Genomic DNA, 72,089 nt, shown 5'->3' with positions numbered 1-72,089 from the left:
TTAAAATTGTTATGTGCTTGAAGATTGGAGCTCGAAGAACCTAACATTTGTGTCAGCACAAGTTAAGTTAAAGAACTGAAGATTAGTTAGAAGCTGATACTTGAAAAGTTAAGTTGTTTATTGTTGAGCTAAATATAACTTTTTAATTTTCTTATTTTGTTAACTATTTCAATTTCTATTTCTATGATTAATACCTCTACCTCATCTCTGAATAATTCTGTGATAGGGTTAGTAGCTAATCTTTAATTTGATTAAGTTGCGTGGTGGAGTTACTTCAAAAGTCATGTTAGGTTATTTTAATTTTTTTTGTTTGAATGACTTTTTTTATTTTAGGTTTGAATTGAATTTGTTTGTGGTATAGTCTGATGATTGTTAATTAGAAATAGAAAATTTATAAACTCTAATTTGTTAAAAATGTTATGTACTTGAACATTGGAGCTCGAATAACATAATGTTTGCGTCGGCACAAGTTAAGTTGAAGAACTGAAGATTAGTTAGAAGCTGACACTTGAAAAGTTAAGTTGTTTATTCTTTAGCCAAATCTTACTTTTTAATTTTTTTATTTTGTTAACTATCTCAATTTCTATTTCTAAGATTAGTACCTCTAACTCATTTCTAAATAATTCCATGATATGTTAGTAGCTAATCTCTAATTTTATTAAGTTGCATGGTGGAGTTACTTCAAAAGTCATGATGGATTATTTTAATGTTTTTTGTTTGAATAACTTTTTTTGTTTGATATTTGAATTGAATTTTTTGTAATATAGTCTAATAATTGTTAATTAGAAATAGAAAATTTATAAATTCTAATTTGTTAAAATTGTTATGAGCTTGAAGATTGGAGCTCGAAGAACATAACGTTTGCATCGGCACAAGTTAAGTTGAAGTACTGAAGATTAGTTAGAAGCTGATATTTCAAAAGTTAAGTTGTTTTTTGTTGAGCTAAATATAACTTTTTAATTTTTTTATTTTGTTAACTATCTCAATTTCTATTTTTAAAGTTAGCACCTATACCTCATCTCTAAATAATTGCATGATAGGGTTAGTACTAATCTTTAATTTTATTAAGTTGCATGGTGGAGTTACTTCAAAAGTCATGATGGATTATTTTAATATGTTTTGTTTGAATAACTTTTTTTGTTTGATATTTGAATTGAATTTTTTGTAATATAGTCTAATAATTGTTAATTAGAAATAGAAAATTTATAAATTCTAATTTGTTAAAATTGTTATGTGCTTGAAGATTGAAGCTCAAAGAACATAACGTTTGCATCGGCACAAGTTAAGTTGAAGAACTAAAGATTAGTCAGAAGCTGATACTTGAAAAGTTAAGTTGTTTTTTGTTGAGTTAAATATAACTTTTTAATTTTCTTATTTTGTTAACTATCTCAATTTCTATTTCTAAGATTAGTACCTCTACCTCATCTCTAAATAATTCCATAATAGGGTTTGTAGCTAATCATTAAATTCATTAAGTTGTATGGTGGAGTTACTTCAAAAGTCATGTTGGGTTATTTTAATTTTTTTTGTTTGAATAACTTTTTTTGTTTGATGTTTGAATTGAATTGTTTGTAATATAATCTCATAATTGTAAATTAGAAATAGAAAATTTATAAATTCTAATTAGTTGAAATTGTTATGTGCTTGAAGATTGGAGCTCGAAGAACATAACGTTTGCATCGGCACAAGTTAAGTTGAAGAACTAAAAATTAGTCAGAAGCTGATACTTGAAAAGTTAAGTTATTTTTTGTTGAGCTAAATATAATTTTTTGATTTTCTTATTTTGTTAACTATCTCAATTTCTATTTCTAAAGTTAGTACCTATACCTCATCTCTAAATAATTCTATGATAAGGTTAGTAGCTAATCTTTAATTTTATTAAGTTATATGGTGGAGTTACTTCAAAAGTCATGTTGGGTTATTTTAATTTTTTTTGTTTGAATAACTTTTTTTGTTTGATGTTTGAATTGAATTGTTTGTAATATCGTTTAATAATTGTTAATTAGAATTAAAAAATTTATAAATTCTAATTTGTTAAAATTGTTATGTGCTTGAAGATTGGAGCTTGAAGAACATAACGTTTGCATCGGCACAAGTTAAGTTGAAGAACTGAAGATTAGTCAGAAGTGGATACTTGAAAAGTTAAGTTGGTTTTTCTTGAGCTAAATATAACTTTTTAATTTTTTAATTTTGTTAACTATCTAAATTCTTATTTCTAAAGTTAGTACCTATTCCTCATCTCTAATTAATTCCATGGTAGGGTTAGTAGCTAGTTTTTAATTTTATTAAGTTACATGGTGGAGTTACTTCAGAAGTCATGTTGGGTTATTTTAATTTCTTTTGTTTGAATAACTTTTTTTGTTTGATGTTTGAATTGAATTGCTTATAATATAGTCTGATAATTGTTAATTAGAAATAGAAAATTTATAAACTCTAATTTGTTAAGATTGTTATGTGCTTGAAGATTGGAGCTCGAAGAACCTAACATTTGTGTGAGCACAAGTTAAGTTGAAGAACTGAAGATTAGGTAGAAACTGATACTTGAAAAGTTAAGTTGTTTATTGTTGAGCTAAATATAACTTTTTAATTTTCGTATTTTGTTAATTATTTCAATTTCTATTTCTAAGATTAATACCTCTACCTCATTTCTAAATAATTCTATGATAAGGTTAGTAGCTAATCTTTAATTTTATTAAGTTGCGTGGTGGAGTTACTTCAAAAGTCATGTTTGGTTATTTTAATTTTTTTTGTTTGAATGACTTTTTTGTTTTAGGTTTGAATTGAATTTGTTTGTGGTATAGTCTGATAATTGTTAAATAGAAATAGAAAATTTATAAACTCTAATTTGTTAAAAATGTTATGTGCTTGAAGATTGGAGCTCGAATAACATAACATTTGCGTCGGCACAAGTTAAGTTGAAGAACTGAAGATTAGTTAAAAGCTGACACTTGAAAAGTTAAGTTGTTTATTCTTGAGCTAAATCTAACTTTTTAATTTTTTTTATTTTGTTAACTATCTCAATTTCTATTTGTAAGATTAGTACCTCTACCTTATCTCTAAATAATTCCATGATATGTTAGTAGCTAATCTCTAATTTTATTAAGTTGCATGGTGGAGTTACTTCAAAAGTCATGATGGATTATTTTAATATTTTTTGTTTGAATAACTTTTTTTGTTTGATGTTTGAATTGAATTGTTTGTAATATAGTATAATAATTGTTAATTAGAAATAGAAAATTTATAAATTCTAATTTGTTAAAATTATTATGTGCTTGAAGATTGGAGCTCGAAGAACATAACGTTTGCATCGGCACAAGTTAAGTTGAAGAACTGAAGATTAGTTAGAAGCTAATACTTGAAAAGTTTAGTTGTTTATTGTTGAGCTAAATATAACTTTTTAATTTTCTTATTTTGTTAACTATCTCAATTTCTATTTCTAAAGTTAACACCTATACCTCATCTCTAAATAATTCCATGATAGGGTTAGTAGCTAATCTTTAATTTTATTAAGTTGTATGGTGGAGTTACTTCAAAAGTCATGTTGGGTTATTTTAATTTTTTTTATTTGAATAACTTTTTTGTTTGATGTTTGAATTGAATTGTTTGTAATATAGTCTAATAATTATTAATTAGAAATAGAAAATTTATAAATTCTAATTTGTTAAAATTATTATGTGCTTGAAGATTGGAGCTCGAAGAATAGAACGTTTGCATCGGCACAAGTTAAGTTAAAGAACTAAAGATTAGTCAGAAGCTGATACTTGAAAAGTTAAGTTGTGTTTTGTTGAGCTAAATATAATTTTTTACTTTTCTTATTTTGTTAACTATCTCAATTTCTATTTCTAAAGTTAGTACCTATACCTCATCTCTAAATAATTCTATGATAAGGTTAGTAGCTAATCTTTAATTTTATTAAGTTGTATGGTAGAGTTACTTCAAAAGTCATGTTGGGTTATTTTAATTTTTTTAGTTTGAATAACTTTTTTTGTTTGATGTTTGAATTGAATTGTTTGTAATATAGTTTAATAATTGTTAATTAGAATTAGAAAATTTATAAATTCTAATTTGTTAAAATTGTTATGTGCTTGAAGATTGGAGCTCGAAGAACATAACGTTTGCATCAGTACAAGTTAAGTTGAAGAACTGAAGATTAGTCAGAAGTTGATACTTGAAAAGTTAAGTTGTTTTTTCTTGAGCTAAATATAACTTTTTAATTTTTTTATTTTGTTAACTATTTAAATTTTTATTTCTAAAGTTAGTACCTATACCTCATCTCTAATTAATTCCATGATAGGGTTAGTAGCTAATTTTTAATTTTATTAAGTTGCATGGTGGAGTTACTTCAAAAGTCATGTTGGGTTATTTTAATTTTTTTTGTTTGAATAACTTTTTTTGTTTGATTTTTGAATTGAATTGTTTCTAATATAGTCTAATAATTGTTAATTAGAAATAGAAAATTTATAGACTCTAATTTGTTAAAATTGTTATGTGTTGAAGATTGGAGCTCGAAGAACATAACGTTTGTGTCAGCACAAGTTAAGTTGAAGAACTGAAGATTAGTTAGAAGCTGATACTTGAAAAGTTAAGTTGTTTATTGTTGAGCTAAATATAACTTTTTAATTTTCTTATTTTGTTAACTATCTCAATTTCTATTTCTAAGATTAATACATCTACCTCGTCTCTAAATAATTCCGTGATAGGGTTAGTAGCTAATTTTAATTTTATTAAGTTGCGTGGTGGAGTTACTTCAAAAGTCATGTTGGGTTATTTTAGTTTTTTTCGTTTGAATGCCTTTTTTTGTTTTATGTTTGAATTGAATTTGTTTGTAGGATAGTCTGATGATTGTTAATTAGAAATAGAAAATTTATAAACTCTAATTTGTTAAATTTGTTATGTGCTTGAAGATTAGAGCTCGAAGAAAATAACGTTTGCGTCGACACAAGTTAAGTTGAAGAACTGAAGATTAGTTAAAAGCTGACACTTGAAAAGTTAAGTTGTTTATTCTTGAGCTAAATATAACTTTTTAATTTTCTTATTTAGTTAACTATCTCAATTTATTTCTAAAGTTAGTACCTCTACCTCATCTCTAAATAATTCCATAATAGGGTTAGTAGCTAATCTTTTATTTTATTAAGTTGCATGGTGTAGTTACTTCAAAAGTAATGATGGATTATTTTAATATTTTTTGTTTGAATAACTTTTTTTGTTTGTTGTTTGAATTGAATTGTCTGTAATATAGTCTAATAATTGTTAATTAGAAATAGAAAATTTATAAATTCTAATTTGTTAAAATTATTATGTGCTTGAAGATTGGAGCTCCAAAAACATAAGCTTTACGTCGGCACAAGTTAAGTTGAAGAACTGATGATTAGTTAGAAGCTGATACTTGAAAAGTTAAGTTATTTATTCTTAAGCTAAATATAATTTTTGAAGTTTTTTTTTTTCTTCACTATCTCAATTTCTATTTCTAAGGTTAGTATCTTTATCTCGTCTCTAAATAAATCCATGATAGGGTTAGTAGCTAATCTTTAATTTTATTAAGTTGAATGGTGGAGTTTCTTTAAAAGTCATGTTTTGTTATTTTAATTTTTTTGTTTGATGGTCGAATTGAATTTTTTGTAATATGGTCTGATGATTGTTAATTAGAAATAGGAAATTTATAAACTCTAATTTGTTAAAAATGGTATGTGCTTGCTTTTCATTTGTTAAACTCTTTCTTTTATGTTTTTTTTTTTGACTCTACCTCCTCTATTCTTCACTCCAATTTTACCTTTATTTTTTTTAAACCCAAATAGTTCCTCCTTCTTTCCTTGCTTTTCATATGTTAAACTCTTTCACTGGCTCAATCCATAAAACGATGTTTCTTGACCTTTTGATTTTGTCTCTGCTGTTCCTCAGGTCTCTGTCCTTTGGCTTCACAACCTCTTTTTTTTCTTTCCTCTTCTCTCTACTTTTTTAGAAACCTCACATCCTACATTTACAACTAGCAAAATAACTTTTCTCTTTCATGTTGATTTTTAGTTATGCCGTTTTAAATTATTGATGCTACCATTATCTTTGTGCCAAGTTCAATTGTTAATTATGCAATATGTCTAGCATTAAGTTTTTACTTACTCGATTTTTGTCAAACGTTTGTTATGAATAAGAGATTGTTGATTGTATCATTATGTACATGTGTGTGTAAGTTTTAATTTCTTTTAGAAGTTTAATTCTTTATTTTCTTCGTTGTTGCACTTCACGTCTCTCAGGCACACCCCTGAGCCCCCGCCTTTAATAACTATGGTTGATCTTGTATCACTTTTCCTTGTCTTCCAGACATATCGCTATTTGAACTACTGAACAATAAATTGAGGACTATAATCGATTACATAAAGGCTCCATTCCTTGCTGCTTTAACACAAGATGTACATGTCCTTCCCAACTTCCATGAAAACAGGTGTAAGATTAGTGATGAAAGGCCTTTTCAGGTTATAGTGCCTAAGTTTTGTTATAGATTTTTGAGCTGTTAACTTCTTCATGCTATAGGTCTCCGGCTGCAGATCCAAAAACAAAGGGAATTATTTGTGGCATGACCCTTGACACAAGTGATAGATAATTGGTTGTTTTATACCTTGCTACCTGCAGGGTATTGCATATGGTACACGCCATATTGTGGAGCATTGCAATGCTCATGGTCACACAGTAAGAATGCATCCCTTTCAATCTTCATGCACTATTTTTTCTTCTATAGGTAAATGTTTTATATTATGTATAAACATATAACTGGACCTCATATTTTTAGTTGACTCTTATATTTTTAGTTGACTAGTGTTATTAGGAGATTTGTTTTATACCGCATTTTCCTTAGGAAGGAATAGAAAATAGAACAAACCATGGCGACAAGTGAAGTGATGTTTTTAACACATAACTAAAATCACAGTGTTAGGTGGGTGGTGAGGGTTCCTTTAAATGAATTAATAGCCTGCCTCTCTCTGCCTGTACTAATTTAATTAAATATAATATCCTAATTTGCTTTTGTTTTGGCATGGAACAATAACGTATATGGAGATGGTGAAATGAGAATTCAGAAGTCATGATGTGGGTAACAACTCAATAGTTGGTGAAGACAGTTGACTACCATATATCCCTAAAATAGAACAAACCATGATGACAAGTGAAGTGATGTTCTTAATACGTAGCTAAAATCACTTAGTGTTAGGTGGGTGGTGAGGGTTCCTTCAAGTGAATTAATAGCCTGCCTCTAATTTGTTAAAAATGGTATGTGCTTGAAGATTGGAGCTCGAAGAACATAAGGTTTGCATCGGCACAAGTTAAGTTGAAGAACTGATGATTAGTTAGAAGCTGATACTTGAAAACTTAAGTTTATTCTTGAGCTAAATATAACTTTTTTAATTTTCTTATTTTGTTCACTATCTCAATTTCTAATTCTAAGGTTAGTACTTCTACCTCATCTTTACCAGACATTACTTTTGAAGTAACTCCACCATGCAACTTAATAAAATTAAAGATTAGCTACTAACCCTATAATGGAATTATTCAGAGATGGGGTAGAGGTACAAATCTTAGAAATAGAAATTGAGACAGTGATCAAAATATAGTATAATAATTGTTAATTAGAAATTGAAATTTTATAAACTCTAATTTGTATATTTGTGACTAGATAACCCGGAGTCATTAAGTGCGATGGATGGAGGTTAGTTTTGGAGCGCCTTACTGTAAGTAGTATATTATACATGTATGTATGTATATGCTTTTTCTCCTCTCCCCTTTGCAATAAGCATACATTTAAATGCGAATGAGAATGACCAGGCTTGGTGATTAAGATGAGATTCGCGCATGTATTATGTGAAAAAGTAGATTTTAACTGCATAACTAGATTGAGTTAGAACCTCCTAGACGATGGGGTAATCATCGGACATAGGCGCATGCTTGACAAGTAATATTAGGCTACAAGTGCTTTGTTATTGTTATTTTAATTAGTGTTGCTTGGTGTTTATTGATGTTGATATGATTGTCTGTGTTTGCATCTTTATTATAATTTTAATCAGTCATTAGAAAGAAATGCCGCCACTATCCAATAGACTGATTGGACAGCGAAAGTGGGGACCCTCTCAGTTTACTGGAGGATCATATTCTCAGTGGATCTAGAGGGCTCAAAAGTCAGATGTTCAGAGAATTATGATCCATGAGACTTGGAAATGAACCTATCAATTTTCAAAAGTATTATAAGCATTTTAAAGGAAATTGAAACTTTTTTCGAAATAGTTTTATCATTTTTGCAAAGCTTTAAACTTGAGCGTTGTGTCCGATGGTCTTTCAGTACACTTCACATGCATCGATTCGCACGTGTTCACTCATGCATCATATAAGTTTCATGTCAAATATGTCGAGTAGCACGTCGGTCGGTCGATCTAGGACATAATGCTGCAAGTTTTAAACAAAGCGAAAATGAAAAGTATACTGAAATATATTTTATTGAGAATTATTAAAGTATATTGAACGGTTCGAATAAGACTCGATGGATCAAAATTCTTTGTATGGATGACGTTTGGCACTCGAGACGTCATAGTAAACTGTAATGGGATTGCGAATGCATAATAATATGATTGCTTATCGGTGAATCGTATGTGATTGGTCAGAAAGGCCTTAAATAATAATTATTGTGTGTGGATGCTCAAAGAGGTTTTAAATAACGTGGTGTTAGGGATATTGATGGGTCTAGGGTATATTTATAGGAGAAATTTATAATAACTTAAATTTTATCATTTAACAATTTCGTGGTGTTTTGATTGTTTTGTTGATAGTTATTTTAAATGATTGTTTTACGAGAAAATTATTAAATAACTCGAGTTTAATTGCAGTAAGGTATACTTTAATATTTTAGAATTTTATATAAGTTAAGTTTTTAAATTTAATTTTTTTTGTATTTAAAAATTAGATTAGTATTCTTTATAATAATAAAATTTGAAAGAGGAAGATATTATATGAATTAAATTCTTTTTTAATAATAAATGGTTGTTAGTGGATTTATGTTTTCCAATTAGGATGGATGGACTAAGTAAACAGTAATGGATTGACATTAGGATGTTACTTGAGGTGGCAACATATGTAGAGGACACACTTCCTTTTAATATACCAAAAATATATTTTATTATACAATTATTAGGATAATAGTTTTTATTTAATAGAATGATAAAAGCAAAATATGGCATAGATATCCATGTACTCTTGCGTGAGTAAGTTAGAATATAACAATTTAGTTTTACCTTTTCTTTGTAAATTTAATATCTCAAATAATTGTTTATATCCTAATTTTTCTCTCTCTACATATTTCTTACAATTTTTGCTAACCATCATTATCTTCCTCTAATTATTAACTCTTTGCATGTTTATAGGAAAGACTTTTTTGTTCAAGTCCAACTCATTTGGTCTCCTAGCCACTTTTTAAACTAGCTTAAAGCACTAATTTTTTTTAATTGGCTATTATGACTGGATTGCAAGTTAAAGCTTGTTAAATATGGTCTGTCCTTGAAGATTGGAGCTCGAAGCATATAAGGTTTGCGTCGGCACAAGTGATGAGGCTCTTTCTTTAGAGTTTTAGTTAAAAAACTGATCATGAGTTGGAAGCTGTAAACTTGAAGAGTTAATTTGTTGTCCTAGCTACTGTTTAAACTAGTTTAAGATACTAACTTTTTGTTCATTGGTTATTATGACTGGAATGGATGTTGAAGCTTGTTAAAAATTGTATGTGCTTGAAGATTGGAGTTCGAAGAACATAAGGTTTATGTCGGCACAAGTTAAATTGAAGAACTGATGATTAGTTAGAAACTGATACTTGAAAATTTAAGTTGTTTATTCTTGAGTTACATATAATTTTTTAATTTTCTTATTTTGTGCACTATCTCAATTTCTATTTTTAAAGTTAGTACCTCTACCTCATCTCTACCCAACATGACTTTTGAAGTAACTCCACCATGCAACTTAATAAAATTAAAGATTAGCTACTAATCCTATCATGGAATTATTTAGAGATGAGGTAGAGGTAATAACTTAAAAATAGAAATTTTGATAATTAACAAAATAAGAAAATTAAGAAGTTATATTTAGCTTAAGAATAAACAACTTAACTTTTCAAGTATCAGCATCTAATTAATCATCAGTTCTTCAACTTAATTTGTGCCGACGCAAACCTCATGTTCTTTAACATCTAGTCTTCAAGCACATACCATTTTTAACAAGCTTCAACTTCCAATCCAGTCATAATAGTCAATGAACAGAAAGTTAGTATCTTAAGCTAGTTTAAAAAGTGGCTAGGAAAGCAACTTAACTCTTCAAGTTGACAGCTTCCAACTCATGATCAGTTCTTCAACTAAAACTCTAAACAAAGACCCTCATTACTTGTGCTGAGGCAAACCTTATGTGCTTCGAGCTCCAATCTTCAAGCAGAGACCATGTTTAACAAGCTTCACCTTACAATCCAGTCATAATAGCCAATCAACAAAAAGTTAGTTCTTTAAGCAAGTTTAAAAAGTGGCTAGGAGACCAAGTGAGTTGGACTTGAACAAAAAAATATTTCCTATAAACATGCAAAGAGATAATAATTAGAAGAAGATAATGGTGATTAGTAAAAATTGTAAAAAAATATGTAGAGAGAAAGAAAAATTATGATATAAATGATTACTTAAGATATTAAATTTACAAACAAAAGGTAAAACTAAATTGTTATATTCTAACTTACTCACGCAAGAGTGCATGCGTATCCATCCCATATTTCTCTTTTATCCTCCTATTAAATGAAAATCATTATCTTAATAATTGTATAATAAAATATATTTTCTATATAGTAAAAGGAAGTGTGTCCTCTACATATGTTGCCACCTCAAGTAACATCCTAATGTCAATCCATTGCTGTTTACTTAGTCCATCCATCCTAATTGAAAAATATAAATCCATTAACAACCATTTATTATTAAAAAAGAATTTAATTCATATATTATCTTCCTTTTTCAAATTTTATTATTATAAAAAAATACCAATCTAATTTTTAAATACAAAAGAAATTAAATTTAAAAACTTAACTTATCTAAAATTCTAAAATATTAAAGTATATCCTATTGCAATTAAACTCAAAGTTATTTAATAATTTTCTCGTAAAACAATTATTTAAAATAACTATCAACAAAATAATTAAAACATCATAAAATTATTAAATGATAAAATTTAAGTTATTATAAATTTCTCTTTTGAGTACACCCTAGACCCATCAATATCCCTAACACCATGTTATTTAAAACCTCTTTGAGCATCCACACACATTAATTATTATTTAAGGCCTCCCTGACCAATCACGTACGATTCACTGATAAGCAATCATATTATTATGCACTCGCAATCGCTATACAGTTTACTGTGACGTCTCGAGTGCCAAACGTCATCCACACAAAGAACTTTAATCCATCGAGTCTTATTCAAACCGTTCAATATACTTTAATAATTATCAGTAAAATATATTTCAGTATACTTTTCATTTTCACTTTGTTTAAAACTTGCAGCATTAAGTCTGAGACCGACCGATGTGCTACTCGACGTATTTGACATGAAGCTTATATGATGCATGAGTGAACACGTGCGACTCGTTGCATGTGATGTGTACTGAAAGACCATTGGACACAACGCTCAAGTTTACTGGAGGATCATATTTTTACTGGATCTAGAGGGCTCACAAGTCAGAAGTTCAAGGAATTATAATCCACGAGACTTGGAAATGAACCTATAAATTTTCAAAAGTATTATAAGCATTTTAAAAAAGATTGAGACTATTTTCGAAATGGTTTTATCATTTTCGTAAAGTTTTAAACTTGAGCATTGTGTCTGATGGTCTTTCAATACACTTCACATGCGTCGAGTAGCACGTGTTCATTCATACATCATATAAGTTTCATGTTAAATACGTCAAGTAGGATATCAATCGGTCGGTCTCGGACATAATGCTGCAAATTTTAAACAAAGCGAAAACAAAAAGTATACTGAAATATAGTTTATTGGAGGATCATATTCGTAATTTTTCTTTCTCTTTACATATTTCTTATAATTTTTACTAATCCCCATTATCTTCCTATAATTATTATCTCTTTGCATGTTTGTAGAAAAAACTTTTTTGTGCAAGTCCAACTCACTTGGTCTCCTAGCCACTTTTTAAATTAGCTTAAAGCACTAACTTTTTGTTCATTGCCTATTATGATTAGATTGTAAGTCGAAGCTTCTTAGACATGGTCTGTGCGTAAAAATGGAGCTCGAAACACATAAGGTTTGCGTCGGCACAAGTGATGAGGATCTTTGTTTAGAGTTTTAGTTGAAGAACTGATCATGAGTTGGAAGCTGTCAACTTGAAGAGTTAAGTTGCTCTACTAGCCACTTTTTAAACTAGCTTAAGATACTAACTTTTTGTTCATTGGCTATTATGACTGGATTTTAAGTTGAAGCTTGAATGACTTTTTTTGTTTGATATTTGAATTGAATTATTTGTAATATAGTCTGATGATTGTTAATTAGAAATAGAAAGTTTATAAACTCTAATTTGTTAAAAATGGTCTGTGCTTGAAGATTTGAGTTCCAAGAATATAAAGTTTGCGTAGGCACAAGTTAAGTTGAAGAACTGATAATTAGTTAGAAGCTGATATTTGAAAAGTTAAGCTATTTATTCCTGAGCTAAATATAACTTTTTAATTTTCTTATTTTATTCACTGTCTTAATTTCTATTTCTAAGGTTAATACCTCTACCTCATCTCTAAATAATTCCATGATAGGGTTAATAGCTAATCTTTAATTTTTTTAAGTTGCACGGTGGAGTTACTTCAAAAGTCATGTTGGGTTATTTTAATTGTTTTGTTTGAATGACTTTTTTTTTTGATGTTTGAATTGAATTGTTTGTAATATATTCTGATGATTGTTAAGTAGAAATAGAAAATTTATAAACTCTAATTTATTAAAAATGGTATGTGCTTGAAAACTGAAGCTCCAAAAATATAAGGTTTACGACGGCACAAGTTAAGTTGAGGAACTGATGATTAGTTAGAAGCTGATACTTGAAAAGTTAAGTTATTTATTCTTGAGCTAAATGTAATTTTTGAATTTTTTTTCTTTTGTTCACTATCTCAATTTCTATTTCTAAAGTTAGTATCTCTATCTCGTCTCTAAATAAATCCATGATAAGGTTAGCAGCTAATCTTTAATTTTATTAAGTTGCATGATGGAGTTACTTCAAAAGTCATGTTGGGTTATTTTAATTTTTTTGTTTGATGTTTGAATTGAATTGTTTGAAATATGGTATGATGATTGTTAATGATAAATAGAAAATTTATAAACTTTAATTTGTTAAAAATGATATTTGCTTGACGGTTGGAGCTCGAAGAATGTAAGATTTACATGGGAACAAGTTAAGTTGAAGAACTGATGATTAGTTAGAAGCTGATACTTGAAAAGTTAAGTTGTTTATTCTTGAGCTAAATATAACTTTTTAATTTTTTTTTATTTTGTTCAATATCTCAATTTCTATTTCTAAGGTTAGTACCTCTATCTCATCTGTAAATAATTCCATGATAGGGTTAATAGCTAATATTTAATTTTATTAAGTTGCATAGTGGAGTTACTTCAAATTCATGTTAGGTTATTTTAATTTTTTTTGTTTGATGTTTAAATTGAATTTGTAATATAGTATGATGATTGTTAATTACAAATAGAAAATTTATAAACTCTAATTTGTTAAAAATGGTATGTGCTTGAAGCTTGGAGCTCGAAGAACATAAGGTTTGCATCGGCACAAGTTAAGTTGAAAAACTGATGATTAGTTAGAAGGTGATACTTGAAAAGTTAAGTTGTTTATTCTTGAGATAAATATAACTTTTTAATTTTCTTATTTTGTTAAATGTCTCAATTTCTATTTCTAAGGTTAGTACCTTTACCTGATCTCTAAATAATTCCATGATAGAGTTAGTAGTTAATCTTTAATTTTATTAAGTTGCATGGTGGAGTTACTTCAAAACTCATGTTGGATTATTTAATTTTTTTGTTTGAATGACTATTTTTGTTTGATGTTTGAATTGCATTATTTTTAATATAGTCTAATGATTATTAATTAGAAATAGAAAATTTATAAACTCAAATTTGTATATTTATGATTAGATAATCCGGAGTCATTAAGTGCTACTGATGGAACTTAGTTTGGGAGCGTCATATATTGTGAGTAGTATATTATACATATATGTATGTATGTGTTTTCTCCTCTCTTTTGGAATAAGCATGCGGTTAAATGCGAATGAGATTGGTGAGACTTAGTGATTAAGATGACATGCGCGCATGCATTATGTGAAAAATTAGATTATAACTACATAACAGGATTGAGTTAGAACCTCTTAGACGATAGGATAATCATCGGACATAAGCGCATACTTGACAAGTAATATTAGTCTGCATGTGCTTTTTATTTTGATTAGTGTTGCTTGCTGTTTATTGATGTTGATGTGCTTTTTATTTTGATTAGTGTTGCTTGCTTGCTGTTTTTGATTCAATATGTTCCTGCCGTATTCATATATTCTGAGTTGCCTTTATTTGGATGTAGATACTAGGGTCTGGCATGTCAAACAAAATGTGGTATGCTCTTGTAGAGCATGCAAAGACTTGTGGCCTCAGTGGAAAGCTTTATGTTTATTATCCTGAAGATTCCAGGGACGTTGGTGTTGTTTTTAATAATATCTATGAACTAAATGGGCTTATCTCTGGGGAACAATATTATTCAGCTAGTTCTCTTTCTGATGATCAAAAGGTTGGTCTTGCATTCTTCTATATATGTATATTTTGAATAGTCTTTCATTATTTTATCCTTCTTATGGGTTTTAATGTCTCAGCACTCTATGGTTTCTGTTTTGCATGGTTTTACCGTGAACAATTTGAATCATATACAAACTTGAGAGTGAGTAAAATTGTGCTGAATTTGTGTTTCATCTATTAAATCATAGAATGATCTGATTGGTCTGTTTGAGTTTCTTGCAATATGCGCCATCATTTTTCTATGCATACAAATGTTTGCTGCTCGTTTAATTTGACACTATTTCTATGATTTTTATTTTCCTTTCTTTTCTTCCCCTTTTTCAAGCTCAACTCTAAATGTCAATTTATAAACTTAAGTGATCTTAAACTATTATCTGTAACACTACTTGTATACTGCAAAAATGAATGTGTCAGTTTCTTCATGGTAGTTGTTTATTGTTTTCTTTATGGTGAGTATAGACTGATGTGTGAATCTTGATGTACTAATTATATATCTTATTCCCTATTGAAGTATGATAATTAGATAAAATGTACACTTGTAGTTCCAGTATTGGAGTTTTCATGGATTTTTTAAATATCATGGAACATATAAAAGCATTTTACATGTATAACTACATGTTGGAAAAAATATTATATAGTTTGAGAATCTTATATATTAGTTTCCTGAATTTATAGATATCCACCGGCTGTTTGTTATAAAAGTGAGTATTAAAGACCTTCCAGAGCTGTGTCCTCTTAGTGATATCAGCAACAACAGTGATATCCATGGGTTTTTCTTTTTAGATTTATTTTAATTACTCATGTTACAGCATGTTGCAGAAACATAAACTATTGCTTGTACTGGGCATTGCTTTGAGTACATATAAAATCAAATGAGTCTACGATCTCAATGATGAGACTATATCTGATGCAATGTACTCATTTTGCATGGTCTTTGAAACTAAATCTTTGTCCAAAGGAGCTTAATTAATTTTTAACTAACAAACTTGGTTGGTCCTGCTTAATTTTCTTTTCTTGGACATGACTTTACTCATTAAAATTTGTTTTATAGGTATATATGGATACATTGATGAAAAAAAGCATATGATAATTAGAATGAGGTTATAGAGTATGACGGCAAGTCTCTTCTGAACTTTAAGCAAAGTAAGAGGTCAAACACTTATCGAGATGAACCACAGATAGGCCAAATAGGTTACCCTAGTGCTTCAGACCACCAAATGCAATTGCCGAGGCTACCAGCTTCAGTTACTATTGAGTAGGCTTCTATGCATTCAGGCCTCCAAGTTGGAGGTAAGTCCTTATAGATATTCAGTAAGTAGTTAATAGGGGTACATTAATTTCAATATTCTCATCTTATTTGGGTTTTCTTATCTTGTGTCAGGGTATAATGATAGTATGGGAGCAGGATTCTCGGCTCAATCCCAGCTTGTGAATCCAAATTCAAGTACCCGGTTTGACAGCACCTCATTCACAAATGAACCTTTGATCAGCAACTCTCACCATGCTCAAAGGGATGAGAAATGATAACAGTGTTGGTCTAGCTCTTAGTCCTCCTCAGTCATATCTAGCTCAGGGTTTCAAGCTCTTTGCTCTTCCATGCAGCCATCTAGTCTCAATCCTTTTGATGACTGGACCAACAACTGGGACAAGGAAGTTGATGAATACTTTACTGAGGAAGAGATTCGCATCCGAAGTCATGAGATGCTTGAGAATGAAGATATGCAACAGTTGCTTCGACTCATTAGCATGGGGGGAATGGCGCTGTAAATATACCTGAAGATGGATTCTCATTCCCACCTTATATGGCAGCATCACCAATGCCAAACTATGACGAGAACAGAGTGCGTCCTAGTAAAGCTGTTGTTGGTTGGCTGAAGATCAAGCGAAAATGAGATTAGGGTTCTTTATCAGGAAAAAAGCAACTGAAAGGCGAGCATAACTTGTTGAATTGGATGATGAATAGTAGTTGGAAGTTGTTGTTGTCAAAAGACTATTTGCAGCATAAAAAAAGGTAGGTAAAGATGCCAAATGTCTTTCCTAGGCCAACAATATATTCTTGGAGGTCTTGGGACTGGATGAAATTTTTTATTTTGAAAGTCTCAAAAGGCCTCTAGGTGTTTCTAGGCATTTAAGTATCAAAGAAATCTCTTCTTGTACAGCTATACAGTATGTTGTTCCTTCCTTTAGCTACTCTTTCTTAGAACTTAGCAAGAAGCTTCTCTCTAATCACTTCTATAATCGTTGGGGTGTATTTATAATAATTTGTTTAAAAGATTTTTAAGGGGTGAATTTGTCTTTCAGTTGATGGCTCCTCTCATTCTTGTTGACTGATTAGGGGAACCTTTTTTTAATAATAGCCAATAGATATGACTTCCCTTTTTTTTTTATCAATCAGCATTTGCTATAAATTGTTTGTACCATTAAGGGTTTGAGTTACTTTTGTTTCTTTTGTTATTGGATGAGCATGCTTCTTTCTGATCACTTTGCCCCTGGTTGCATTTGGGTTTGGTGTGCTGAATTATCATTTTTTGTTTTCCAAGAGAAAAAAAGAAAAATTTCTTGTAGCTCTTGATCATCCTTTTAACTCTGCATTTAGAGGCTCACCATCATCTTAGACTACAATTGCAACATATATTTTTTATGCTGATCAGGTAGATAGTGAAGTGGTTGCAATATATATCTTCCCAATCCATTTTCTGATTTTTCTTTTAATTTTCTTATGACTTTATTTTTATTTCTTAAAAGTTTTCTAAAACCAATTTTTAGAAATTGTAAAAAAGAAAAAGAAAAAGAAAGAGAATCAAAATCCCTACTTAGAAAAGTTGTATCAAAACAATTTTCGAGCTAAGAGGTTTGAAAAAAATTGTCCATCGGTTTGTGCTTATATTTTAATATTTTTTATTTTTAAATCAATAGAGTATCTATTATCTTTTGGTCTATTTTTATTGGTATGACTATCAAAAGTGGATCTTCCTAGGATAAAAGTTATTAGTAGATTAGCATTGCCATTGTACAAAATTAATTAAGAATATTTCATTTCTAATAATTAAATAGATCGTACAAGTTATAGATATAGACTAAAACTTTTTGATTTAGACTAAAACTTAAGCGTATATATTAATTAAATTATGTATTACTCTTCCTGCTCATTTTAAAGTATATATAGAGCATCAGAAATGATAAAGTCACACCTGTTCTGTTAATGCTAGATTATAAAATAAGAAATATATAAAAAATATTCATTAATAAGAAAATATGAGATAAATTTTGTTTTTTTTTTTAGTTTTTTCACAATTATCTAGTCGTCTTGAAAGACCTAATCATATTGAAAATTGACTTTTATTATTTATGTTCCTAAAATTAATATCCTACAATTAATAGGATGAAATTCTTTAATACAAAAGCCCTATGTTGCATATGTTGCCACCATCGCATTACTAGAAAGAGCCATTAAGATAGACCTGACTTAAGAGATCTAATGGAGCAAAGAAGTAGGCACATGATAGGTGGCATTATCTAAAGATAAAAATACTACCGGCCAATAGAAAAGCTACAACACAAGAAAGAAGCAAACAATAAGAGTAAAGGAAATGAATGGACCAATAGGATAAAAGAGACCTTAAAACTCTAATTGCCTTATCTATAAAGACCATGATAGATAAGGTAGAATACGAAGTTACTCATTTTAACTCTAATCTTATTATTTCTCTTTCTCTTTCTCTATTTGACTTGATAGTTGGAGTGGATCATTGATCTTTCCGTTGATGCTCCCATCTCATCGCTTATTGTCTTGCAGGATCAAGCTAGAAAAAATCTCAATCATGAATTAACAAATATAAAATCATAATGAAATATGCTAACTAATAATAAACAAAATAATATATACATAAATGAGAAGACTTTACAATTTAATTTATATGAGTAAAACAAATAATTATAAAATAATAAAAAAATGTATGTTGTTAATTTAATTTATAGTAAAAGCTCCAAATATGGAAGATGTTAAAATATTTTTTTGAAATAATTTTTTTAAAAGTTAAAAATGCATATATAGATTAACATAAATTATGGGCTATTTTTGTAGCCTACGTATCTTTTTAGAAGAATTAAAAAAATCTTTTTTTACAATCTTTTTGTCAAAATTTTTGCTTTGTTATAGTTGGCTATAGATTTTCTTTATTATCTTTCAAGAAAATAGCAAGTGATATGAATCTCTTATTTATGAGTATTTGAGAAACTAAGTTTATTTGAATAAATCTTTGTTACATGTATTAATTTAAAAAAAAAATTTGTGAGTTTCTAATTTGCTGATTTGTAGTAAAAAAGAAAAAAAAAGATGATTACAACTGATATTTTGAACATGCACCTAAGATGTTTGATGAATCTTCTGAATGAATTTTATTTTACTCTTACTGATAGTTTTAATGGTTGTGATGCTGATGGATTTAATATTATACTCAAAAAAGTATACATATACTATCTCTCTCTCTCTCTCTCTCTATATATATATATATATATATAAAGACTATTTTGATATGCTAGAAACTTTTATATACATTGTGCATACATTATTATCTCTTTTTTTCTATGTTTAGAAATACATAATGAAGAATGAGCGGGAGAAGAATAAATTTATAGAATAATCAAAGAAAGAGTAAGTGGATCATTATACACCTAGCAAAGAAATGAGATGACATGAGACATTAATTCAAAACATGTTGGCTAGTTATTTAGTTTAATTTGCTTTTCTTTTTTCTTGTAATTGTGTTGTCCATGTATGGATAAGCAATGAAATGACCATTTGAGTTGGCCAATAAATTGGATTAAATGTAATTGTGTTATACATTGATGATGTTTGATGATATATTTATTCTAAGAAATTGGCTAAACTTTTAAATAGCAGTCCAACTTATAATTGTATAAATACAAAAGATATAAAACATAAACGAAATAACAGTTTTAGATAGATTATTCGTATACCAAATATATACGAAACATATACCACAATCTATGAGATGTATACTAATTATTGTAATTTTTACTTATGTTTTTGTAAAGATATAAACATAGTAAATGTACTGTATATAAGAAACATATATTAACATAAGTTAAAGGTGTTCCATCACATTGAATAAACATTGATATTATATCTATTCCTACTGAAAAAAAATATATATTTCGAAATGAAAATATATTAAACAAATTAAAATTTTAATTAAAAATTACTTAACATATGTTTTTTTTTATAGAAATACCTAAAGTATGCTTGATATATAGTTGATATATACATTTCATACTTAAGATATAAAAGATAAGTGTATTGTATACTATTTTCTAAGAATTTACATTTTTATTTTTATAAATCTGCAATCTATATAAATTAAAATAGTTGTATATATCAAATATATTTAATGTATACTATATATTTGTTGAGTGTATACCATTTGCTACTATTTTATACCTTTTTTAAAAGGGTAAATATTTGAAGTATACTATAAATATATGCAATAGATACTAAAACATAACATTCTTCTCCTACTCAAGATCGTTCCGCCAAGAAAGATCTTCAACTGCAATGTATAACATTTTTTGGAAGTTTATTTTTTTTAATATTTTATCTTTAAAATATTTTATATATCAAATATATATTAAATGCATTTCATATTTTATCGAATGGGTCTCATTTATTTCTATCTTTTTTATTATATTATATCGTATATACAAGACTTTTAATAATTTCATTATATAATAATAAAATAATTATCATAATGACATTTCTCTAATTTCTAATAATAGTGAGATTATATATAAATCCTAACTAAATCAATTAATTAAAATTGATATTATATCTATTACTATTAGGAAAAATAATTACTTTCAAAAGATTAGGCTCATATTTGAGATAAAAACTTATTAGGGTTACTGAATTTAAGTTTATTGCTATTTAGATTATTTTGTGATTTGTTTTAGTTTTTTTTTTTAGTTAAAGTGAAAACATTGTTATTCAAGTGGGTCCCAAATTATCACTTCATCCATTGACGGCAAAAGCATATCACTTTCAAAAGATTGGGCTCACATCTGATATAAAAATTTATTAAGGTTACTGAATTTTAAGTTTATTGCTATTTAGGTTATTTTGTGATTTATTTTAGTTTTTCTTTTTTGCTAAAGTGAAAACTAAGTGGGTCTAAATTACCACTTCATCCATTGATGTTAAAAGTAGATCACCCTTAAAAAGTAATTTTTAAATTTATATTTGGCACTTTGGCCAATTAAACCCCCAATTTGATATTATTTTATTTTTATATTTAAGGGATTGGAAAGAATGTGAGGATTGAATCATGACTACCTGCTCTTTAAGACGAACTCAAAAATCACCTACTGACCTAAGGGCAGCTTGAATGATATTAGTGTACAAAGTTCAGTTACATATATTGACAAAAGACATATGATCTTTACGTAATGAAAATTTCGTTTGGCAAAGGATAAAAATCTGAAATAGGGGGAATAAATAACAGCTAGCAAGTACGTGTGGCCCTTATAAGCATACAAACAAACTAGTTGAAGTTGAAGCAAAGCAAACCAACTATGGCAAAGCCCTCTTTTCCTATAAATAGGGAGGAGATGAGGAGAGTAGAGAGTGGGCATTTTAGGACATTTTCCATTTCCGATATCCTAATTTTCAGATAGAAATAGAAGAAAGAAGGAGATGGAACAGAAAAAAAAAAAAAATCTAAAATGACCCCTCAAGACATATGGAGCTCCCTCGCTATAGTCCAAATGTCCAATTTTACTTCTCTTGAGATATTTTTCTCCATTCTGATAAAGTTAAAAATGAAAGGTACCTTTTTTTTACCCTTTTCTTCTTTTACATAGTTTTACTGAGTCAACTGTGAGCAGTTTGTGATAGCAATTGGCCTATTTATCTTCCTCAAGAACACTATCTGGATGATCTTGAAGATTTCTTCGTCGTCTACATCTCTTCCCACAGGTGGGTTAAGAAGGATCAAGAAAAGAAGATAGCAATTCATTTGGTCTACATGCCAGATCATGAACCATATCAGCACGCAGCACTGTTGTTTAATAATTGTATCCAGTTTAGTTTTTTTCTTGTGTTGAAGAAGACATTCCAATCAATTGTTTGGAGGTTGTAACTCATAAATTCTGCCTTAGATTAGGACTTCTATAATTTTCAGAAATTTTACTTATGTATTTTTATGTTTTATGTTTCATTGTCATGTGTACATTTTGTGATAGAAGATACTTCCTCTATCCCGAATGGATAATTTAGAAAATTAGATTTTTCTTAATTGATATCATTAATTTGTACCATTTTCTTCTTAAAATACCATTCTTATACTTTTATCAAGTGAGTTCATCATATAAACCATTTATATTAACTGAGATTCAAATAAAATAATTTATTGCAGTGGAATCTTAAATATATAAAAAGATTATATATTTATAGCAAAAAATAAAAATTTAATTGTATGTGATGATATTTTTATAAATTTAAAAAGTTTATATGTATGTACTGAAATATTTTATAATTTTTATTTTTATCAATACAATATATAAACACGGCTAAGATAAGTTTAGAATATGACTAGAATGCTTTAGGATAATTGTTATATCTTGGACCCAAGTTCAACTAGCATTATAGACCTAGGATTAAGAATATGTGCAGCCCGCTATTTAAACGAAATGCAGTGTCAATGTACGATTTTAATAGCCAACTAAAGTGAAAAAAAATCGTGAGCTGAGGTCACGAATTTTTACTCTAACAAAATCTATTTTAAAAAAGAAAACCCGATCACTACCTACTACTAAAAAATAAGTTTTTTTTCATAAAGCCTGTTTGGTTCAGCTGATGAATGCAGCTGGTAGCTGGTGGCTGATAGTTGGTAGCTGATAGTTGATACATTAAACCGTTTGGTAGAATTTTATTAGCGATTGCTGTTAGTATGTTAAATGGACATTGAAGGTATTAATTTATCTTTAAATATATTTTTTATTATATTATATTATATTATATTTAATGATACAAATTAATAAAAATAATTTATGATAATTAGAAATATTTTAATTAATCTTTTATAGTTCATTTGTATTTATTATTAAAAATATTTATAAAAGTTATTTTAAAAGTAGAAATTTAAATTTAAATTCTACTAATAAAAAATTTATTATTTCAAATACCATAATTTTAAATATTATAATTATTTAACTATTAAGAATAATTTCAAGATAATAATTATTTATTTTAAAATATAAAAGTTTAATTAAATGAGATCAATTTAGAGTAAGTTAGTATTAATAAGTTTTAATAAAGATGTTAGTGTCCAAATAAATAAATAGAATCAAATCAGCTATCTGCTGATAAAAAAAAGCTATAAAATAAAGTTGATACAATCAGCTGCTGATAGCTAATTTACTCCCAATCAGCTGCTATAGATAGCAGCGAATGGAGCTTGACTCCAATCTGTCTTGACAAGTCCACCTATTGTAGCCCAGTCATCAGCATTCCATAGAATAGAGTAAATCCTCATTGGTTGATTCTTTGGGAATGGAACACCAATGCTCTCCATGTTCTTGAACACTCTAATAGGAGTCCCATCAACAGAAAAGCTGAAACACAGGTTCAAAATAACTTCAATATACATTATATAAATATGCTAAATGAGACTACAAGATTTTGGAATAATGGGTTTGCTTTAGTTGCTTACATGACACGCTGAGGATTCCAAAGGATGGAATAGGTGTGGAAATCTGCAGTTGCGTCAAACCACAGATAGAATTGTTGCTCTCTGTTACCTTTGCCTTTGCTAAACACATTAGTGTGAAGAATGTAAGGTACACCACTCAGATTTCCCAAGAACTCAAAGTCTATCTCATCCCACGTGGACCCTTTCAAGGATAACTGCAATTTCAAACATTTCATTAGTCAAATGAACACAAACTTCTAAACCAAAGCCATGCAATAGCTACATATATGAGGAGGAAGCTAAGAAATTGCATAGTAGGCAGTGACAGTGCCAGCAGAGTTGCTAGGGACAAGCTTGAGCTGCATATCAATCTTTCCTAAAAGATACTTATTCTTCGACTGAAATCCAGAGCCAGAAGCTTTGTCAAGGTTGAGGGTAAGAAGCTGGCCATTGTTGAGTGTCTTAGCACGACCATCTCCCCAAGTGATATCAAAGTCTTGGTTGAAGTCACTAGCAAATGCACCAATTAATGAGCTAATTGTAAGAGAGATGATCAATGAGAGTGCTGAACCTCTTGTGCAAGTAAGAAAAGAAGCCATTGGGCTTGTTCTGTATTGAAGGAGAAGTTATTTTTCTTTAAGTAGAAGTAAAGTGATGGATTGGCAGGGTTCTTAAGGTTTGTAATTATAAAACAATTGTTCCTTAGAGGGATAAGAAATGAAACAGGGAAAGAGAGTAATTACACAGGAAGGTTCCATGTTAGAAGCTGTGGCCAGTTGGCTTTAGATTGTTGAAAAATGGATTTAATCAATGGCGAACAACAGGATGCAACTATCAGACGCGGTTTGAGTTTAGATTTATAATGAAAACACACACACACACAAAGAGAGAGAGAGAGAGAGAGAGAGAGAGAGGCCCTGCAGCAGGATACGGCTTCCTTTCACCAAAAATGGAGGTTGGTGTGTGGGTCTTTTACTTTGCCACTTTCTTTTCCACTTCCTTTGCTTCGCTTAAACCCACCACCGCCTCACCTGTAGAGTCGGTGATACTTTCAATATGTTATGTTTCTACCGATCTAACGTTTATGAACAAAATTATAAAGTAAATAAAAAAGTAATCCTAAAAATACTGTAACATAGAGAAATTAAAAAAAAGAATCTATCCTATCTGATAAGGCTTTCTTGGTGATACAAAAATTGAAACTCCCAAAGAATACAAACTAAAATCATTTTAGATTAAGGTTTGATTCTGTCACTCGCCTATTTTTGGCCTTACTCCAAAATTTAATTTATTTTTCACTTAAATTCTTCTATTTACAGATATAGAGTACTTTATTAATGAATAAAAAGTAATTATTTTTTATATAATTACCTTAATTTCTTTTTTTTTGCCTTTTCCGTTTCTCCTTCATCACAAATTTTTTTTTTTCTAAATAAAAAAGAGTTTAATCTACTATGTTCAATTTCAAGAGTTAACTAAATTAATTTTACTCTAATTTCTCTCTCTCTAAATTACACAATTCCTATAACATGCATCCCGAATCACTTTGTGGTATGGAGGCAAGTTATATTTGCGAGGATAAAACTTCCTGTTTTTCTTTATTTTTTTATTATGATAAAATAAACTATAGAAATAATATTGTATAAAAAAATTATATATTAGTAATTTTTCATATTTATAAAAATTTATTTTTTATCCGTATCTTGTACAACTATTGTAATATCCGAAATTTTTCTTTTAATAATAATGATAATAATAAAACTAAATATCTTATAATTTAACGGATATTATTAGAATAACGAGTTTTTATTTAATTTATTTTAATTAATTGAATTGGGATGATTTAAAATAGAATTTTAATGCTAGATAAAAATAAAGAGATTTATTTAACTATATCTAATTAGTTTGACTTTTAAGAGATTAATTAAGTGAATTCCATAAAGGATAAATTATATATATATATATAGGTCATACTCAAATTTTCTCTCAATATATGAATTAAATATTATATTTGAAACTTATGAAAGAAATAGTAAATTATTTTTTTTTATAAATAAATTTATTGGGCAATGACAATTTTAATTAGCAAATGGTATTGGATTAAATTGAAAAATAGTCAACCAATTGATTATTTAAGTTAATTAAGTGTTAGAATTAATTTGACAATTAGTTATGAGATAAGAACTAAAAGTATAATTGCTTAATATGGGGTTTAAATGAAAATTTTATGATTGGTATTTTTATAATTTAATATGTCGGTAAGGGTATTTTAATAATTTACTATTAAAAGTAAGCGTAAATAAGTAACTCTCTATTTTAATAATTTTATATAGCAATTCTGATTTATTGATTTAAAAGATTTAAATAACTTATTTATTTACTACTCGTATATCATTTTCTACATCACTGTTATTATGATTGCATGTTGACTCGGGATGAGACGACTGTAGAACATGCCACCTGATGGGTTGCATCAGGACCGCATGCACACCGGTATAAATCTGAGGCAGGTAGTAAAATAATATTTTAAGACTTGTCCTGGTCGAGTTCAACTCTCTGGCTTGTGTGGAGCTTAATTGCAGGATTAAAAGTCTCTGGTCGAGCTTTGCTCTCTGGGAGCTGGCTTTATTGGAAGTTAAGTAACCATACTGGATTTAAGGACCCTGGTCGAGCTCCGCTCTCTGGGCGCCAGTTCCGTTGGAGTAAGAGAGCCAAAAAGGTTGTTAGTGTTGAGGTTAGGGTTCTGCTGAGATACCCGTTCCATCATTAAATCATGGCATGACATGTGTTTTTACATGACCTAATATTTTATTTTAATTAAACAATTTTTTTTTATTATAGTGGTTGTATTTATTTTTTGATATATGATTTTAACTCACTCTCGAGACTGATAGTCTCAAATTTAACTATTTTTCAGGTATTTGTTAGCTTTCCGTAGTTCTTTTCCTCTAGCATCCCGATTTCCTTCGCCTTCAGGTTTAATGTAATTGACTTTATTGGTATGTTTGATTTTTAAATTTTAGATTCTCCGCAGTAGTAATTTCAAATTTATCATTTTATAATGGCATATTAATTCAGGTATTGCTTATTTATGCTGGCATACTGAATTAAATATATAGTATCTGGATAGTTAAAAGTTAGTGTTATAATTGATAGAATTTGGATTATACTTTGATTGAGATAGTGAATGGTCAGGCTTGCTACGGGTTTCAGTGGCCTTATACCTACCTATTTCCTAGCGCCGGTTACGAGCCCACAGATCGGATCGTGACAATTATTGTAGTTATTTTAATTCTAAATAATAATATAAATTTAGATTATAAATCAAATTAAAAATAATTTTTAATATTTTATAATTATAAAATTCTTTAAAATAATAATAAATTAAATATTATTTAATATAATTCGTAACATGTATTGTGGATTAGAGAACCATCACATATGTGCGGGGACCCACTTCTTTTTTTATATATGTGTGGACTTTTATTTCCTTTTTTTAAAATTTTTTTAAATCATAATAAAATAAATTTATAAAAATTATATATTAAATAATTTTTTAATATATTTATAAGAACTAATAGTCTATCCACGTCCCATTTTAATTCAATTTAGTTTGATTCTTTCTAAATCTATAATTTTCTTTGGATTATATATTATATATATAATTTTAGAATAAATTTTTTAATGTGTCACTATTATGAAGATTTTTATTTTAACATGTTTATTTATTTTTGACATATGAAATTTTTATTTTTTAAAATTACGATAAAATGAATTTAAGAAATTAAGATTATATTGAAAATAATGTGTTGAATAAGTTTTTTTTATAGATTTATAAAAACGAGTCATCTACCCACTTGATATACGACTATCGTACTGACTTTAGATAATAATATATATTTAATTATAAAGACGAGTCGTCTACCCACTTAAGATAATAATATATATTTAATTTATATATAAATTTAAATAGTATTTTTTATATTTCATAATTATTTATAATATTTAAAAATAATAATAAATTAAAGATTTTAATATCTTTCTTAATTTTTTGTATATTTTAAAAGATTTAATTAATATAATAATGTAAGAATTATTAATAATCTAATAGATAAAACCACAAAATCTATATATATATGTATATATTAATTTTTAAAACTTAATTTTTTTATATGTATGCTTAATTTATGACACATATACTTACTTTTGATATATAATTTATAATTTTTCTATAATTTATTGATTCATAAATTATATTTCTAATTAAACACTGACTTTAATCCTAAAAAATAACATATCAATTATGTTTTAATGTTATATTAACTAATAAACATATTTTTAATCAAATAATATTACTAATTCTATCCTAAGAAATAGAACAATAATTATATTTTAATATTATATTAATTAATTAATTAATTTTATAATTAGATAATAATTTTAATTTTAGAAAATAGCATCGTAAATTATATTTTAAAATTATATTTAAAAATAAATTAATTTTTAATTATATAATAAATTTTTATTTTAAAAATAGTAATATCAATTATATTAATATATTAATTTATATAATAATAAAATTAATTAATAAATATTTTTATATTATTGCATTAACAGAATTTTAGAATTTTAAAAAATTGAAGACATTTAAAAATAATTAGTTTGCTATTATTTTTAAAATTTTATAAATTAATGTTGAATATTGAAATTTTTATTAAAATGTATCTATTAACTTGATTATAATCAAAATAATAATAACTGACGTACAATGCATGGGTAAACGACTAGTTATACATAAATTTAAGTTTTAAGTATTAATAATAAATAGACGTATCAAAATGAAAATCTTATGAGTCAGAATATAGTAACACATTAAAAGATTTTATTAAACCAAGTATATATTAATTTTTTTTGTACATATATCAAGATGTTCATTTTCTATATGTATAATGTTCATTAGATGTAATATTTTATAATAATTAATTTTCTTTGTATTTAAATACTTATTATCTGTGAACTTAATATTCGATTAATGTCATATTCATTTTGTTTCATGTATTATTCATCAATGTTAATATTAATTAATGTTTATCATCTGGTACTTCAATGTTTATTGTATATATATATATATATATATATATATTATGTTTATCAATTATGAAAGTTTACATTAGTTTTTAGATATATATTAAAAATTATTTGTGATTGATATAAACATGCATCATTTATAAATATTATATTTATTAGTTTGTTGATGGATATTCGTCATTAATGAAAATTATATTCGTTAATTTATTCAAATATACATATATAACATAAACATAATATATATGTATATTTATGTAATGATTCCAGTAATCTTTCATATTAACTCTTTTCTTATAGGATTATTTGATAAGCATCATCAATCGGTTTTGCTGATCCAAGGTAACACAATATGCATTGCATGTTATAGGTGAGATGCAGCAGGCTGTTTCTCCAAGTAGGGCTGTCTTTGGACCATAATCGCAACAATATAAACAATCCAAGTCATTTACCATGATTCACAATGATGTTTAGAGTCTTTCTAGAGTGCCAATATTTTCTGGAAAACGTTGGTCTTTCCTTTTTATTGATGATTATACTAGAGTCACTTGGGTCTTTCTTTTAAAAGAGAAATCAGATGCTGAAAGTGTATTCAAAAAATTTTATAATATGGTTTAAACAAAATTTCACACTTAAATTAAAAATTTTCAAAGTGATAATGGAAATGAGTTCTTTAACAATGTGTTGAGACAATTTTTTGCTGAAAAAGGAATTTCTTATAGTAACATGCCTCAGCAAAACAGGGTGGCCCAGAGAAAAAATAAATATATCTTAGAAGTTGTTAGAGCTCTTAGTTTTACAACTACAATTCCAAAGTATCTTTGGGAAGAAGCAGTTTTAACAGCTATTTATTAGATTAATAGATTGCCTACAATAATTTTAAACTTTAAAACACCAATTAAAGTTTTTAGTAAATGTTTTCCCATAACTCGGCTAACTAGCAACATTCCTTTAAAATTTTTTGGAAGTGTGGCTTTTGTCCATGATCATCATCCTAAACGTTCAAAACTTGATCCAGAAAGCACATAAATGTATTTTTTTTAAGCTATCCTGCAAATCAAGAAGGTTATAAATGTTTTGATCCAGTTTTGAAAAAAATGTTTATTTCTATGGATGTCACTTTTTTTGAAGGACAGTCATACTTTGACAAATTTCATCTTTAGGGCAAAGCACTAGTGAAGATGTCTCAACTGATTCTAGTTCTGATTTAAATTCTGATTATGATTTAAATTTTGAGTTTTTTTTTCAAATAATGGTATTTCTTGGAGGTCTAATTATATTTTAAAAGAAAATGGATCAAAAAATAAAAAAAAAATGTGAAAATAAATGATTTAAATATTGAAAATATTGAACAGCCTTTCATAGGGTCATCTCAAAATCAAAATATTGAAACAGCTGATATCTATGCAAAAAAGTTTAAAGGTCTTGTATATTCAAAGGAACATCAAGCACAAAAAAGAGTCAATATCCCACAGCACCATCAAGAATCTACTAAGAGGTTGGATCATGAAATTTATGGTAAGCCTCCAAAACTTCCTACAAATAATTCATCTAGTCAACTTGATCTTCCCATTGCTCTTAGGAAAGGTGTCAGGTCATATACTAAATATCCTTTGTCAAATTTTGTATTTACAAAAATATTTCATTACCATATTGTGCTTTTATCTCACAAATGTCTAGTATGGTTATTCCAAATAGTGTTCAGGAGGCTCTAAATGTTCCTGAGTGGAAAGAAGCTATTTTGGAAGCGATGAGAGCCTTGGAGAAGAATTCTACTTTGGAAGAAGTGGATCTACCAGATGGGAAGACAGTTGTCGGATGTAATAGGTGTTTAATGTGAAGTACAATTCAAATGGATCCTTTGAAAGGTATAAAGCTCGTCCAGTAGTCAAAGGATTCACTCAAATATATGAAGTGGACTACTATGAAACTTTTTCTCCTGTGGCGAAACTCAATACTATTCAAGTACTCTTGTCTGTTGTAGCTAATCTAGATTGGTCTTTGAATAATCTAGATGTGAAGAATGCCTTTTTGAATGGTGACTTAGAGGAGGAAGTATACATGGAACCTCCACCTGGTTTTGCTTAGAAATTTGGAACCAAGTTATGTAAGCTAAAGCGATCTGTATATGGCCTTAAACAATCTCCTAGAGCATGGTCTGAGAGGTTCACAAAGTTTGTTAAAGGTCAAGGTTATAATCAAAGTCAATCTGATCAATACTCTTTTCATAAAGAGTTCTATTGAAGACAAAATTTATATTTTAATTGTCCATGTAGATGATGTAATTTTGACTGGAGATGATATAATTGAAATGAGCAGATTGAAACAAAACCTAGCCAAGGAGTTTGAAATTAAAGATTTAGGATAACTAACATACTTTCTTGGAATGGAAGTGACAAGGTCAAAGAAAGGCATTGTTGTCTCACAATGGAAGTATATTCTAGATCTCTTGAAAGAAACTAGAATGAGTGGTTGTAAACCTTCTGAAACTCCAATTGAGGCTAATTCTAGACTTGGGGACGTAAAGAATGGTGTTCCAATAGACATAGGAAGATATCAGAGGTTGGCTGGAAAACTGATTTATTTATCACATACTCGTTCAGACATTGCTTTCACTGGAAGCTTAGTAAGTCAGTTTATGCATTCTCCATATGAAGAACATCTTGAAGCTGTATATCAGATTCTTCATTATTTGAAAAGTACACTAGGAAAAGGACTTTTTTTAAGAAAAATAAAAAAAGAGGATTTGAGGTGTACAAGGATTCTGATTGGGCAGGTTCAATCATTGATAGAAGGTCAACTTCTGGATACTGCACATTTGTTTGGGGTAATTTAGTCACATGGAGAAGTAAAAAGCATAATGTAGTTGCTAGAAGTAGTGCTGAGGCATAATTCAGATCAGTGGCACAAGGAGTGTGTGAGATTCTTTGGCTGAAAAGGGTTCTATAAGAGCTTAAAAGATTTGTGAGTTTACCTATGAAGCTGTATTGTGACAACATGGCAACTATCAGTATTGCTCATAATCATGTTTTACATGACAAGACAAAATATGTTGAAATTGACAGGCACTTCATAAAAAAAAAACTTGAAGAAGGAATTATATGTACTCCATTAGTACCAACCACACAGCAGGTGGCAGATATTTTAACTAAAGGGTTGTCTAGACAGCAATTTGAACTTCAAGTTAGCAAGTTGGGTATGACAGATAAAATTTCCTCCAACTTGAGGAGGAGTGTTGATAAGTTAGAATAATTAATTAGTTTTTGTTTGTTAAAGATATGGATAAACATTCTAAGGTTTAGGGATAAGATATGTTCTTCTTATGTTTGATTTATGAAAAAAATAAGAAAACATTTCTCTTTTTTTTTTTTTCCTTTCTCTATAAAATTCTACAAATATAATACCAATGTTTATTAAATATAATGAATGATATTCAACTTATTTCACTATTCTTTATATGTAATATACTTACTATATTTACAAGTTTAAAACAACACAAGTAAAAGTTATAGTAAATGGTATACATTTTACAGATTTCTGTATATGTTTTGTATATATTTGGTATACAACTAATATATGACTAATTTTACATATATGTTAATTATGTTTTAATTTATTTTGAATGTACAGTAAAATGTATAATATATGTTAGCATTTTCGTATCTAGTTAATATATATTTTACATATTTTGGTATCTAGATATAATATATTTAGTATATATATGGTATCTAATTGGTATATATTTAATATATTTTTGTACTTGAAATGAAAGACTCTTAATTTTTCTTATTATCTTATTATATAATTTATATAGATAATATAAATACAATTCACACACTGTCACGACCCGATCTGTGGGCTCGTAACCGGCACTAGGGAATGGGTAGGCTTAAGGCCACCAAATCTCGTAGTAAGCCTGACCATTCACTAACTCAAACAAAATGCAATCCAGACTCTGTCCATTGGCACTTTTCCACAATTAAATTTTAGCCATAAGATATTACATTTTAAATTTAGTATGCCAACATAAATAGGCAAGATCTGAATTTACATGAAATTACAAAATGATAAATCTAAAATTTCTATTATGGAGGTTCTAGAATTTTAAAAGTCAAACATACCAAAAATCAGTTACTTTAAACCCGAAGCTGAAGGAATCAGGCTGCCAGATGAAAACAACTACAGAAAAAGCTAACACCTGAAAAACAGTAAAAATGAGACTATCAGTCTCGAGAGTGAGTTAAAATCATATATCCAAAAATAAATACAAAAATTTTAATAACATATTTATTTAATTTAAAATAAAATACTAAGTCATGCAAAAACACGTGTTATGCCATACTTCTTATAAAAATGAATTTCACATACTACAGAATAAAGTACATCAGTAGAACCCTAATCCCCATTACTAATCAGTCTTTGTCTTTCGGCTTTCTCGTTCCAATAGAACTGGCCCTTAGAGAGCGAAGGTCGACCAGAGTCCTTAAATACAGTATGGTCACTTAAATTTCCAACAAAGCCGACGCCTAGAGAGTAATGCTCGACCATGGACCTTTACTCCGACAAACTCACTCTACACAGCCATAGAGTTAAACTCGACCAGGGCAAGTCCTAAATTTACCTTTTTTATATTTACCCTTACTATCTGTCTCAGATTGATATTGGTGCGCACGCGGTCCTGATGCAACCCATCAAGTGTCTACTGTCGTCTTATCCCAAGTCAATATGCATTCGTAATAGCATTGATATAGAAAACGATACATATATGAATAGTAATTAAATGAATAATTACAATATTAAAACATTTAATCAGAACTATTATGTAAAATCTTAACATGACATATGTAAACAGATATATGAATTTAACTCATAATTTTGATGACCTTCTAGCTTTGCTCCGATGCCTCGGGTGGAGCGAGCCAAACTGATAGATTTATCTAATCACGGGAAAAAAATTCAATCAGAAAAAGTAAAACATTTGATAAATAACCCTAGACCTAGACTCCTAGAATTAATTGTTTAAGAATTTCGACTCAAGTAAATTTTATCAAAAACTCGGCAGAACCTCCCCTAAACACGGATATCTACCCCCTGTATAATGGGTCCTGGACCTGCCAGAAAAAATTTCAAATTTTCAAAAATTTATTTAACGGGATTCGGATCACCAAGACTTCATTATTTTTCCCGATTTCGCCACACATCACAAATTATGATTATTGGCAGACGGTCTGACAATTTATTATTTCGAAAAACAAACTTCACATAATTTTTCTAATGCTCAATACAATAATTAATCACATAATTTTTCTCAACAAACTCTAAAATCTACGAGCTAGAGAATTACCGAGACGCTTGATCACTCGGTCGACTCGCTTTTAGCCGCCGGAGTCCGATCGACGATCGGGACTCGAAACAACACGCTGATAATGATTCCAGTACCCGACCTTCCGATCCGACCCCCGATCATCCAGAGAAATTTATGGACGATCTCGGTCGTCGATTTTCAAACAGAGTCCGATCGCTGTGAAACTAGTGCCATTGGAAAGCTTGAACTGAGGGAGTCCGGATATGCCTTCCGATCGGCCAAAGCTCGTCGAAAAATATTTGACAAATAACCCTAGGCCTAGACTCCTAGAATTAACTGTCTAAGAATTTCGACTCGAGTAAATTCTACCGAAAATTCGGTAGAACCTCCACTAAACACGGATGTTTAATCCCCCGTATAACGGGTCCAGGACCTGTCAGAAAACACTTCAAATTTTCAACAACTTATTTAATGGGAGTTAGGTCACCAAGAATTCATTATTTTTCCCGACTCCTTCACACATCACAAATCGCGATTATTGGGAGACGGTCTGACAATTTATTATTTCGACAAATAAACCTCCCATAAATTTTCTAATGCTCAACATAATAATTAATCACATAATTTTTCTCAACAAACTTTGAAATCTACGGGCTAGAGAATTACTGAGACGCTTGATCACTCGGTTGACTCGCCTTCACCTACCGGAGTCCGATCGATGATCTGAACGCACCTACGGACTCGAAACAACGCGCTGATGATGATTCCAGTACCCGATCTTCCGATCTAACCCTCGATCATTCGTAGAAATTTATGAATGATCTCGGCTCTCGATTTTCAAACGGAGTCCGATCGCCGTGAAACTAGTGCCGTTGGAAACTTGAGCTGAGGAGAGTCCAGATATACCCTCTGATCGGCCAAAGCTCGCTGGAACTCGCCGAAAAATGCCCAAGATCCCAGCTGCCCCTATCCTAATATCCTCCCCTTACCACATCATGGGGGTTTACAGGAGATCCCAGAGGCTCGCTCGGAAGGCTGCTATACCATACCTTTTGACTCAACTCTACTCTAGTAGTCACTAGACTCACTATAGTAGTCCATCCGGCTGCTCTTGCTGAAATCATTACTTTTTATTCTCCCGTGCTCTAGCAATTGCGCTCCCTAGACCACTACCATGTAGTTAGGTAGGGGCAATCAATCCGTAGTGATGGGAATCTAGGAATGAATGGGGATCCTTATCAATATAAAAATGAAATATATATAATTAGTTACACTACCTTTCTCTCACTCAATGGATGTATCTGGTCTGATACGGTACAGTATAATACGAGACGATGTAATGCAATGGGATGGATGGTAGAGGGCTGCCTGCGCCCAAAAGTGATGATTCACTTGTCCCCTTGTCTATAGGGACCTCTTGGCATACAACCGAAATGACTCCCACTAGATAGTCGCCCCTTTCTCTCTTTTTACAGCCTCGTGGACGGACGAAAGAAGAGAAGTTACAGAACAGGGTGTAAGCACTTCACTCGCTAAGGGATGGGATTCATTCACTTTCATTCCTGCTAGCACTACAAAAAGCTCTGGTCTTAACGCCCTTACTACTGCTGTGCAGCCTTTCCTCGGGTTCGTAGAGTCAGGTTTCCCGTTTACCTATAATTTCTCTTTCCACCGCAAACTTCCAATTCCGGCCACCATTTGTGTCACTACCACCGCCAAAATAAAGCTCAGTTCGATGGGAGTTGTTTGCCACCAAGAACAGCAGCTACCGACGCTGGAAACACCACGCATGGCGGTAAGGAAAGCTACGGTTGCCTTCCTCACTCCCACGCTTACCGTTACCGTTCACAGCCACCACCGATACCAACGAGCTCACCAACGACAACTGCACCCCTAGCCGTTACCGCTGCATCCGATCGTGCACCCATTGCCGCCCACCATCGAAGTCGACGCCTCCTTCTTCCTCTCTTCTTTCCTTCCTTTCTTCCTTCTTTCTTTCTTTCTTTTCCTTTTCTCTTATCGACATTTGGTCCCTGATTTTTTTTTACTTAATAATCATTTAGTCCCTTAACGTTTTAATTATTAACAATTTCGCCCTATAAAATTTCTGTTTAACCCTCCAATTTTTCTTTAGCTTTTCAATTAAGCCCTTAACTATTTAATTTGGGCCAAATTACAGTTATTAAAAATATAGAATTACTTATTTACCCTTGCTTTTAAATGTAAAATTACTAAAATATCCTTACCGACACATTTAATTATAAAAATACCAACCATACAAATTTTTATTAAAACCCTATATATTAATAAAATTATACTTTTAGGCCTCATTTCAAAATTAATTGTGAATTTAACCCTAACACTTAATTTAACTTCATAATTAATTTGCTAACTATTTTCCAATTAAAGTCAACACCATTTGCTAATTAAAATTTATCATTCCTCAAGAAATTCTTTTATAAAATATTATTTACTAATTCTTTCATAACTCTCAAATATAGAATTTAATTCATATATTCATATTGCGAGAAAATTAAGTGACCTATATATATATATAATTTATCCCAATTCAATTACTCAAAATAAATCTAAATTAAATTAAATAAAAACTCGTTATTAATTATTACTAATATTATTATTATTAAGAGAAAATTTCGGGTATTACACATACAATTCTTACACTATTAAAAAAATTGAAATAAAAAATAAACTAAAAAAAATAAATCTTAAGATGTTATGCATGCTAATTACACAAGAAAGAAGGCGTTAGACTATTTCTCAAAGTGCTAGTCTAAATTGGATGACAATGATATAAAATAAATGATTAAATAGTACAAAGTTTTTCAACTGTAATACTTCTATAAAAATAATAATAGTAAATATAAAAATTATTTGGAAGAGCATAAGAATAATAATAATAATCTATAATATATATATAAAAGCACGAAAGTAGGGTGAATTTTTAAACTGACTAAAATACTGTTATTAATCTTATATTAATTCTATATATAATTAATTTACTTTTTTAACCCTGATAGAATTAATTAGTGATTAATATTTTTCTAATTCTAAAAGCACGAAAGAGGGGAGAATTTCTAAATTGACTAAATACCTTAGAATTAATGAATAATTACTAATCTCATCCTAATTCTCTATGTAATTAATTTAATTTTCTAATCTTAATAGAATTAATTAATGCTTAGTCTAATTCAATTCTAATCCTCTAATAATTTCATACACATTCCTCATTCTATAAGGAAATCGATGAATTATTATATATCACACTATATATACCTATGATGGAGCTCAAATAATTCAATATAAATTTTTGTAAAAATGGAAAACAAGTCATAGAAAAAAAAAGAAATGATACTTTCAATTTTATTTTATTGATATATTAATTCATATGTTCATTATTATTATAATACTTTATTAGTAAAATTATTTACTATCTAAAATTATATTATATACTAACTTATTAAATAATTTTATATTATAACTTTATAATAATAATGCGAGTGACAAGCACTAATAATAATAATAATAATAATAATAATAATATAGTATTTAAATTTTTAATGGGACAAGATGATTAAATTAAATAAATAAGGAAGTTAGTTTAATATTTAAGATGAGTGAGAAACAAATAATTAATTAATGAATAAGTAAAGTTAGTATTATAAGGAATGACCTAGAAGTATTATGAGAAAGTAGTTGTTAGTAAGAAAAGTTTATAAAATTGTTAGTAAGAAAAGTTTATGAAAGATTATGGGAAGAAAAATAAAAGATTAAAAGGAGTAAGTGGTTATTTGTTAAAAAAGCCTACCCTTCTTCTTTGTTGAATGAAAAAAAAAAAAAAAAAGAGTGACATCATCAGCAAAAATGATATTTTTTTTAAATACAGCATTTTATATAATGTTTTTTTTTTTAATGGTTTAGGATCTAATATTTTTTTATTTATATAGTTTATTTTTTGAAATTGTATTATGATATCTTTTTGATATTTTATTGATATTCTTTTGGTATCTTTTTTGTTTCATTTCTCTTAATAAAATTATGATAATATCGCCTTCATTATTTATCACTATCCATCTTTTCATTGTCATAAAAATTCAAATAGTTGCTATAAACACAAAACTATCCTTCTTGAGACTCTTAAATGACTTATCTTTTGGTTTATTTTAATTATATACTTCAACGTATTTTGATATATGTTTAATATATTATAGTATTTTTTTGAAATATATTCTATTATTTAATTCATATAATATTAAATATAAAAATACAAAATAAAAATGACAAATCAACTTCACTTTGACTGGTTTCACCAATGACACAAGATAAATGATATTATTTCAGTATCTTTTATATATACTTTTAGTATATTTTTTTGATTAGATTTTAAAAAATTAAAAAGTATATAAAATTTTTGAAAAACATTGTAATTTTTTTGAAAATAGTCATAAAAATAAATTATTTTAAGAAAAAACCGTGTCCCATATAATTTCTTTAAAAAGATTCTAAACCTTTGACAAATCCTTTTAATTTTAGTAAAAATAGCTTGAATTACATAATTTTAGCCAAATTTTTTTTCTTTTAAACTCAAAAAAAAAAAGAAAAGAGTTTGAGCTCTTTTGGCTTACTTTTAGCCACGCGGGGCGGCTATCCGCATGCGTCCCAAACAAAGTGACGTCAATTTTTTTGTAATGGGTATACTTGAGAGAAAAGTTTTGAATTCAACCTATCCTTATACGCTCTAAAAAGGGGTCATGGACTCCTTTTTAGTTTAGGATCCCCTTTCTACATTCCATTTTTTATTGAGCCTGGTGTGGAATCACCATCATTACACATGAATTCTTAGTATGGCTGCTGGTCTAGCAATCCCTCCTAGCCGCCGCCTAGAGTGCAGCCTGCCTGCTGAAGATTTGACTAAAAATTGAAATTGGCCAAAATCACAAATAGTTTTACAATTCTAGTTATTTTGTCTAAATTAAAAGGAATGACAAAAAAAGTATTAAAATTCACATAGACTTTCTTTAAGGAGAAAATTTAAAGAAACTATTATGTGGTTTGATGCTTTTACATTTGAGAGAAATAAATATTTTTATATCAAGCGAGTAAAATGTGTTTTTGTTATGATATATTAAAGTATTTAGGTTATATTGGATATCTATCATTATGTTTATGGATAGATTTTCTTATGTAAATAGAGCTCTAAGTTTTATTTTTCTTAGCATTTCTTAGATATATACCATTTTTTTTCATATTTTTAGATTATAAATACTAATAGAAACATAAATTTTAAATAAAATAATTATTTAAAAATAATTTAGTATCCGATTAGATGGTTTTCTAATTAAAATTTTAATTTATTTATAAATTTTATAATACATTGTTAGATGTCATATTATTAATAAAATTATAATTTGATGACGAATGTAGTTATATACATGTGATACTTTTTTGAGATAAAAAAATATCTTTATCTCCCAAATATAAAAGCGCTAGATTAGAGAATAATTTTTTAACTTTACCCTTTTCTTGACCATTAGGCCCAAAAAGATTATTAATTAATTTTTTATTTTTTATTATGAGTTAAAATTTGTTACACTCTTAATTAGAGTATTATCAATTTTAATTTACGAAATTTTAACAATCAAACAAGGTTAAAATTAAGACTGAATTTTATTACCTTCTTTCATTCATAGAGAGTAAAGTAAAAAAAGAAAAAGAAAAGAGTGATGCTTTAGTTGTGGTTTTAATTAGGAGGCAAAACTATTATTTATTATTAGAAAAAGCAAAACTACAAAACTGAACTCCTGCCCTTATCCATGACAAATCATATAACAGCTCACTAATTAGCCTATCTATCCTCATAAATATTCTCTGTCATATCCAAAACCACCTCTTCAAACTTGCCAAGTTTAAAACCCTAAAAATAGTTCACAAATCCTAAAATTTTACACCTATTAGGCCTTCTGGACTTAATAATAAAAATTCTAAGAAGGCTTTTTATTTTATTTGGTTAGATTTTTTTAATTTTTTTCTTTAAATATTATCCAAACTCAAGCATATAAACTCGAACTGAACATCTTCTTCAAGTTAATAAGATATGTATGTACCGTTAGATTGTCTTTGAGTGCAAATTGCATCCTGTTTTCTGATCCAAGGACTATCTCCAAATAATATATAAACAGTGGGGCTCTATGAAAATGGCATGAGCCAAATAGACAGTTGAATTTTTTCATTGCGTATCCTCTTGGCTGTCTCTTAGCAAACACTTGGCTACTGCCATAGTTATGAGCAATGACTCCAAAATCTCTATACCTGAAAACGTATGCACTTCTTACACAAACACAAACAACACAGACTCACACACACACATTTGCATCCATTCTTGAGCTTGAGTTTCTCAGTGCAATGGCTTCTCCTGCTTCTTCCGCTTCATCAGCAACATCTTCACCTGCGGTACCTGGGGGAAAGTGCTTCTACTGCAGGTCCCTCTGTGCCCAATTCAGGACTGGCTGGAAGCTTAGCAACGGCAATTATGCTGCGCTTTGTGAGACCTGCGGGTGCGTGTTCCTCTTGCAATTCTCTCGATCGCCATTTCTTTATATTAAATATTCATAACACTTGATGCTATTTACATCATTTTGCTTTCATAGATGAACAATGGTACCTTTGATTCTCTAGCTACTGGCTTGTCTGTAATTCTTTTTCACTAATCGATGCATGCATGTTGATTGATTTGTGCTGTGGTCTGTTTCTTTTCTCTGAAAAAGAAAAAAATTTAAGAGTTATCATGCATGTGTTTTTATAGTCTGCCTACTATTTTGATTTTCGATCTACAAATTTACTTTGGATTTTGTTGGGTTCATCTACTAAATGCTTCTTTGGGTGTTCAAAGTATATATATATGTGTATAACGAAATTTTTGATGAGCCCCTTAATAATTAAATTAAATATGAGTAATCTGTTTATTATGTTAGTCTCATTATATAAATTTATATAAACTTTCTACAGTTCAGAAAATGACTCGAATATAAACTGAATTACACTTATAATTAATAAAACTAAATTATTTTAAATAATATAAACGAATCAATTTCAATCATTTGAATCTCACTGATGCCCCTTAAAAAACTAAAGAAAATAACTAGAAAATATCATCCTTAACTTGAGAATTCAGTAATCTTTCATTTTGGAGTTCTTAATTTGAAAAAAATAATATAAGGACCATGACAACTTTAATGTTGAATTAGGTAACCCATTGCTACATGTACTTGAGGTAGAGTATTTGATTTTATTGTTAAAGAACATATCGGCCGAGGGAAATTAAACTATAGTTGCCTTAGAATAAATATATTATAAATGTGGGTATATGTTTAATAGACTTTTTCGTAGTACATATACTTGCCAATCCAACCGAGATCACCCAAAATAATTTGAACTTTTCAAATTTTTTAATTTTTTTAACATATTAATAGTCTAATATATAAAATATACTTTATATAATCAAAATACATGGATCTCATATTATAACATTTATTTTTATCAAAATCATATTTTTATTTGAGTTAAATCAAATAAATAATTTTTTTTTAAATAAAGTCTAACTGATATTAGTTAAAGCTTGTCGAACCAAACCTTTCAATAGGTCTAATGGGTGCAATATTGTTAGATATATCTTCATGATTATAATAGGGTGTATATAGGTAAAGAAACAAAATAATGTTCATTATAGACAGAAGTAGTCAACACCAAACCCACCATTTTAATAATTCGAGTTCTTCAAATTCTTCAGTTATGCAGATGATCGATTTATCTTGTTTTTAGAAAAAGGATAATCATGCTCTTCCTTTTGTTGAACTCTAGTAATTGTGATTTGACGTTCATTTTCTTCAATTAGGGTATTAAAGCCTAAAACAAAGGGAGTTATGGTACTTTTGCATTAACCTACAACTATGATTTGAGAAGAACTTAAAGGTTGGAAAATATTTCATTTTGGGATATATATCTCTTTCTATATATACTAAATTAATGGATGAGTAATACACACTCATTAGTATTAAATAATCGATTATATGCTAATTGTTCAGAGTTCAAACATAGAATATGTGGACTATGTGTCACTCACTTATTTATTATAGTATATAGACTAGGTAAGTCTTATCTTCAAATGGCGGAATATAAGATGTTATCACTTTATCAAGTGATAGGTCTTTGTTAGCACTCTTTAAGGGATAACAAGGCAACTATGGAAGCATATGCTACCACTACAAGAATTATGTGATTTACCGATGAAGATGCAAACTGTTGTTAAGAACACAAAGGAGATACAATGGGTGATAGATTATTTTAGTATGGACTATACATAAACGATAGTCGACATTTACATAAATCTTTAAGGATGTTAAAGATGTATTTTTCGTCCTAAACCATAAAGGTGCTTTCGCCTACCTGGAGTTGAAGTTACCATTTTGGAGTTCTTTGAGTTCCAAATTCAGTAATATCTGTCTTTCATATATGTAAAGAGGAGTAATTGCAAGTTTCAGAAAAAAGTGCTTCGATCCAGTCGAGAAAATAAAAGATAGAAACCACCTCTTTTTTATTATATGAAAATCATTCTTATCCAAATGTTTTTGCCTTAAATATTTAAGGCAAATAAAGATAAGCAATTATTACCTTATTGCTTTTGTTTGTAATTGTTCTAGTCGAACACTCTCTTTCCTTCATTCACCTTCATTTTACTAAATAAGAAAGAGCTGAAACGATCACTATCTTAAAATATAAGTTGAAGATCTCACGTATTCATCATTGATTTTGATAATTCTATTTCATTTTCTTGATCTTAGAATTGTAAATAAGATAATATAGAAATTTTGTTATCATGTATCAACTGATTCAATAAAGGCATAAAACGAATGGAAGGTGTTTGTGACGAGTTAGATTTTCTTTTTGGATAGGTTTTGAGAAACTAAAGTTCATTTCCTTTCAGTGAACATGTTCTCAAAAATAGTATTATCATCATGGGTAAAGCACATAAGCATGATCGGAATACTCTTCAAGCCTATTTGGTACTATAAATTTGTACCTAACACTTCTTATTAATCTTCACAAAAAATTAAGACGAAGTAACCGGTGGATCTAAAACCACTCGATCAAAAAGATCTATATATTCTTCTTAAATTTACTAATCAATCAACATAGGTTCCTTTTTCTTATTTAGTTTATAATATTGCTTGTGATGACTCCAAAAATTTAAAACTAGAATTATAGACGATAATTTGCATAAATGAAGTTTAATGACTATTCATTTGTTAGACCAGAAGTAAAAGTTTTAGCATACGGATCCCGTCAGAACTTCTTTCGAGGAATGGGCTAGACTGGGTCATTTCTCAAAAATAATTACTAAAGGACTAGATACTATCACTCGGATCTGGAATCTACATGCTGATGCTCACGATTTCGATAGCCATACCAGTCCAGTAATTTGGAGGAGATTTTTTTAAAAAGTATTTCATGTTCATCTTAACCAACTCTTAATCATCTTTCTTTGGCTTAGTGGCATGTATTTCCATGATGCTTTATTTTCCACCACCCTCAGGCCAAGTCCATCAAAGGCTCTCCTTCGTTATATAAGGCAATAGAAGGAAGCGGGCTTTGTTCCTTTCTAAAGTAATATTGGTCCAGATCTTCAATTCTTAGTATCAGAACAGTAGGCTAGGAATTCAAATTTATTGTCCCTCAACAAGACAACAAGAAGGTGGAGAATATATATTTCTTTCTGGGATAGACTGTAGAAAAATCTACAACTTCCATGGATCGTGTGTTATAATAGGTGACCAGGCCAAGGGACGCTGTCGGTTTTATATTTTAATACCGTACTCATACTGTAAAAAGACCTTATTCACACTGTCTTACGTCTGCCATAATTCCCAAATCATAGCTAAGTGATTCTACTCATGTTGGACCTAGCACCCAAGTGCTTTGGCTAATAGTGGGCTAAAGCATATTAATGGTGATATAAGTGTGGGTTTCCGAAGAACAAAAATAACCTCTTGTTTCTTCTTTCAGATTCAGAGAGCATCCGGAATGATTAGTGAATTACATTTATATTATATTGTAATTAGTGCATTCTTTACGCCCTTGTACATTCTGTCGATTAGTCCCATTAACATAAAGTTGCTTCAAAATGGGCCTAGTTCTAAGATGTCGAATCTATATTGAATCAACATTCAACAAGGCTATTAGGACTTAGGTCTATTTCTTAAGCAGGGCATTCAATACATGTTTTCTATACCAATTAATCAGTTTCTAAACATTAGAGTGAATTCTAATCTAAACTTATAATCTAAATATAGTTTAGAATCTTTGTACTATTTTTATTACTATATTAGTTACAATGAAATCTTTCAAAATTTGATTTCGAGTTAACAAGTTCTTTCTTCTTCGCTTCGGATGAGAGAATAGAAGAGTTGAGTAAATAAAAACTCAGAGGAGGTTCATAGCCAAGGGAAAATGTCACGACCCCACCCGTGGGCCCGTGACCGGCACTAGGGAATGGGTAGGCTTAAGGCCACCGAAACCCGTAGTAAGCCTGACACTCACTGATTTAAACAAATCTCATCTCAAATTAATATTATTAAAGCCACAATTTATCTTAAAGGCTACATTCTACATAAATACTTGATGCAGAAAAACTAGGCGAGACCTGAAACTCAGAAAATTTACAACTGATACATCTACTATTACTACTGCGGAGAATCTAAGATTTACCAATTTACATACCAAATCAAATACATCACCCGATGATGAAGGAGTCGGGTTACTTGAATAAGAGTCGCGAGAGGATTAAATACGAATCAAAATAAGAAAATGAGATCGCTCTAGAGTGAGTTAAAATCAAATAATCTGGGGACTATTGCATTCTTCTCAGAAAACATAGATTATTCAAATCAGTATATCAAACCATGCACATAAATACCAATCATACTATAATCATACCCTAATAAATAAATAAATGAATAAATAAAAATATATTTTTACTTTTACGGGACGAGTGGCTCAGTAGAACCCTAACCCCAAATTCTAACAGTCATTTTGGCTCTCTTAATCTAATAAGACTGGCGCTCCGAGAGTAAAGCTCGACCAGGGACCTTACTTCCAGTCTGGTCACTTAAGTATCCAAATAAGAAATCTAGTAGCCATTCGGCTCTCTTAATCCAATAAGACTGGCGCCCCGAGAGTAAAGCTCGACCAGGGACCTTACTTCCAGTCTGGTCACTTAAGTATCCAAATACGAAATCTAGTAGCCATTCGGCTCTCTTAATCCAATAAGACTGGCGCCCCGAGAGCAATGCTCGACCAGGGACCTTACCTCCAGTCTGGTCACTTAAGTATCCAAATAAGCCGGTGCCCCGAGAGCAATGCTCGACCAGGGACCTTACCTCCAGTCTGGTCACTTAAGTATCCAAATAAGCCGGTGCCCCGAGAGCAATGCTCGACCAGGGACCTTACCTCCGGCAATTTACACAAATCAGCCCAGAGAGCCATGCTCGACCAGGGCAAATCCATAAATATCTTATTACATGTCCATGATTATTACCGGTGCGCACGCGGTCTTGATGTAACCCATCAGGCGGCATGTTCTATAAGCCACATTTCCCAAATCGCAATCACCACATTTAATAAATATCATTGTCTAATGAAATCATTCAACACATATCGAAATAAAGATTAAAATTTAGGATAAGGCAACGTGCAATTCGTGTCAACAGAATAATAATATCTGTATTATTATAACGTTACTAATAATAATATTTATATTATTTTCAATAATTAATAATCAAGTAAAATTATTTATGTTGTGATACTAATAACCATATTATGCATAAACTTCCAAAATATCATATTAAAATCAGACTTAGCAATAGTGCAATGATTAAATGACTTTAACTCACAGAATTGGGCGACCTCCTAGCTCTGCTCCGGTGCCTCGGTTGGAGCGAGCCGAACAGACAGATCATTTAGTCACGGAAAACAATTTATCAAAACGATGGAACAATTACAATAGACCCTAGGTCTAGACTCATAGGACTGACTGTCTAAGAATCTCGACTCAGGAACTACCGAAAATTCGGCAGAACCTCCCCTACAACACGAACATTACCCCCCGTAAAAACGGGTCCAGGACCTACCAGAAAAACACTCTAAATATCTAACAATTTAAACAACGGGAGTCGGGTCCCCAAACTTCACTATTTCCGACTCGCCACACAAAGACAAAAACACAAGGCGTAACCGAGGACAATTATTTTTGACTCACAATATCATCAAATACTCAATATAATCCAATAGACACAATTAAACCAAGAATTCCAAAATTAACGGGCCAAAGATAATTACCGAGACGCTCGATCGCTCGGTCGACTCGCCTCCGGCCGCCGGAGTCCGATCGACGATCCGAACACACCATCGGACTCACAACGACGCGCTGATAATGATCACCTCTTCCGATTTTCCGATCTGACACCCGATCATCCGGAGAGATTTGTGGACGATCTCGACCATCGATTTGCAAATGAAACCCGATCGCCACAAAACCAGTGTCAATGCGAAGCTTGAGATGAGGAGAGTCGGGATACATCCTCCGATCATCCATCCTCCGCCGGAGCTCGCCGGAAAAGCCCAAAAAAACGCGGCTGCCACTCTAAGTTTCACTTTGCCGGATCTTGCAACTCCGGCCACCCCAGGCGTCGCCATCACGCTAAAAGAGAGCCCTCGCCGAGAGAGCCGATCGCCACCCAACTCGGCCAACAACGGCCGAAACACGCCTGAATTCGCCTTCGCGCTCTTCTACCGCTCCCGCCGAGCCACTGCTGCCAACCGCCGCTTGGCCGGCCGCCACCGATGCCTGCAGCGTCCTCATTTCTCTCTCTTCCGACGCGCCTCACTCTCTCCCCGACAATTCTCTCCTCTTCCTTTCTTCTATATTGACATTTGACCCCTGAACTTTTCCTTATTACAATTTGGTCCCTCAACTTTCTTAATTACTTACAATTTCATCCTGCAGAATTCCAATTTAATCCCTAAACTTCTTTTTAGCCTTTCAATTAAGCCCTTAACTATTTAATTTGGGCCAAATTTGAATTACTGAAAATACACAAATACCCCTGACCGACATATTTATTTACAAAAATACCAAACTCACAAATTTCCATTAAACTCTCATAAAAATAAAATTATACTTTCAATCCTTATTCCAAAATAAATTTCCAATTTAGTCCTAACACACAATTAAATTAAATAATCAATTTCCAACTTAAAATTTAATACTACTAATCAATTATAATACCAATTTTCTCAAAATTCTTTTATAAAAACATTCCTTACAATTTCTATCATAATTTTTCAATATATAATTTTATTTATATAAATATGCATTTGGAGAAAATTTGAATAACTAAATAAAAATATAAATTATTCCTCAAATAATTTATTTAATTAACTCCTTAAAAATCAAACTAATTGGATATGGAAAATAACTCATTTGTTTATCTAACATGAACATTCAAAATTTGTATTTAAATCATTCTAATTAAACCGAATAAAAATAAAGCTAAAATTAACTTAAATAAAAACTCATTATTAAATATATAAAAAAATTCGGGATATTACAGAAAAGATGTCTGAGTAAGGTTATTTTAGAATGTGTTATGTGTAAAACAATGTCAGTAAAAAAATCAACAGAGATTTCTAGATATATTACTCGAAAGACTTGATATAAAGGAAACTTTCATTTCGTATTAAATATTATATATAATATATTAGATTAGCTTAGGCCAATATGAAAATGTAAACAACTAAAAATTATAATCACATTAACCTCACTAAAGCTAACATTTAGGTTTTCTTTTTCTTTTCAAGGTTGAGCACTCTTTCAGTTTCTTGTTTTATCAATAAATTTATACGTATTAGCCTTGTTAATGATGTACATCTTGGTTTTCATAATGCCCTTTTTTGCGAATTCTTACAAAATTTTAAAAATCCATATATCTATAAAAGTAAGATTTTCTTTGATGTTATTGGATGGAAAGCGATATATTAGAAATTGTTTAATCTCTATCATTCTTCAAGGAAGATCATTTTTATATAGGTTAGCCACATCCATTATTTTCTATATATGGAGGCAAAGGCCAACAAAAATGAAAATTGATATCAAGAATAGGTTAATATGGAATATACATATAATAATAATTGGAGTTAATAAGGCACGATTGTAGCATTCTTCATTTGGTAATATTGGTTTTTCTTGGACAAACATCCTTATTATTCTCTCTTTTACAACACATGGCCACTCTTGTGTTTTCTAGTTTTATCAATTAATTTATAGAATTTGCTCGCCATTTTAATAGTGTGTTTGTGGTATTTTGAATAACTTCTTTTCTTTTTATAGATTCTTATAAGGTTTGGTAAATCCATCAGAAACATAATTTTTCTTACTACTATTGGTTAGATTTACATAGTGCCTAAGAGATTGTTTGACTATTTGTCTTTCTTTAAAGAGGATATTTCTTTAAATGGATTTATATTTCAACGCTTACAAATTAATACTTAGTGTCTTTAATTCATTTCCTTTAGTTGTATTTTGATATTTTCTTTTAATTATGTTTGCCTTTTCCTTAGTTTTGAGCCATCATAGATAGGAATGCTAGTCTTTGAGATAATAATTTAGTTACTTCATCAATAAATAGGAAATTATAGTTAACATTTCTCTCTCTTAATTACTCTTTTTTTATTAGTTTTTTTACCACATGTTGATCTTTCATTTGAGAAGCGATTACATTAAAACACAATTAAAGTTGAATGATGACTAAAATGAAAACTAAGTGTGTAGTTAAGTGACCATTTGGATCATTGTGCCCTATCCTTCTCTTTTCTGACTATCTCGTTAGCTAAGCCCTCTACCGTTATTGTTTCTGTCGCTAATATACCTTTTACTTTCTATTAGTGAAACTATCTTTTTAGGAGATGTAATAACCATATAGAGCTTAACCTAAGCATAAATAAAACTAGTAAATTAACCTAGATTGACTATATGTGCCTCCATAGAAAAAGAACTTGCACATTTTGCTATTGCTACTGTGAAAGGAGGGAGTTCCATAAACTTCAACCCTAACATCTCTCCGTTATAAACGTGATGGCTTGGAACATAGTAATCAGTAGACTTATACATATGCTCATTTGATGTCCTTCCTTATCCAACTGCACTTGATAAGAAAGCCAGACTTAGATATCTATACGTATTTCCTTATAGGTCTAGCTTTGATTGTTCTAGTCTTGACTTAAGTGTAGCATGAGTTGGTTGAGATTAACCTAACAATAATTCTTAATTACATGATTTCTCTTTTATTAATGGGAGGTCTAGGGGTTAAATATTTTTTATATTTGTCGTAAAGGCAAAAATTTACTTAGTATGGAGGAAATGACTCGAACTTAAAACCTTTCATTTTTAAAGATACAAGCATTCTTACCACTTAAAGTATCTATGAAAATGTGGAAGATCTTTCTCTTGATTTTTTATTTATTTATTATATTTATAAATTATCAGCTCCAATTATTTTTTATTTTTCTTTAATATTAATTTGTTTTCTATGCGTTTTCTTGTTTGTTTTGCATCTTTTTAGTCTAAAGTTATTCTTTTTCTGCCCTTTTCTTTATGACATTAGATTTTCTTATATGTATATATTGATGATTTCGTTTGTGATTTTTTTAAGTATATGGGTTCATAATTTCTTAAATCATTTTCAAGAATCTTTCAACTCCTTTTCTTTTTTTCAAATAAGGAGTGCATCCTCTTTAAGAGGCAAAATCAAATTAATAAAAGAAAAATCAAATTATTTAAATAGAGAGGAACGATCCTAATTGCTTCTTTTGTAGTATAATATTCCATTCTTTTTATGTGTCACTAAATTTTTGTTTTCTTTTTGTCATATACATGCTAATTAATTATCTAATTCTATATACAGTTTTACACACACACATCTCCATACTGTAAAATTCCTATGAATTTCTTTTTTTAAATAATTATTTATTTATTTATGAATTTCTATTACTAATTAATCTTGTCCTTTTAAAAGCTTCATTATTTTTAGGAAAAAAGATCTCTTATAGGTAATACTAATATTCTATAAAATTTACTGGCATCATATTATATTTATTTATTTATGTGTTCTCCACTGTAGCATTAATTCTTTTGCAATTTCTGTAGCTCTGCTTATGAGGATGGCAGCTTTTGCCGAATATTTCACTGGGATTCTGATGGATGGCGGTTCTGTGTTACTTGTGGAAGTGTGAGCTAAAGAATTCCATTCATCTTCTTTGCTCATTAATGGACTGCTCTCTTTTTGTGGCTGTTCATTAGTAATATCTTATAGTGTAGCAGACTAATGCTTGATTTTTCTTTTCTCAAAAATTAATTTTATTTATTTATTTTATTGAATTGTAGGCTGTCCATTGTGGTTGTGTTATGTCAGCACATGCATATATTATGTTGGATGTTGGAGGCATTCGATGCCTCAAATGCTTAACCAGCGCCACTGGGGTAATCTTCTCCTCTCTTGGATCTCTTCTGTTTTCTCCTTTTACCATTCTCAAATACTCAGGCCATTCATGTTTTTTCCCCTTTTCAATTCACAAAACTCAGATAAGGTTTTGGGCGTTTATAACACAGAATTTTACAGATTTTATGAAATTTTTTTTTTTAATTCATTGTTTGATTTAAAAAGAAATATATAAAAATTGTTCTTATAAAATATGTCATTCACTTAAAAAACTATAATGTGAGAGTCTTTGAAATCCATATGAAAAGAGTTTTGTGAAATCATTGATTTTAATGAATGAGAGACGTCTCGATTTTTTCTTTATTTGATAAATAGTTATCTTCAAATGTGTTTTTGTGAAACCATTGATTTTAATGCTCTTGAAATCTTACAGTTATAAAGAGGACCGCTGTCGAATCACTGATTCAGTAAACCTTCAATTTTAGGAGCTCCATTTCTATATAGTCTTTGTAATAATGATAAATTGCCATTTCTTAAGGATCATAATTTGAGAATTAGACTAGTTAATTGAAATGAATGCTTCAATTGTGTCTACTACTCAATTAATGATGTTTGAACTTTGAAGTTTGTTCAATTTCAAATATTACAGGGAAGTAACCAGCGCCCGAAGCTTATGATGTCAGGGGAAACAACAGCAAAGAAGATGGTTCCTTTCCGAATGTTCCTTTGAAGTTGCAGTATACATATAATCAGTTAATTCTGATATATACATACATATATAATAACCGCCTTGAATAATCAAGACATTGTTTGGCAGCTCTATCTTCAACTGAGCTGTTGCAACTTCAAGCTTTCTATTTCAGAGATGTATTCCAATAATATATGCATGGGATTCATGCATTGAATTGCTTTAGTTTAATAGACAGATAATAATGATGCTTATTAGGATATAATAATATATCAGAATATATATATGTATGGCAAATGCATATTTGCAAATTTAGGTTTTATTAATTTAATCATTTTAACAAATTAATTTACGTCTTTTTTATTGTTAATCTCATTAGCCTTTGCCTCTTTGTTTTTCTTATTTAATTGAGCAGCCTTTACTTTTGCCTTTTTTCTTTCTCTTGCTAAAATGACCCTCCTCCAGCCAACTATTGCTTCATTATCATCATCAAAAAACTCAACTTCATGTACCCTAGCCCATCTAAGATTTCTCCTAGCTTCGAGATGCTCCTCTTCTTCTAAGCTAAAATCAGAATCTTCCACACTATCATCTGTCTCACTTACTTTTACAAGCTTATAGTCATTATCTTCGCTATCACTTAAAATGTCTTGTTGTCCAGCTATATCATTTGTTTGACCACCAGCAACTACAGAAATTTCAACATCACCAACTTTAAAATTACCAGTCTCTTCTGCATTATCATTTACTTGAGCATCTTTATCCATCACTTCTTGATTTTCATCAATCAGCTCCACTTTAGCCTCCCCTTCACAATATACTGAAACTAACCCATCCTTAATGAAGTTCAACATTTCCATGCATCCTTTATCCTCTTCAAAAAAATAAAAACCACTACCTTCAAGTTTCATGTAAGCTGTTTTCAAAACTTTAGAGTACCCTAAGTCCTTTACAATGCCCTCTATGTAAAAAAAATCCAAACTTGTCAGAGTCACAGTTCTCATAAAATCCAATCCCCCCAATATATTATGTACCCTAGTTAGTTTCAAAAAATACCCCACCATGGTGCACTTATATGCTAAACACATCCATACTGTAAGTTATTGACAATATTTGTTAGACACTACATACACGTTCATTAATTTTTAAGTTTAACAATTGTTTAATTTATTATAATGGGATATTTTAACTATAAAGTTGAAACCCTAAAATGCAACAACTATAACTAATGAATATGCTATGTAACAACATTATAATGGTACCTATGTAGATGTTGTCCTTAATGCTTCAATGGGGTCCAATAGCTTCGAATCGATCAACCGGTTGTAACTTCAGTTTTACTAAATCCACTGAACCAGGTTCAACAACATGGGGGACCACAAACCCTAGTTTTCAAGCGAGTGGACTCTACAGTCAATAAAGAATTGGCTTTTCTAGTCTTTTTCTCTGTAAAAGTTAGGATTTTAATCTTAGTTTATGATTTAGGGATTTGAGAGAAAAGTTTAAGATTTTTTTTCTTTTCTTTTGCTGTAAAAAGGCGACATCGTTTTATCAAGTGGCTGAGTCAGCAGCTTCTTTTACTGACTCAAATCTGTTTTTTTTAATTATTTACAGTCAGCATTCCGCGTTCACAGCCTCGCCGTGAAATTTCAAAAAAACTTGCCAGATAGTATATTTGTCAAGAAATTAAAAAAATTGGCATGATTTTGAAATTTTAAAAAAATTAGCTAAATTTGTTAAAAACGCGAAATATCAAGATCTGTTTGATAATTAAGCCTTATATTTTTTCTATTGTATAGTTTTGTAGTTTTATATGTATTTCGAATATATCAATGAAACAAATATTTTTACGATAGTAGTTTTAGTTAATCTGATTATTTTAAAAGATTTTCATATTAGTTTAATTCTCTTTACTAGATTGTCTTTTTTCGAAAAATTAATATAAATTATAAAATATTATTATTATAATAAATTTCTTTCATTGCAGTAAGAATAAATAAAAATTACTTTTTATTTATTTTTGTAAATATTAAACCCATTAGTTTACAACAAATCAAAATAAACTAACAATGGTAGGTACAAATAATTAATAAATCGTTCATATATTTGATATGTATATTGTTCATAAGTTTGAGTGTGTTTGAGGATAATTTAATAAATTTTTAATTCCCTTTATTTAATTTTCTTAGACATAACGAGGGGAGGGTTTAATCATGTAGTACCTGGAAAATGAAAAATGGCTCTGGTATTCCACGGTTTGAACTTTGAAGGAAAAGAACCGTTAAAAGTAGGTCCGGTTTAACTTTTACTTTCAAGTAGAATTAACTATTCAAAGTTCATTATTTGCTACCATCATTGAAACACATCGACCATCTAAACAAAAAAAAAATGACTTTCTAGCTATTCTGAAAGATAGATAATACATTTGAAGTTTGATTTTAGTGATGATACTATTTAATAACTAATAATAAAATGAATCAATTTAAATAAGATCGAAAATCAACCATGTTTGGAAGACAACAATAATTTTTTATAGATCAAGATTATAAATAAAATTTTAAATTTTAATTAAAACATTTTAAAAATGTAACACCCGGAATTTTTATATATTTAATAATCAGTTTTTATTTAAGTTAATTTTAGCTTCATTATTATTGGGTTTAATTTGGAATGATTTAATGAAAAATTTAATATTAATCAAATAAATGAGTTATTTTCTATACCCAATTAGTTTGAAATTTTAAGAAATTATTCAAATAAATTATTTGAGAAATGATTATATTTTGGCTATTCAAATTTTTCCAAATGCATATTTATATAAGTAAAATTATATATTCAAAAATTTTGGAAGAAATTATAAAGGATGTTTTTATAAAAGAATTTTGGGAAAATTGGTATTATAATTGATTAGTAGTATTAAATTTTGAGTTGGAAATTGATTATTTAATTTAATTGTGTGTTAGGACTAAATTGGAAATTTATTTTGGAATAAGGATTGAAAGTATAATGTTATTTTTATGGGGTTTTAATGGAAATTTGTGAGCTTGGTATTTTTGTAAATAAATATGTCGGTCAGGGGTATTTTTGTAATTGTGTATTTTCAATAATTCGGATTTGGCCCAAATTAAATAGTTAGGGGCTTAATTGAAAGGCTAAAAAGAAGTTTGGGGGTCAAATTGAAATTCTGCGGGATGAAATTGTAAGTAATTAAGAAAGTTGAGGGACCAAATTGTAATAAGGAAAAGTTCAGGGGTCAAATGTCGATATTGAAAGAAAGAAAAGAAGGATCGGGGAAGGAAGAGAGGAAGAGAGAGAGAGAGAGCCGAAGAAGAAGGAGGAGCTGCGGTGGCGTGCGTCGTCGGAGCGACTTCTTGTGGTTGGCCGTCGGCGTCAGCGGCACCAATGACGACTCATGAGGAGGAAAATTGCTTCCTTCCTGCCGGCTTTGCGTCGGTGGTTGATCTTGGTGCCGATCGACTCCTCTCGGCCCTCGGCTTTGTTTTGGCGGCTGGCTGGTGGCCGGAATCGGAAGATCCGATGGAGAGAGAAAATGGTGGCAGCCGGCGTTTTTGGGTTTTTCCGAGATCCGGCCGGAGGATGGACGATCGGAGGGCATATCCCGACTCTCCTCTGCTCGAAGCTTCGCGATGGCCTTTGGTTTCGTGGCGATCGGGCTTCGTTTGCAAATCGACGGCCGTGATCGTTCGTAAATCTCTCCGGATGGTCGGGTGTCAGATCGGAAAATCGGAAGCAAGGCTCGTCATCAGCGCGTCGTTGTGAGTCCGATGGTGTGTTCGGATCGTCGATCGGACTCCGGCGGCTGGAGACGAGTCGACCGAGCGATCGAGCGTCTCGGTAATTTTCTTTGGCCTGTTAATTTTAGAAATTCTTGGTTTAATTGTGTCTATTGGATTATATTGTGTATTTGATGATATTGTGAGTCAAAAATAATTGTCTGTCAGTTTGCCTGCCTCGTATTTTGTGCTGTGTGGCGGAGTCGGGAAATAGTGAAGTTTGGGGACCCGACTCCCGTTGTTTAAATTGTTGGATATTTGGAGTATTTTTCTGGCAGGTCCTGGACCCGTTTTTACGGGGGGTAATGTTCGTGTTGTAAGGGAGGTTCTGCCGGATTTTCGGTAAAATTCTCCTGAGTCGAGATTCTTATACAGTCAGTAATGGGAATCTAGACCTAGGATCTATTGTAATTGTTTCATCGTTTTGATAAATTGTTTTCCGTGACTAGATTGTCAGTTCGTTCGGCTTGCTCCTACCGAGGCACCGGAGCAGAGCTAGAAGGTCGCCAAACCTGTGAGTTAAAGTCATATATCGCTTACGCACGTGTCATGCATAAAATTTGATTTGCTACTGTGAATATTTATTTGCAATTTCAATTTTTCATTTAATTATTATTATTATCATTTGCATGATGCTTTTAATTACTATTTAAATATGTTTTTCCTTTATTACCAATTTTAATATTGCATGATGACTCAAGATGGGACGGCAGTAGAACATAGGAGTTGGATGAGTGTCCCAATATAATCTGAGAGAGATAGGGAAAGGGTAAAGAGGTAAAAATTTTAAGAAGAAAGATTAGGACTACCTCAGTCGAGCATCGCTCTCTGGGCTTAGTAGAGTGTGGTTGCTTAGGAGTAAAGGTCAACGGTCGAGCATTGCTCTCTGGCCGGCTTATTTGGAAATTTAAGTGACCGGAGGTAAGGTCCCCGGTCGAGCTAAGCTCTGGGGCGCCAGTCTTATTGGATAAGAGAGCCCGAAAGGCTAAGGGTGAGTTAAGTGGCCGGACTGGAGGTAAGGTCCCTGGTCGAGCTTTGCTCTCGGGGCGCCGATCTGTTGGAATGAGAGGTTTGAGATGATAGAGTTGAGGTTAGTTGAGACATAAGTGTTGAAATAATCGAGATTTTAGAGTTGGGATTAGAGTTCTACTGAAGTACTCCGTCCCGTTGCATGTGGAATAAATTTTGTTTAAGCATGGCATGACACATATGTTTTAACATGACACGTATGGTTCGCGTGATTTATTAATTATTTTAAAATTAAATAAGGTGACATTGAGATATTTGAAACTGTTTTAGATATATGATTTTAGCTCACTCTCGAGACTGACAGTCTCCATTTACTGTTTTTCAGATTCGTGACTGTTAGTCCTCTCGCGACTCTTATTCAGTAACCCGACTCCTTCATCATCGGGTGATGTATTTGATTTGGTATGTAAATTGGTAAATCTTAGATTCTCCGCAGTAGTAATAGTAGATGTATCGGTTGTAAATTTTCTGAGTTTCAGGTCTTGCCTAGTTTTTCTGGCAGACCGAAGTATTTATGTAGAATGTAGCTATTAAGATAATTTGTGGTTTTAATAATATTAATTTGAGATGAGATTTGTTTAAATCAGTGAGTGTCAGGCTTACTACGAGTTTCGGTGGCCTTACACCTACCCATTCCCTAGTGCCGGTCACGGGCCCACGGGTGGGGTCGTGACAAAAAATATCTAATTAAATGAATTAAAAGATGTTAAAATTTAAGTGATGCACTTTAAATATTTAATTTTCTTTTTAAATATAAATCTTTCATAAATAGAATATAAAAGTACATCTACAAATAAAACTAAAAAATAATAATTATATTCAAAAGATATATAAACTAAATTTTATTTAAAATAAAAAATTATTTTTAAAACTTTTCAATTTTGTGGATGGAGAACTTATCAATTATCATACAAAATTTAATTAGCTCGTAATAAATTCTTAATTTTCAAACTAGTCTAGTTATATAAACATTATCAATAATTTATATTATTTAAGAAAATTAAAATAATTTCACACGTATATAATAGAAATGAATAAAACTTTCATGAAAAAATATTTATATATCCGCATTAAAAATAAAAAAATAATATAGTAATAATAATAAATATAACAAATCTATATAATTATTTTATTGTATAAAGATAAATAAACTAAAACATAAAGTCACTATAAACTAATAAAAAGTAATAATCAATTTTTAAGATTGATGAGAAATTAAGAAGAAGAAGAAAACGAAACACTAATTTTTATTTTTGTTCCAAACTTCCACAAAAAGAAATATATTTCTTAACTTCAAATAATGTTTGATGGTTAATTATATTTTGGATAAAGGTTAAGGGTTTAATTGTAATTTTGCCTAGCTCAAAGTGAAAACACCATCCACGTGTACTCACTCTCCGGTCACACAAACTCGGCTTCATTCAAGAAGAGCAGACAAAATATCTCCCGCTCCGTTTCTCTCTCCACTGGAACTTCTCTAATCATTTTCCTTTCTCTAGTTTCTTCCTTTTCTCGGAAACCAAACAGAGTTCTCGCAGTGTTACCATGAGTTTACTTATAAACCAGAGTGTTAGTTGTTACATGAATAATAATAATGGCCAGAGAACCAATCACAGTGAGTCATTTCAAACTCTCTCTATGATTCAATTTCTTTATCAATAACGAAGACTATCAATTTTGTTTTGTGAAGGCAAAGAGAAAGCTACCGGCAAACTATCATCCACAAACGAGAATCTTCGCCGAAATGTTTTATCCTTATCAAAGAATGACAGTCGCTGCAGCTCCAGAATTAAAACTATAGCTACGTCCCTCGCAGGTGCCTATAATTCTTTTTCTACTCTCGGTAACTTTTACTCAATTGAAATTTCTACAATGTTTGTACTTTTTTACACTGATTGTCTTTTTTCTCCTTTGCAGTTTCAAATTTGATTAATATAGACGCAGCAAAGGCTGTGTCTACTGATAAATTATTGGTGAGGATCCAATACTGTTGTTTGCCATGGTTTGGGATGAATCATATGCAAGAATCCATTTGAATTGTTACAAAATCATGTTAATTTTAGCAATCTTTTTTGTTACTTTTTGAAGTTGAAAGAATTCAATTCTAGCCGCTACAAACCACTCTACAAACATGATAATTGACTAAATAGAATTGAGAATATATTTGCATTTTTAGAATTTCCAAACACACTATATCAGAATAAATTTTCCACATTTCATTTTTTAGACTAACTCTATCCTCATCTAATTGTGATTATCGAATTTGATAATGCTATTTCCAGAGTTTATTTGAAGTTATAGTACTGGTAGAATCATTGTATTTTGGGGACTTTGATTCAGGAAGAAGCTACTATTTATATGTATACTTTAGCTGATGGAGGCATTGGAGACTGGTTAGGAAGGTTATTATATTCAGCTGGACAACAGGCTAATGAAGCTGTTCAGGATCAGTTATCAGCCCTTAGTTTCACTAGGTTTCTCTTTTCCCTGCCATACTTTATTTTTTGTATTTGCATATCTGCATATATCAAAGTGAATTCAGTTCATTTATCTATTTTTTGTGGTTCATTGTTTATTTCTTTATTACAGTTTGGCAGTTATTTTTGGGGCAGGGCTTGTGACTAGCCTTTCGCCGTGTACGTTGAGTGTTTTACCATTGACCCTTGGTTACATTGGTAAGCATTTTCTCTTGCAATGCCTCATAAAAAATTGAAAATTTGACAGGATTTACTCTCGAAGAGTTTGTGGTTTCTGTTTTGAATCTCTTGTAGTTGTAGTCTCAAAAGCTATTATTTGACCTTGTTTTGATCATGCAGGAGCTTTTGGCTCTGGGAAAAGCAGGGCAGAGGTAATGACTTACTGAAAATCTTATCTTCACTTGGTGATGTTTTTCTCCATTTGCCATATTTAGCTTAGATCTTGTGGTAGTTTGCATCAAGTTTTTTTAAAAATAAAGAAAACAAATGAAAAGAATATTTAAAAAAAACAGGTTAAAGAAAAAGAATTTATAGGTCATTTTAGCATCTTTACTACTACTAAGACTATCCAAGTGGGTTAAACTACGCAAACCTGCTATGTTAACCAACTTTCTCCTCTCTTGCTTCCATAGTTATGTTTCCCATGCATATTGTACATTAAAAAAGTTGATGCTGCTGTTTAGGTCGTTGCAGATTCGATTGCGTTCGCATTAGGATTGGCAACTACACTAGCTCTTCTTGGTATAGGAGCCTCATTTGCTGGAAAAGCATATGGACAGATAGGACAAGGGTTACCTTTGGCTGCTTCTGGTTTGGCTGTTATTATGGGTCTTAATCTCCTTGAGGTACTGATAAACATCTTGAATATTGTTTGGTTTCTGCATTACAAGCGTTGGCTGTGTGCTTGATTATTATCAGCACTTAATGATGGCCTTTTACTGTTTCTTAAATGAGTTTGTACTTTGAATGGTTTAGTTTGCAATTAGATCTTCTTTCAGTTGATATTGGTGATTTAAGTCCTCCCTTTCTATTTAAATTTCTCATTCTGAGGGCCAACATTGCAGATTATTGAATTACAACTCCCTTCCTTTTTCAATAATTTTGACCCTCGTGCTGCAGCAGCTAATTTTCCATCAAGTAATGGCCTTTTTCAAATTTTGCTTAGCCCTTTTAATATTCAACATATGGACAATCTGATCCTCTTGAGAGTTTTAATGATAGAAAATATGTCATATCCAGGCGTGCAAGCATATTTAGCTGGTCTTACATTTGCATTAGCTGCCTCTCCTTGCAGTACACCTGTGCTTGCCACTTTGCTGGGTTATGTAGCTGCATCTAAGGTATGTAGCTGCTCCCTTCCTCCCTCTCTCTTTCTCTTCCCCTCCTCCTTCGTCCTTTCTCATTCCACATTTGAAGTCTCATACAGCAGCATACAAATCGAAAAGCTAACTGTTACCTAGCTAAGTGTGACCAAAGTCATGTTTGATAATTGTAAATGATGAAATTAAGTGTACTTAGGTGAAAGGAGTAAGTTATTTTGAGCAACTGAAAGGAGTAAGTTTATGCTGGAGATGCACTTTGGACTATTAGCTCTTTAAATTGTTTAAGCATTTATGCTTTTTCATTTGGAAGAATCAATCTTTTACATTGGGATAAATAATTACATCAATCTTATTTCTCTGATAACCTTCTGGTTAGGCGGAACTTGTAGAAGATTAATGCTCTTTTGTGAGATTCTAATTTGTCAGAAAGCTAAACATAGTTACACTTAGAGGTGAGATGTGGAGCATTAGATGGTACACATTTTCATCTGTTATTTTTCCAGTTTATCAGTTCGATGATAAAAACGGTTTTTCTCTGATCCTTTTTTCAAATAGATGTCATGCTAACATGTGATCTATCAAAGTTAAAATAGGGAGAGAAAGGAAACAATGAGGGGAAAAACAATAGATTTATACTCGGTGAACAGCTTGATGGACTATTTCAAGCTTTTGTTGTTGGAATTAATTTTCTTAATTTGGTTTACATGGTTGTACACAACTTGATAAGCATGTAACAGATATTCTTATAACAGGATCCAATTGTAGGAGGCAGCTTACTCTTGACATACACTACTGGCTATGTTGCTCCTCTGCTTCTTGCTGCTTCTTTTGCTGGAGCTTTGCAGGTATTTGTTCTGTATTGGGGATTGTAGCTGTATTATTTCAGTTAAACCAAGAAGACAAACAATTACTTCAATCGCCTTTGGGGTTGGTGTTTCTCGAAACTGCTATTTCTAGCGACTGGGCCTGATTTATAAGTGTCATACTACTTGAGAGAAAATTGTAATGTGAAATCCACTCAGGAATGTCCTTTTACATGGTTCTAAGCAGGTTACTGGAATCATATTAATCTACTGCCTGGTGTTTCAATTTTCATTTTGATATTCTCTGAATTGATCTTTTAACACATGCAGAGCCTGTTGTCATTCCGAAAGTTCTCAGCATGGATCAATCCAATGAGGTATTGCTGTAGTATCTTTAATGTTGTCAATTTTAAAAACTGGAAATGACAGCTTTGCATCTCCATAATCATTCACATTATAAATGTTTTATGGTGCTGGACACAACCATCTTAATTAACCTGGTAATGTCTCTGGAACCCACGTCTTAATTCTGCACTTATCAACAGTTGTGTGGATCATTTGTAATTGCCTGTCTGGCAGGAATTTTTTCTCAGACTTGCCGGTTTCTATAGAGTTTCCATGTTTCTAATACATGTTGAGTTCGATTGTTTGCAGCGGTGCACTTCTCCTAGGAGGGGGTGTATATACTTTCTTGGATAGGCTCTTCCCGGTTTCAATGTCAATGTAGATGTCCCAACATGGAGTTCTGTAGAATTTACTTCACAATGTACAGAGAAAAAGATCAAAAGGTTAATGGATACAAAGTAACAAAAAAAAAAAGAAAAATAATACACTGCAGGAAGGCTTCTCTGTTTTACACTAGGAAATAGTTTGATACAAACAAGTTGTGTACCAGAATGAAGTGTGTAGCTGAAGTATACTGATGTTCCGTGATCCATTTCAGACTCCTTTAGTCCATAGATATGATAATGTATTTCTGATGCTATTTCTATTTTACATCAAGCACAGGAAAATGTTCGAGAAGAAAAGAAACAGCAGTTTTTCATCTCTAAAATTAACTGCACAAAATAGTCAATAGTACAAAATATACAAAGTTATTCAAAGAGTTCATTTTTATATATGTTAGGGGCCAATTGTTGTGCAGAATAAAATGTTAGGAATTAAATTGTAAGATAGTGTATTGCTTTCCGGTTCTTTCATAATTTACTAATAAACGGTTTAGATGAGGGATGAAACAAAACCCTATTTTTGAACAAGAAAGGACAAAAGTATAAATTAGCAAAAACATTTAGGAGGTTTTAATAATTAATATATATTTTATTATTTTATTATTAAATATTATAATATAAATTACTTATATTTATTGTAAAGTATACACTAATTCTTGATAATAAATTTTCGTTTTTAATTATTTTTGCTATTTTACATTTGTAATAGAGCTTTCTAACAAAAATAAATCAGATGAACAGATTGTTTCTTTTGCTATTAATAAAACTATCCAGCCTAGTACATTTTCATGTATAAAAATGAAATTCACAAAAGTTTTTAAATCCTGAAGGCTGCTCCCTTCATGGAAATCTAATCTCTGCTGCCTGCAGGGATCATCCAGGACAAATGTTCAAGTTATGGCATGAAAGATATGCTGTGATTATATTTTGTTCTCAAGTTTTATGCTACACTTTTACCTTTTTATTTTCGTTTTTGGTGGCAGATCAAGTGAACCCATTGAAGAGGAGGAGGAAAGAATCCAAATTTTCCCAATGACATGTTGCACTGGCAGTAGCTGCAATATTTCCACCATCAAGATCAAGAAGATTCTACACTCATGTTTCGCATGGATTTTGAAGTTCTTGCTGAGCAATGGGAACACTCAAAAAGTCAAAAGATTGTTGCGCATTTGGGAGTCCCCAAGTTCATTCCAGAATTCTTGAAACCAAAAGGCTACTAATTATTATGAATTTTCCAACCTGTATAATTTGTCAAAGCTAACATCTTTTCTTGTGCAAATTTGGCACTACAGTCATAAATACGAAGCAGTCGGCCATGGAACAGACAGATAAGATCACAACTAACAGAGTGTCACTGACATATCGTTCAGGGCCCTGACCTCATCTAGGACCATATCAGATCGTGCCAGAGGTTGACAGGGAGGTGGTGGTACTGATTCCAATTCCAGTAAAATAATGTCCAGGAATTATATGATTTGCTTTAACACAAGCTCCTCTTCTTCGTTCTTTATGGTTAGCTTATTGATTATTGGCTCTTTCGGATAATATTTGACAGATATTTTAAGCATAATCAACAAGTCAAATTCACCCAGAAAGCTACACTTCAAAAATTAGAAATCTGTAACTGGCAATTCCTCGAGTCTTGTCCCATGAGTATGATTTCCGGCAAGACCCCGCACCAGCTTTTCCGGTGAGCTCAGCTCCCCGCTACATAAAAAGTCCGGTGACACCAACGCTAACAAAAAGTGTAGTAAATCTAAACCCAGTGTGAAAGAGGACGCTCACAATGAGAAAAGAGACTTTTGCAGTATAATTTAAATTAAACTGTGATTCTGTCTATTAGTGCGAATCCTGACAGGATCCAAACCCCCAGAAAATGGACAGATGGAATTCTTCAGGGAAAGGGAAGATGGCGAAGAGCGGCAGGTTGGTTGTAACTTAAACAAGTGGCTATCAATTATATAACCGCATGTTTGCACACCCATCACCTTTCGGCAGCTTTCTTTTTGGGGCAGATTTACGAACTTTGCCAAACTTATGGGCTATTGCCTGGCTTTGGTAACCCGTCCGTCCTTTGTCCAAATCCTCAAATGAAGAAGGTGACGTCTTAGCAAGGGAAGGATTTGGATCACTGAAAAATTATTACTCCCTCTGACCTCAAAAAAAGAAAAAAGAAAAAAAGGAATGTAAAAAATAGCTACACGTTATTAACTCTTTTATTATTTTCTAAAATTTGTTTATTAAATTATCCATAAAAAATACAATGTTTCATATATTATTAAAATATTTTAATAATTATTTATTAAATTTTAAGACCTACTAAAAATACAACTTTTATAATGTTTTATATAATTATTGAATATATAAGAAATTATAATTTAGGACGTACTAAAAAAGGGACCTATCCTTTTAGAATAAAAATATTATTATTTTTAATAATCACAAGCTATTGATGCATTGAGTTGCATAACACATAATGTGCCATTCTTTTATGTTCACATGATATCTACGAAAACATAATAAATGTTTCACATAAATGAAAATGTGAGAAAGTGGAAAGAGTATTGGATCATTCGCCCTCCATTAATGTGAATGAAAGCCGAAGAAGCTGTCTTAATAGTTTATTCCGCATGCACTGGATCAAATATTTGCCGACTTTAACGAATAATGTACTTTATTCTTTGCCATTAACACAATTTGTTACCACTGTCATCGTACCATTTGAGAGGAAATAAGAAAATGTCAACTTGCATGAGCAACGATGAGGGAGCCTGTGGAAGACCAACACACAAAAGTATTGCTGACTCCTTCTAATAGAACCAAAGGACAAAAGACCTAGGAGCATATGCCTCAGATCTGTGCAGCTGTAGCCGCTTCAACCCATCAGGAATTAGAAAGTTAACGTTGACATAGAGCATAGGAGCTACTCAGGTAGCAAAGAAGACCGTTGAAACTCAACGATGTATATATATCTGTAAACTTCATTTGTAAAGACTCAGAATTCTAATTTTCTTTGTAATAGAATCATCATGAACGATATAAATTCTACAGAGAGCTCTGGAACATATTCTACACCAAGACCCTTTTCATCTCTCTTACGTTTAAATTACAACCGACTGAAACATATGGGAAAGTTAAAATTCAACTGGCCTGCGATTTCAAAGCTTTAATGTCTGTTCTTTGTAAAGAGATGTCTCATAAGTAAAATTTATATGCACAAAAGAGAACGTCTACGCCTTCTCATATAATATGTTGGGGCTCTGAGCGTTCGGTCTTATCCTAATCTAGTTAAGGTTTTGAGTTTAGTCTGGTTTTATTATCTGTAAGGTACTGTCCAGCAGACCGACACAGGCATGCGAATCTAAATTAGTTGAACTATCTCGGATAGAAAACAACTTTTGGAATTTGGACACTGAAAAATTTTCAATGCAAATCGTGCACCTTCGCGAACCCTTATTTTGCTCGATTCTGTCCCCATTTTCTTGTGCTTGAATGGCTGAGAGGAAGTCCGAATATGAACAACCCACAATTCTAAATCTTGATTCTTAATAAGCCCCGCGATTGATCATTTCTTGGTACTGATTCAATGACTCTTGCCTCTGCAACCTCATTTGCTCATTAAACTTGTTAATAAAAGCCTCTACTCTCTTGTTCAACTCGTCCTGACTCAAAGATGGTTCTTTCTTCAGCTTCCCTGATCCCTGACGACTTTGGCTCAGTTTCGACTTGCTTTCAGTAAAAGTCTCCGACTTGTTCATTTTCTGACTACGTATGGGCGGGTCCCGGCGCAAATGAGAGTCCCAAGTGTCGGATTTTTTGAGATGTCTAGTTAATGGCATTGCACGTCCGTCTGTTATCATCTTCCATGTGCTCTCTAATGTATCGTTCCGTTTCGATTTCGATACGCCCAAAACTGTTGCCTTACCAGCTGAACACATTGAAAAGATTATAGTCAATTACCATTCAAATGAATGATTAATGTCTTTCTACAAATAAAGTATCATGCTTGTGTTGCAAGTATATTTTATATATTCTTTTGTTGTTGTATTTGATTTTAATGATTTCGTCGGAAAGGCAACCCAGTCCAAATGCAAATTTCTGAGCAACTTTGGTTTTTCATATCACGTGGTCCTCTTCTCCTACCCACCGAAAGTTAGCTAGTCTGTCAGACCACTGCAATTTTCTTCCTGGGTAAAACTATATAGACATGGACCACCTGATTATTTGACAGTCTCATATTTATACAGAGAACTTTTTTAATGGTAGGTGCACACTGAACAAGGTTCATGTCTGTATGAATATACAGAGAGAGTAGTATACCTTCAGGACTTGCTTTCACTGATTTCTTGTGACCAAATCTTGCAGAGATTCGCGGTTTTTCTTGCGCCAACTTCTCAAACAAGAACTCCATAGAATCACTCCTCTGTGGAGGAGGCTGCACCGATTTGGGCGAAACCCCAGCATCACGATCACCACCGTCACTCTCTTTCGTTTCTTTCTCCGAAACCTTACTCACAGGACAATCTTGGTACAAACATCCACCCGCAACAGCATCATCATCGATATAGTCAGGCAATACACTGCCGTCAGAACTCTTCGCCGCCACAATCACTGTGGTTGGTGGGAGAACTACGTCGGTTTGCTTTAAGGGTTCTTTGGCTTCTTGAGGCTGAAGCTTGGAGGAGGCGAGGATTGAGATGATAATGCCATTGATGACTAGATAAAGATAAGGAGGCCGAAGCCAAGAAAGAAGAAAGCTATACATGACAGGAAGTTCAGAGGCTGCAAAATATGTTAGCCAAGGAACTGAGAGCTTTAACAGTACAGCAACAGATAAAACACAAGTCGATATTAAAGCTATTTTAACTGATGCAGGAGACGCCATAGTTTCCCAAAGAAAGAAAGCTCCGAGGAGTGTAAATACTGGTTCTGTATGCAGAGATGAAGAGGTGCAAGTGGAGAGACAATAAAGGGCGGGGATATATATATGGAATAGAGAGATGATGTGGTTCAATGTGGACCTTTGGATATGCCGGGTTGAAAGCTCTTAGTTAAGAAAAAAAAAAAAAAAGTTAGGTCAGAACCAGACACGTTGGAGTTGTCTACATGTCACTCTTGACATGTGATAGCTTCTATCTATTAACATTTGGCATGGGTTATGTCATTGTTTATCCATAGTTAATTTTTACTGAATTATTTTAAAATTTAGAATAAGTGATTCTTACCATAATTAAATATATATTATTATATAATAAAAAATATATTTATATATCCTTTTTTTTATTTTAATATTTAATTGATTTATATATATTTAATTATTTAAAATTAATAATTAAAATACTATTTGACCTAATATTATACTGATTCAACTATTTTATATAAATTTATATAATATATTTATATATATATATATAGATTCAGTTCATCTGTTAATAATATTTCAAATAATTTTTAGTTATATATTTTATTTAAACGATACTAATACCAATCATTTGACTAAATTTGATGTACTAATTAGATATGTTAGATAAATAGGTTAAACATCCACATCCTGTTATCTTCATAACTATATGGAAAAATAGATTTAAACCTAAACCCCATCCACTGTTTCTGATTTTAAGTGTACATCTCACCTTCTTTCCAAAGTATACCCACCTCATAATTCCTGAGAAAAAAAGAAAAAGAATCAGCCCACCTGTATATATTAGAGTCTGTTCAAATGTTCCCACTTGTCAGATTAATTAACATTCCAAGTTCTAATGCATCTGCAGTTAACATTCCACCTCTTCAGCACAAATCTAGTTCTGAAACTTGTTTCTGATAGCAGCCAGCCATGAAATAAAAGCTTTTGTCTGGGAATATTTCCAGCATTCCAGCCCCAATTCTTCTTCTTTTCTTCCTTTCTCTTAAATTTTAAACTATAGAAAGAAAAAAAATAAGAAACAAAATCACTTATTATATTCTGAGATTTCATCAGTAATCAATTGAACTTTCTTGAATGTTCAAAGACGAATTTGAAATTCTTTTATTGGTTAAATACTTCAATTAAATTACTTAACAGTAAGAATCCAATTGAGAGATAAAAATCTAAGAGGAATCTAAAAGTGCTTTCACACAACAAAAGAAGGGTGACAATCATATCCAATTGTCTGGGTTGTCGCTTCAATTGTAACAACATGAAATAAAAATTATTCAACTTAGCATCCCTAAGCACTAAATAATTTATCATTAACAACATAAAACAAAACCATATGATGGTCTCTCTAATTGTCTAGATGCTTCAAGATGACAGTTAATTAATTAATCATAGTTTACTTATTGAGAATCTAAAATAAAGCTACTTGTTCATGTTCTTACCAAATTTGTTTAAGATAAGGTGGTGAAATTAGCAATGTCAGATACAATTTTGTTGAAAAATTAATTACAGGCAGAAGAGCAAGCTGATTCAGGATCCTGAATCTTCGGGGCGTATGGAGGGGATGGCTCTTTGTGGGTTTTCCCACATGCAAAATCAGCTTAATGGGTGCACCCCCTAGCCGACCACACTGGGTTACATTTACTTTTATTAATTTAAGATGGAGTACAAGTCATGCATGGAAAATGGGAGAAGTTTAGTTTATTGTTAATCTTCTTAAATAAAGTAATAATCGTAAGCTTGATTTCATACTAAGATGGATCTATTTATCTGAGTATGCTATTGTTAATTATTTATTTTGTTGTATTGTTTCCCAAAGTTAATAATTTCCTTTTGTAACAATTATCCCATATAGATCCACGTCTCAAGTCTCCAATTTAAAAAAACAGTAAATTCGGTATTATTCTTATAATCGGATATCATAAGAGTATAATTTCTAGTTGATGAAGGTTCATGGTAGATGGATATATATGGTGATTGTTTTCACCATCTTCTAGAGAGATTTCTAAGTTTTTATTTTTCCTCTGATTATAGATAAGCGTTTTTGCACCGGCTGAATCGTCAGTGAAATTTTAAGAAAGAGTTTGGTTCGACTTTTCTTTGGCGTTTCTAGAACTAACATTTTCTAGAGATTCCATTTAGTAAAATAGAATAGGAAAAGGTAAAGAAGAAGATGAAGAAAAGAAACAAAAAGAAATTAAATACAAAGAAACTTACTGATGGCAATTGAGAGTTTGTTCGAAGGCACGCTAAAGAAGAAAATGGAGAAAGACACAAAAAAAATACTCAAAAATGGCATAAAATATTTCACAGATAAAAAATGACAAACTTATAATGTCATTCAGTGATAAAGATACCTTTTGAGATTAAGGAGGAACATTCCAAAACCAGGGACATAACCGTTCTTAGTTTAAATGGAAAACAATGAGCAGTTATTATTAAAGGCGCGACACACGAAATGTCCCAAGGGCAATGTTAGATGTCATAAACGTTTGAAATTCAAACTATATGACCGAGCTTACCTCTCGATTAAACAAAATGTTAGTCTAATTCTTTAAAAACATTAGAACTCTCCGTCATGTAATGATTACCGAGCTCTGAAAGAAAGAGGAATACTGAGCATAAATACTCTCAGACAAAGAGGGGGAGACTAATGATAACCGGATATTATAAATCAGCCTGTCCCATCCTAGAAAGGCAGGATTGACCAAAGATTGATATCCACTATAACCGCGACTATAAAGGATTGTGTCTTGAGAGGACTCTAGTCATAGAATTCGACCCATTCTAGAACTCTGAAGATGAACAAGAGTACAAATTCTAATATAATTAGAACGCCTTGCAAACATGAAATTCTCTCCTAAATAGACTAGAAGACATTCAACGTCTATATAAGGAATGGGGACATCAGACACCAGGGACAAACAATTTTACACACTTAAACACTTTAGCCACCCTCACACATTAATTACAGACTTTATCATCGGAGTAAGTGGTCTGACAATCCCGTCTGACCCTTTCTATTCCTTGCAGGTACTTTAGAGATCGAGGTTAGCCTCTAAATATCCTTGTTGAAAGCTCGCCTCAGCCAACTGAGTTATTAATTCTATACTTCTATTGACATTTTCAGCAATTTATATTTCTTTATTACTATGGTACATAGTCAAGAATTAGAGCATATAAATTAAACTTGAACAAGAAATATATTTTTTTATATTTAATTTTAACTATTCATAATTTCTCATAACAAAAGTTTTTTAAAAAAAAAAAAAAACTCATGAGGAAAATGTAAATAAATTTTTTTTTACGAAATAAGTAAGCCCATCACTTAAATATTAACTAATTTAAATCATTTCAATTTAAGTTAATTAAATTCCTTATAACTTATTATATTATTATTTCTATATTCAACGACATGAATAGAGTATTCTGTATATTATAAATCTCTGAGTGATAAGCTCTGATAAACAGGAACAACATTGTGGGATGGAATACAACTTTCCCTTTCACCGGCAGGCTAATAAGAGCTTTGGCGTGCAATTATGCAATGCTTAAAATTTCAATGGCACAGTCAGAAAGCATCAGACCCTTACCTTACGCTTGAATATATAGCAAACCCAGAATAATAATAAAAGAATAGAAAACTGTTCTTTGTGTTAGAAAAATACATGATCCACTCGAATACGTAAGGATCATACTTCTATATAATTTGAAGTCAGTAATTATGACTTTTATGCGATCATCTGGTGAGACTGTGAACAACTTGCTCATGGCTACCTACAAAGATATTAAATTTTTTATTTTCATTTAACAGTTGATACGGTTAGAACGATCATATATAAAACTGTTTAGAGAGAAAAAATATATATTTTATTGTAAAATAGAAAATAATACTTGTTTATAGTTCTTTTTAGATTTTTTACGAGTGTCGGATTACCGAACATATCAAAAATAAATTATTTTAAATGAATGTTATGAATGTAGTTTGATTATGGAGTGCATGACATTCTAATTTCTAATTTAAAAGATTGTACTAGTAAAAAGAAAACCTAAATTACTATGAGTTCTTAGTTAAATTGATATAATTTTAGTAAATTAAATATAGAATTAATTAATGAGCTAAAAATTGAATTATAATTGAAAATGAGCTAAAGATTAAAAATGAGATTAAGAAATTAAGTTGGAAACTAAATAAGTGTAGATTAATAGCTATAAATTTTTAAATATGAACTAAAGATTTGTGAGCCAAGGAAATGAAAACAACAAACAAAAGCAGTTAATTTACAGTAAAGTAAAAGAGGAAAACAATAGTTAAAAAGTTTAAGAAATTGATTCCATAAAATTAAAGATTTCCATGAATGCAATTGATTGTTGAACGTACTAGAAAAATAAATGCTAAGGGTTATTATTCTACTCTAAGAATAGAGTATATAGATTTTGAGTTTGTTTGTTTAATTAATTGATTCGTTGGGCCCGTCCGGAGTCTTTGTCTATTTATAGATATTCATAACTTGAAAAATAACGGGTATATTCTTCACTCGTTGGCTTGTTCCTCAATTAACTCTACTGAGTATTAATGACTTCTACATTTTGCACATATGAGGTTTCACCCCCCTTTACTTTTCTTAACTTTCTTCTCATTTCATAAAATGGTACTTATCTTCTAGATTACTTCTTCAATATTTACACCACTTGCTTCTTTTCTTTCACTTGTGTTATTTCCTTTTTATTTTAAAAGAATATATTATAATTTTCTAGAAAACTCTGTAGCTATTTTCCGTTTTATTTTATTTTTATTTATTATATGTTAATAATCTTCAATGATTATTAATTAGTGGACTGATAATTTATTAATAAGTCAGGAATCTAGCAATGAATTTCAAATTTTGAATACAGTTTAAACAGATTTTATTAATAGATCTTATAAAATTTCTGAACTTAGACCGGTATTAAATTTAAATATAAAAAATCACTATATCTAAAAAGAAAAAATATTAAATCTGTTATCTTAATCTTTGCCACTGAATGCCTTGACCACTAAACTAAAGCCAATAATAATAATTCTCATGGGAATATACTCTGGTTATGTCATGGGTGTATGTGATTATAGTTTCACAACCAAATATGATGGGAATTTGATATGGAAACAAAGAGGGATAAGTAATTGGATAGGAAAGGTCAAAGGATAATAATATGAGTAATGTTGATGGGTGGTTGGATAATGACCATGTACTAAGTCATACTTAGTTTTCGTTTTGCTAACTTAGTTTTTAGTATCTAAGTTTCTCAAATTGTAGGCAATTGTTTGGTATGGAATTGTGTGGGTACCTTTTATTAGCAATATATATAACCCTAATCACATGGGCGGAGGCAGGTGAAGGTGGGACCAAAATCCCCCCAGTTCTAAAACTTTATATTATATTATATATTTTTCTTTTATTCTAGCCTCATTATACCCAAAAAAAAAAAAAAAAAGCAAATTTCTTTCATTGGATTTTTACAATGTTTTTAAAAAGTAAAACCTCATTAATTAGAGTTTTAACCATAAAATCATATCATAAGACATGTATTTTATTATTAGGGTTATGACTACTTTTAAGATTGATGCAAAATTCTTTTTATTTATGTTCCTTCCTTTATATTAATGTTTTTAATTTTGATAAAAATCATGTTTTCTCTTCATCAGTTGAAGAAGGTGAACTAGATAATTTGGGGATGTGAATAGTTAGAAATCTTTTAATAATAAAAAATTTCCTCTTAACATTTTGGTTGGAGAAGAAAAGGAAAACAATAATCACTAAATTAATACGTGGAAATGAGCCAATAATAGTCGACTGACGAGTACAA

General features: G+C 30.6%; 5 protein-coding genes, 1 long non-coding RNA gene and 2 pseudogenes across 6 annotated transcripts; 6 read left to right on the top strand and 2 right to left on the bottom strand.

Moving 5' to 3' along the window:
• The window catches only part of LOC125371176, a 29,542-nt pseudogene extending 22,685 nt beyond the window's left edge, over positions 1-6,857 (top strand).
• Positions 6,858-14,308: 7,451 nt separating this feature from the next.
• Positions 14,309-17,547, top strand: LOC8260307 (annotated as a pseudogene).
• Positions 17,548-21,324: 3,777 nt separating this feature from the next.
• On the top strand, positions 21,325-22,158 carry LOC107262197. The gene is made up of 2 exons (XR_001536093.2): positions 21,325-21,667; positions 21,763-22,158. It is a non-coding gene; the product is annotated as an uncharacterized LOC107262197 (long non-coding RNA).
• A 1,058-nt stretch (positions 22,159-23,216) lies between these two features.
• On the bottom strand, positions 23,217-24,130 carry LOC8260306 (xyloglucan endotransglucosylase protein 1). The gene is given in 3 exon segments (XM_015726518.3): positions 23,217-23,454; positions 23,553-23,746; positions 23,843-24,130. Coding segments are annotated over 3 exon segments (720 nt in total).
• Positions 24,131-31,002: 6,872 nt separating this feature from the next.
• LOC125371175 (uncharacterized mitochondrial protein AtMg00810-like) lies at positions 31,003-31,508 on the top strand. The gene is made up of 2 exons (XM_048379707.1): positions 31,003-31,315; positions 31,393-31,508. Exons 1-2 carry the CDS (start codon positions 31,003-31,005, stop codon positions 31,506-31,508), a joined length of 429 nt encoding a protein of 142 aa, XP_048235664.1.
• Positions 31,509-40,003: 8,495 nt separating this feature from the next.
• LOC8260305 (B3 domain-containing transcription factor VAL3) lies at positions 40,004-51,407 on the top strand. The gene is made up of 4 exons (XM_015726519.3): positions 40,004-40,493; positions 50,195-50,276; positions 50,432-50,527; positions 51,136-51,407. Exons 1-4 carry the CDS (start codon positions 40,228-40,230, stop codon positions 51,214-51,216), a joined length of 525 nt encoding a protein of 174 aa, XP_015582005.1. The 5' UTR covers positions 40,004-40,227; the 3' UTR covers positions 51,217-51,407.
• Positions 51,408-57,396: 5,989 nt separating this feature from the next.
• Positions 57,397-61,595, top strand: LOC8260303 (cytochrome c-type biogenesis ccda-like chloroplastic protein). The gene is made up of 12 exons (XM_002531000.4): positions 57,397-57,612; positions 57,688-57,813; positions 57,915-57,970; positions 58,338-58,471; positions 58,587-58,672; positions 58,814-58,845; positions 59,158-59,319; positions 59,539-59,611; positions 59,714-59,814; positions 60,549-60,641; positions 60,930-60,976; positions 61,254-61,595. The coding sequence occupies exons 1-12, from the start codon at positions 57,543-57,545 to the stop codon at positions 61,324-61,326; spliced, it is 1,053 nt and encodes a 350-aa protein (XP_002531046.2). The 5' UTR covers positions 57,397-57,542; the 3' UTR covers positions 61,327-61,595.
• A 2,925-nt stretch (positions 61,596-64,520) lies between these two features.
• On the bottom strand, positions 64,521-66,304 carry LOC8260302. Its single transcript, XM_015726517.2, has 2 exons — positions 65,648-66,304; positions 64,521-65,255 (listed from the first exon to the last, which is right to left on the bottom strand). Exons 1-2 carry the CDS (start codon positions 66,210-66,212, stop codon positions 64,873-64,875), a joined length of 948 nt encoding a protein of 315 aa, XP_015582003.2. The 5' UTR covers positions 66,213-66,304; the 3' UTR covers positions 64,521-64,872.
• Between the last annotated feature and the right edge of the window lie 5,785 nt (positions 66,305-72,089).

This window comes from Ricinus communis, chromosome 9 (assembly GCF_019578655.1).
Source record: "Ricinus communis isolate WT05 ecotype wild-type chromosome 9, ASM1957865v1, whole genome shotgun sequence".
In the NCBI taxonomy this organism is placed as follows: domain Eukaryota; kingdom Viridiplantae; phylum Streptophyta; class Magnoliopsida; order Malpighiales; family Euphorbiaceae; genus Ricinus; species Ricinus communis.
The sequence above is the reverse complement of the archived record's forward strand: the minus strand, read 5'-3'. Positions and strand labels throughout refer to the sequence as shown.

Coding starts and splice junctions, on each gene's coding strand:
- LOC8260303 (XM_002531000.4), top strand. CDS start 57,543: ATGAGTTTACTTATAAACCAGAGTGTTAGTTGTTACATGAATAATAAT. Junction 57,613..57,687: donor TGGCCAGAGAACCAATCACA/GTGAGTCATTTC, acceptor TGTTTTGTGAAG/GCAAAGAGAAAGCTACCGGC. Junction 60,977..61,253: donor GCATGGATCAATCCAATGAG/GTATTGCTGTAG, acceptor GATTGTTTGCAG/CGGTGCACTTCTCCTAGGAG.
- LOC8260305 (XM_015726519.3), top strand. CDS start 40,228: ATGACTCCAAAATCTCTATACCTGAAAACGTATGCACTTCTTACACAA. Junction 40,494..50,194: donor GCGCTTTGTGAGACCTGCGG/GTGCGTGTTCCT, acceptor CAATTTCTGTAG/CTCTGCTTATGAGGATGGCA. Junction 50,277..50,431: donor TCTGTGTTACTTGTGGAAGT/GTGAGCTAAAGA, acceptor ATTGAATTGTAG/GCTGTCCATTGTGGTTGTGT.
- LOC125371175 (XM_048379707.1), top strand. CDS start 31,003: ATGGAAGTGACAAGGTCAAAGAAAGGCATTGTTGTCTCACAATGGAAG. Junction 31,316..31,392: donor GATTCTTCATTATTTGAAAA/GTACACTAGGAA, acceptor CTGATTGGGCAG/GTTCAATCATTGATAGAAGG.
- LOC8260302 (XM_015726517.2), bottom strand. CDS start 66,212: ATGGCGTCTCCTGCATCAGTTAAAATAGCTTTAATATCGACTTGTGTT. Junction 65,256..65,647: donor AGTGAAAGCAAGTCCTGAAG/GTATACTACTCT, acceptor CAATGTGTTCAG/CTGGTAAGGCAACAGTTTTG.